General features: G+C 47.6%; 6 protein-coding genes across 6 annotated transcripts in view; 2 read left to right on the forward strand and 4 right to left on the reverse strand.

The window, feature by feature from the left end:
- The window catches only part of LOC144111482 (uncharacterized), a 1,750-nt gene extending 470 nt beyond the window's left edge, over positions 1-1,280 (reverse strand). The window contains exons 1-3 of the mRNA XM_077644794.1: positions 492-1,280; positions 254-427; positions 13-172 (exon numbers count right to left, since the gene is read on the reverse strand). Of these exons, the coding sequence (XP_077500920.1) occupies positions 162-172; positions 254-427; positions 492-699 (393 nt within the window). The 5' untranslated portion in view covers positions 700-1,280 and the 3' untranslated portion in view covers positions 13-161. The remainder of the gene's footprint in view (positions 1-12; positions 173-253; positions 428-491) is intronic.
- An 8,429-nt stretch (positions 1,281-9,709) lies between these two features.
- Positions 9,710-11,295, reverse strand: LOC144109480 (uncharacterized). The gene is made up of 4 exons (XM_077642304.1): positions 10,516-11,295; positions 10,273-10,451; positions 10,043-10,200; positions 9,710-9,980 (listed from the first exon to the last, which is right to left on the reverse strand). The coding sequence occupies exons 2-4, from the start codon at positions 10,449-10,451 to the stop codon at positions 9,727-9,729; spliced, it is 591 nt and encodes a 196-aa protein (XP_077498430.1). The 5' UTR covers positions 10,516-11,295; the 3' UTR covers positions 9,710-9,726.
- A 7,994-nt stretch (positions 11,296-19,289) lies between these two features.
- On the reverse strand, positions 19,290-20,819 carry LOC144109516 (uncharacterized). The gene is made up of 4 exons (XM_077642339.1): positions 20,086-20,819; positions 19,843-20,021; positions 19,613-19,770; positions 19,290-19,550 (listed from the first exon to the last, which is right to left on the reverse strand). The coding sequence occupies exons 2-4, from the start codon at positions 20,019-20,021 to the stop codon at positions 19,297-19,299; spliced, it is 591 nt and encodes a 196-aa protein (XP_077498465.1). The 5' UTR covers positions 20,086-20,819; the 3' UTR covers positions 19,290-19,296.
- Positions 20,820-23,864: 3,045 nt separating this feature from the next.
- Positions 23,865-25,071, reverse strand: LOC144110895 (uncharacterized). Its single transcript, XM_077643964.1, has 2 exons — positions 24,568-25,071; positions 23,865-24,200 (listed from the first exon to the last, which is right to left on the reverse strand). The coding sequence occupies exons 1-2, from the start codon at positions 25,039-25,041 to the stop codon at positions 23,865-23,867; spliced, it is 810 nt and encodes a 269-aa protein (XP_077500090.1). The 5' UTR covers positions 25,042-25,071.
- A 22,378-nt stretch (positions 25,072-47,449) lies between these two features.
- On the forward strand, positions 47,450-60,111 carry LOC144110713 (inactive hydroxysteroid dehydrogenase-like protein 1). The gene is made up of 8 exons (XM_077643773.1): positions 47,450-52,388; positions 52,837-52,959; positions 53,045-53,155; positions 53,245-53,303; positions 54,902-54,981; positions 55,137-55,218; positions 57,717-57,944; positions 59,603-60,111. The coding sequence occupies exons 1-8, from the start codon at positions 52,145-52,147 to the stop codon at positions 59,699-59,701; spliced, it is 1,026 nt and encodes a 341-aa protein (XP_077499899.1). The 5' UTR covers positions 47,450-52,144; the 3' UTR covers positions 59,702-60,111.
- Positions 47,525-50,447, forward strand: Nfs1 (Nfs1 cysteine desulfurase). The gene has a single exon (XM_077643769.1). The coding sequence runs from the start codon at positions 47,525-47,527 to the stop codon at positions 48,869-48,871; it is 1,347 nt and encodes a 448-aa protein (XP_077499895.1). The 3' UTR covers positions 48,872-50,447.
- Positions 60,112-60,948: the final 837 nt, after the last annotated feature.

The raw sequence follows: 60,948 nt of genomic DNA on the forward strand, positions 1-60,948 counted from the left end.
TCTGGTCCTTACTCGGAAGACGTCCGGCAAACACAACAGTCCGCAGGATGGGGAATATCGTGCCCCACTCGTGGCTGAGACGCCAGGCCCACTCATGTCAGCCTGGAACACAGCTTGCAGAGTCTTCCGTGCTGACTGCGTGAAGCACTGGAAAGCCCGAGTCAGCGCGTACCTGTGGAGATGAGGGGGGGGGGGGGGGGGACTGCGCGTAAGTAAAGTGCACACACTCTCGAAGTGCCCGATGTATACGAACCCGGCAACTGCAGGGCTTGTGAGGAATAGCCTCGCGCAGAGCACCAAGAAGCAGGGAACGTGGAAAGACTGGCACCGTGAGCAGCTGTGACAACGGGTCTGGTTCCAGCTCGAAACGCCACACCAAGGTACCTCCTGCGCGTATGCACGCGCGCGAGAAGCGGACCGCGCTCATCTGAAAAGAGAAGAAAAAAAAGGTGACTTGCAAAGAAACGCCAACTGGGAAGTGGGGTACTCACCTAGCAGGCATGGCGCCATAGTATCTGAAGCGCAGAGACGGATGATGCCCAAGCTGGAGCTGTGAAATACGACAATGAAAGCTTTCCACTGACCTTGGCTGCAGCGGAAACACGATGTGCCGCAGACCGCAGGCAGCGTCCGTTCTTCGGAGTTGCTGGACGAGGGTGGCGAGAATTTCCGAGCACCGTATGCAAACACAAACCACATGTCGCTCAAGAGCACTTGCGCGCCCGGGCATTCCTTGAGACGACATAGTGGCCGAGACGCAACGGCGTTCGGAACGGGTGACTTCCATGACGCAAACGGCAGCGGGCTCTACCGCATCCCTGTCTAGTGTCAGCTAAGCCTATATCTACTGCACGCCGCAAATCCTACAGCCCGCCGCGCTTCCGTCACCGAAGAAAACCCGACGGCGGCGGTCCATGAAACCTGTACGCGATGCGTGTTATTAACACGCTGTTTTCCAATGCTTACGGGAGACAATTTTGAACGTTGGCGCGTAGCCAAGAGCCGGTTTCATGGACACGGGTCGCCCTCGCCGCGAGGCTACAGCCCCGCTCCTACCTTGGATGCCGAAGGCCTGGCTCGGAGATAATTCTCTCGGCGCTTGTCGGTCGGTCATGGGCACGACTTCCAGGCGCCTCCGGGGAATGGCGAAGACTCGAGCACCACCACCACCAGCACCAACAACGAGAAAAACAGCGTAGAAGACAAAACGACAGCCTCCGACGAGAGCTGACGCATTTCTAACCCCGAAACTGCCCGCCGTTGCGCGACCTCTAGCGACGCTGGTAGAAGCTTCTCTAAGGTAATGTCTGTCGCTCGGGTAACAGCGGCGATAAGTGACCAAGCTTTTTCTACGCAGCCTCCGAGGGCCTTAAATTAAATCTTGCAGATAGCTCAACAGTGCTTCGTTCCGACGGTCTTCGAGCGGTTCCACACGTGCGGACCCGAAGCCGTGACGACGCATTTCGCTGCCGCATCTTTCGTGCGCGGACAGTGCTCGCCGCTTTTCCCATGACGATACGCGTTTTCTTCATCCTTGGACGTTGCAGGGGGGATGGCTTGCGATGAAGTGATATCAAGATCTTGCTTCAGACACGCGCGCGTCTCGTCTGGCATGCCGTCTGGCACGCCTGCAGCCAGTTGCTTAGACCACGTTTTCGTCGCTCTTGTCTGCGATCCTAAATGTGGCCGGCGAGTTAAAGCTACGGGGTATTTTTTTCTCGCATCACGTCGTGTTAAAAGGACACTAGGACACTAAGGGAAATATCAGATCAACTCTATATATGGACGTTTCTTCTTCCACGAGGAACGGTGGTTGCGTTGGGAATTAAAACCGCATATGAAAGCCCGGAACCCTTACAAATTGAAAGCGCCTGCGAAAAATGAAACGGGGACGTCACTTTAATGATGTCTTTGTATTGGAATGCTCCAACCTAAAGCCTATCCAGGAAGCTCACGCTACCTCTATTTATTGTGTTGAATGAATGTTCTTACTCTCTCCTCGCCGCTGCAGGAACACTGAAATGGCGGCGCTACGTGTACCCCGCTTTTACGCAATTTTCTGACTTATAAAGGAGTTGTTTACGATAAAAATGACATATCTGCTATCAGGTAATGCTGACGTATCAGTTTAGCCTGACCCAGTATTTCCCTTTAGTGCCGCCTTAAAGGGGCTGCGAAACACTGCTTGAACGGATGCCGACTATATTTCAGATGGATTCTTTGTCACATAGATGCTGACTCAAAAAGATTCACAAGAATCGATGCATAGGAAAGGGGGTTATTCAATGAAGAAATTTCAAAATACAAGCAAACAACATGATGCCCTCAACTCGATTATCGCGCGGCTCCTACTCCAATTACACTCTCCCAATAACGACACGGGCCGGGACCAATCAAAACACCCTATCTGAGCACGTCGCGGAAGTTTGCATATTCTGGTTGCTTAATCGCTGTAACTCCTTCTTGCCAGTGCTGGTAGCGCCGTTTTAATAAATACAACAACCACGTGCACGCCCAGCTGACCCAGCGATGCTTCATCGTTACGTCGACGGCGCAGAAGGAAACTGTAATCAGTGGCGTTCCTTGACTTATAGATCCGAACGCGATCCCAACTGGAGCAGAACTCGACCGCGAGATACTGCGACGGATTGACGGCCTGCACAAGATACTAGATACATTTAGCATAGCGGGTACCGCTACTGCTTTATACTGCTTGCTCCCTACGATCGCCCCGCTAAGAACGCGCCGATTGGTCTCGGCGAATTATGCGCGCGCGCTAATGGTGGGAACGTGGCGCCATCTGGCGCCTTCGCCCGGCTATCCTCCACAAGCTGACGACGCGCACTGCTAAATGTGAAACGAGTGGTTTTTTTTTTTTCTTCGCACCCTTCATGGGGACCAAAACTAACGGTTGTAGAGTGCAATGGTTCAATCGGATCGATTCCGCCAAGCCGTTCTCAGATACCTAGAGAGTAGTCATAAGCCTTGTGTGCTAGGTCGTAGGATGTGTACAGAAAGGCGCGAAGTCCTTCGATGCAAAAAGTAGCCAAAGCCTCTGGTGGTGCATTTTTGTTATACTTGCTTTACAGCGCTTTTATCTAAGGGAAGCGAGTGGGTTTTGTTAATTATAAGACGCAACAACTTGAAAAACGTATCTCTTTATTTTTTAACAAAATTTACAGTATATTTACTGTTTGTCCAATCATCAAGCTCCCGCCCAGTGATGTCATATTCTCTGCTAAAACCGCAAGCATACGGTGACACCGTCAACACCATGAATTTGTTTTCGCGAGCTAATTCAAATATTAAAAACGGGAGTATACGCGGTACGACTGATGCTAATAGCATCTCTATAACTCACTCTGTGCAACCAACAGGCAAAACAACGCAGTGAGTATGTGTTTCGGGGCCCCTTTAAGAGCCCAATTCGCCGCCGCGGATTGAGTGAAAATTGTTGCGCCGCTATTTCGGCCCGTACAAGGTTCTTCGTCGACTAGGTGAACTGGACTATGAAGTCGAACCTATAAGGAAATGACTTCATCTGAGTGACGTCGCGTACGACCAGAAGTTGTACATGTCCAACTAAAGCCGCATTATGTGCGCTAAAGGACGCTGTATTTCCATTCTCGGTGTTTATTATGCACTGACCGTGCTATTTCTTTCTTTTCACCGCATTTGTTTTAAGGCATCGAGTCGATGCTTCTTCGAGAGGAGTACTGCCGCGAATCTGTGTACTGCTTGTTTGTTGATTAATCTTCAAAGATGCCAGCGCGCGGCTTTATCTCTTTGTTTGCAAGACTCGTCCAGATTTATCTATATATATTGATTGCATCCAGGCAGAGTCTGTTCTACGTTCTTCCACAATATTGTGGTAGCTTTGCAGAACTTATCTCGAAAGTTCGGTATCAGCATTAAATTGGGCACGGCCGAGAGCGGCGGGTATTCTGTTCGACGACCGCCTAGCACGCTTTTCGCTTTTTGCTACGCCGCCGCCGAGTGATTCAGTCCATTGTGGGCGCAAGTCAGCCCAAGTAAAGGGTTTTGTTTAGACGCCATTTTCGCTCTTTCCGCTCTCCGGATTGCAGTCACCGCTACGTGACAATATGGGCATTATGAATTCCGCTACAGGAATGGACCACGTCGCGGATGCTGGACCCTCCTTTTTGAACATACACATCGCGCTATATATATCATGTTGTGCGGCGTCGGTGCGGGCTGTTTTTCAAACAGTCGTCGAAAAAACTGCTGCGTGCCCCAATCGAACTTACTGCCAGTTATTCGAAAATTATTCGAAAACTTGAGAATGAACTCCACTCGTTTCGATTAATTTTGAACATTCATTAGTTCATTCTTTCTCCGAGTCGAATACAAGAATGTTCGATTCGATATTCGAAAATGTTGATTAATCCCACATTCCTAGAGTTGACATATTGGGGTGGACACTGTGGGCCGTCACAGCGAGGAGCTAGGGATTAGACCATCCGCCTCGTATGCGAGATGTGCTGGGTGGAAGGATTGTCGGCGATCTGCCCATGGGTGAGAGAGGGATTTGTACCGATGGCTGCACACAGGTGCACCCACCGGAGGGTGCTCCTTCCGGGCACAGGAAGGGCTGGGGTGGGGGGGAGGGCTGTGCCTATGGTGCAGCAGACGCAACACTTTTGTTTATTTGTTTGTTTTATTAAGGCTTAATATCGCTACAGCCTCACAGGAAATGCCATATTGTGAAATTGTAAAGAATACGCAGCATGAGACAATACAAAGCCCAATAGCAAACCAAAGTACAAGAGAACAAGAATTCACAACAAAAACAGCGAAATCGTTTTCGTGGGGCACAAATACGGACAATGTGTTGGAATATCAAATCACTCGAAAGAAATGATTGCCGCTTATTAGAAGCGCTTAACCACTGAAAACATACAAGAACGTGGAGCTAGGCCGAGGCACACTTAACATATTGTTGTATGATGACACAAGCAAGCTGGACACGGAGGTGGCGAATGGTTTGAAAGCAAGCTGCTCTTGGTATGCACCCCACACGCCATACTTTGTTGTAGTACATATGGTTCAAACCGAACCTGCAAGTGTGAACTGCGACAGAGTGCCGTAGGTATGGGCTCCGCATTGACTTCGACCACCTCGGGCTCAGGTTGCCGCCATCGACATGCGGAGAATGGGGAAGCGGCGATGGAGACAAACTTGCCGAACTTAAGGCCGATTCACACTGGCGAGTCGCGGAGGTCACACGACTGGTTTAAATCAATTTGTTACGCTGCCTCCGCTTTCCTAGTGCTTCGGAAGGCGCAACTAGACAGAAATCGGTGGCGCGGCGAGATCAACGAGCGCAACATGCGCCGCCCCACTTCGCAATCCCCGCCAGCAGAATTACTGTAGCTAACAGCCGCCCCATATTAAAAACATCTCGGAACTTTGGAGATAACGCGCATGAAGAGTCTCCCGTCTAGAGCACGTACGCCAACTAACCGCCCCCATGCGGCGAGCAGAAAGTAACAACACCCTGTGGATGCGACAAAAAACAGTACAAAAAGTAAACTTTATTTATTTATTTATCTATAGATACTGCGATCTAGTACAGGTCATAGCAGGGTGGGAAAAAAACAAACAAAATACAAGCATATAAACACTCAAACATTTGCAGGCAATTTTCAAACATCAATAAAGAATTATGATTAACAGTCTCGCTATTAAGTTTATTCCATTCAGTAATTGTCCTCAGAAAAACAAAGAATATTTAAAGCAGTTATTTCGTGCGTTCAAAGGGGTTATTGTTAGTGCATGCCTTTGTCTCGTGTTATAACCTGAGGAGTAAGCAAAATAATTAGAAGTATTAACTTCATAATGACCTTTTATGAGCTGGAAGAAAAACTTTAATCGACAAACACGATTGCGCTCAACAACTGGGGGAAAACCACTTCGCCTCACGAGCTCACTTACAGATGCACGGCCGTATGACTTAAAAATAAATCTGCTTTATGCTGTATTCGCTCTAATCTTTGAATGTTTGTTACCGTTAAAGGGTCCCAGATGATTAAAGCATAATCTAGTAACGGACGGATGAGGAAATTTTATGTCAATAGATGAACACTAGGTGGGGATGACTTTAATGAGCGCCTCAACAAAGAGAGTTTCCGCATTGAATTTCCTACGACAGCGCCTACGTGTTTTGACCACGAAAGGTTGTTAGTAATCCATAGACAAAAATATTTATACTCTGTCACCTCTAATAATGATATGTTATTATTACCGTACACAAAGTGAAGAGGTATTTTATTGTGTGTAATTTTCATAAAAACGTTTTTTTTTTCAAAATTAATGCACATCTTTCATTTGTTGCACCATAAAACCACCCTCGCTAGGTGATTATGTAGACGTACCTGGTCATCAACAGAAGACCGTAAACATCATGTCAATAGGCCCAGAGCATCAAAATGTGGTCAAAAGCTAGAAGTGCAGTGACGTGGAGAGCGTGCAGGAATATTTAACTGCCCTCAATTTAATTACCTAAAGATCGCTACAAAAGCAGCCAATTAGTATCGCAACTGGAACAACACTCACGCTTATAGAATTAAAGCAGCATGGAAAATAGCTACAAGCGATGCCGTGCAATGGTTAGAAAATGTAACAAATGCGTTATCTTTCCTCAACTCCAGGAATATGGTGACCAACTGCGGTTTGCAAACGGTTTATTCGCATCTTAATTCAGCTAGCTAAACGAGGCCACTACGTCCTTTCGCCAGGGGAAGAGATGGTCCCTGAAGTTAAAAGCCTATCGACACCTAATTTTTGCTGGCGTGCTTTCTTCTTTCAAACGGCGCCAAACGTTGGTATGCACAGGGTACCCCGTGGTATTCGCCTACGACCGCTAAATAATTTTGATTTGAATTTCTTCGACGCAGTTTCCGTTTCATCAACCAAACAATGGCTGTAACCTGTAGTTTACCTTTAGGTCATGTGATGCACGAAAAACGGCAAAATAAACGCTGATACCTAATTTTAACTCACTAGAGCACTTAAACACGCCTGCTTCAATAGCTGGAATTACAACAAACGACGTATCAGCTGTTATATTCCCATTTTTTGGGGCTTCACGTGACCTAAACATCAACTTCATGTCACAGCCATCGGTCGGTTGATGAAACCGAACCAGCATGAAATAAGAAATTCAATCATATGATATTTCGCGGTCGCAGGCGAAAACCATGAGGTGATCCAGGTATTCTAATGTAATTTGAATACATAGATTATTTCAAAGAGGAAAACGCGCAATAAAATCGGGTGTCTATAGAAGCAGTGGTCTAAAGAATGAAGGGGGAGCCGCAAAAGTTCACGGATGAGCTGCTAGTGTTTGGCACGTCGAGGTTATGTCACGGGGCGGCCTCTGCTTTCGCCGAGCTGTCCTCTCCGCCGCTAACGTTACGGTCGTCGCCCGAAGTAAGGAACTCGCAGCTTCTGTCGGCTCTAAGTTCCACGGCGTTGAACCTGGCGCCGGCCCTGATCAGAATGTTCAGCGTGAACACGTCCACGCGGATGTCCTGGACGAAGACCTTCTCACGGCACACAGGGCAGCACCAGGACGGCTCCAGAGTGGCCTCGTTGCAGCCGAGGTAGGAGTACACGTCAAAGCACTGGGCGTGGCCGCATCGTACTCCACGGCAGGGGATGTTGATCATCCTTTGCGCCAGCGAGCAGTCTAGTGACACCTGGACGCCACAGGAGGTATACGTGGCAAAAACATCGCCTAATCCGTCGGTCGGCTTCGGAAAGCGCACAGCCAGAATTAATTGAAGATATCGCGCATAACGAGAGGCTGAAAATTTCTACGCATCGGTGCAAGAACTGAAGTAGAGCATGCACCGTCGAGGCATAGGTGCAGGTAATACGATAGGCGTGAAAAGAAAAACTCCCAGCCTTTCTGAGTTGTCTAAAACTTCAGGGCCGTCTACTAGTGTGGCTGGTGACGGAAATGAAGAGAGTCGTTTTTCTCCAGTTGTCGTTTCTTTAAAAGCGATACGGAAAGGAGGAATAATAAACAACTACTGGGGAAAAAAGCCGCCTTTCGTTCGCGTAACGCAGCCACGGCATGTTTGCTTATACTGACGCACTAAAGATAGGTTTGGCGCAAGGATATTCGTAGTGAGCTGGCGCAAAGAAATAGAAAGAGGGGAGAGGTTATAATGCCTTTGTGGCATTAATATAAAACAAATAATAAACACAACAAAACGTGCGACGAGAGCTTCACGTACTCGCTTACCCGCACGTGTGCCTAAACACCACGGCTGCCTTATTGGGAAACGTCACTTTGACCAGGTTGTGAAGAAGCCGCTCGGAAAATTTTGATGTGGCCCGTCAAGTTTTAAAACTAGCTTTTCAGCTTTCTTGGACTGCGTCATCAGCGCAAGTGCTTCTAGTCTGGTGGACAAAAAATACGACTTTTGACGGCGTGGTGACAGCGGGCGACCAAAAAATTGGCAATCGCAGGTCGAACGAGGCGGCTGGACCAACGCGTGCGAAACGCTTGCTTTCCAGAACAATTTCTTCTAGCGACGGAGGTATAATGCACAACTTAACTTTGCATCCTCATAATTATTGAAATTAGCAACCGTAAAGGGCACCTTCTGACATTGATTTCACGGCGAACCAGAAGCCCTTAATAGCTGTCTGGCGAATATGCAACTGCAACTCGAAATAAATTATCTTCATTGTTGGAAAAGTAATTGAAAATGTTGAGTATCCGTGCCCAGAGGTCGCACTGGAGTATGCTACGCACGTTATGAAAGCGCCGACTCTCTGGGCAGGTTAGGCACGAAAGATGGCATACTTTCGAGCAACTAACTCAGATTCACAGTTTAAACAATCTGTGGTACCACTCTGACTTGGTAGGATACCAGATTTCCTGACTTTCACGCGGCATCCGCAGTTTTCTCTTCGAAACGGCGCGGCGCCACTTTGCGTTCTACGGCAGTGTGGGACCCAACATGTCCGCGCCGAGAGCGCTGTCCTCCCCCTGAAAGCAGAGCTGGTGATTCATGCACCGAAGCCGCTACGGTGATGCTGCGCCATCTAGTGTGTACTTCAGGAACTAGTTTCTTTTTCGACGTAGACTGCAATTTTTATCGTCATGCGCGAGCTTTTGAAATGCCCTTGAAGCGGAGGCTACGGCGTAGGGCGCTGCCAGCGCCGTGACGGTGCTCGCTCGCAAAAACCACACTGCACGCCATTCTACTGCATCGGGAGCAGATATTTTCGATGCATCTGATGACGGGATTTTGGTTCGGACGCTGAAAAGGCGCAAAGGGAGCAAGGAACGTTGACCTGTTAGTTTACAGAACATTTTTTCTTCTCGTGTTATAAGCACATCTTCGTAAATATACTTCATTCTTCACGGAAGGTTCTTTTAGGACAAATCAAAAGTTCACATTACTGTATATTTATACCTAAAGGCAGTGCTCCAAGAAGTTTTTATGTAGCTGGTTTTGATGTATTGCATGATATTGTAACTAGGGCAATTTATCGTTAGAAATAAAAACCTGTAAGAAATACCCATTTTTCTCATTGTACCTACAGAGGTCAGTTCGGCAATATTAATTGAACTACAAAGGCGGCAGTTACATTAGCCAAAAAAAGTGCTCAAACCAGTTGACACCAGCGGGCACAGAAGTGGTGAAAGGAAACAAACACACGGCAGGGGTGCAAATGTGTATGCTTTTATTTTTTGCAATTTAGGTCCCGTTGTTGACGCCAGAGGTCAGTGCATAGAGGAAGTCGCCGGCGCCTTTGGGACAGCACAACGAATTTGCCTTGCGAGCATATGGAACTGGTAGGCGTCTGGCACGACGCCTTCACGCCGGGGTCGGAGCTGAGCTGGGAAGACGTCCACTGAACCGAGTGCCTTGTGCGGTGACCAAGAGCGTGCACGTTCGAGTGATGTGTCGAGTACGGCACAGCCGAAGTTCCCGCATCTGCGAAGACAAAAGCGGAGCTGTAGCAAAAAGACTCGGGGGTCTGGAATTCTGGTCCTTACTCGGGAGGCGTCCGACAAACAGCAGTGCGCAGGCTGGGGAATATCGTGCCTCACTCGTGGCTGAGACGCCTGGCCCACTCATGTCAGCCTGGAACACAGCTTGCAGAGTCTTCCGTGCTGACTGCGTGAAGCACTGGAAAGCCCGAGTCAGCGCGTACCTGTGGAGATGAAAGGGGAACCTGCGCGTAAGTATAGTGCACACACCCTGGAAGCGTCCAATGTATACGAACCGGGCAGCTGCAGGGCTAGTGACGGGAGGAATAGCCTCGCGCAGAGCACCATGAGGCAGGGAACTTGGAAAGACTGGCACCGTGAGCAGCTGTGACAACGGGTCTGGTTCCAGCTCGAAACGCCACACCAAGGTGCCTCCTGCGCGTATGCACGCGCGGGAGAAGCGGACCGCGCTCATCTGAAAAGAGAAGAAAAAAAAGGTGACTTGCAAAGAAACGCCAACTGGGAAGTGGGGTACTCACCTAGCAGCCATGGCGCCATAGTATCTGAAGCGCAGAGACGGATGATGCCCAAGCTGGAGCTGTGAAATACGACAATGAAAGCTTTCCACTGACCTTGGCTGCAGCGGAAACACGACGTGCCGCAGACCGCAGGCAGCGTCCGTTCTTCGGAGTTGCTGGACGAGGGTGGCGAGAATTTCCGAGCACCGTATGCAGCCACAAACCACATGTCGCTCAAGAGCACTTGCGCGCCCGGGCATTCCTTGACACGACATAGTGGCCGAGACGCAACGGCGTTCGGAACGGGTGTCTCTTCCATGACGCAAACGGCAGCGGGCTCTACCGCATCCCTGTCTAGTGTCAGCTAAGCCTACATCTACTGCACGCCGCAAATCCTACAGCCCGCCGCGCTTCCGTCACCGAAGAAAACCCGACGGCGACGGTCCATGAAACCTGTACGCGATGCGTGTTAGTGACACGCTGTTTTCCAATGCTTATGGGAGACAATTTTGTACGTTGGCGCGTAGCCAAGAGCCGGTTTCATGGACACAGGTCGCCCTCGCCGCGAGGCTACAGCCCCGCTCCTACCTTGGATGCCGAAGGCCTGGCTCGGAGATAATTCTCTCGGCGCTTGTCGGTCGGTCATGGGCACGACTTTTAGGCGCCTCCGGGGAATGGCGAAGACTCGAGCACCACCACCACCACCAACAACGAGAAAAACAGCGTAGAAGACAAAACGACAGCCTCCGACGAGAGCTGACGCGTTTCTAACCCGAAACTGCCCGCCGTTGCGCGCCCTCTAGCGACGCTGGTAGAAGCTTCTCTAAGGTAATGTCTGTCGCTCGGGGAACAGCGGCGATAAGTGACCAAGCTTTTTCTACGCAGCCCACGAGGGCATTAAATTAAATCTTGCAGATAGCTCAAAAGTGCTTCGTTCCGACGGTCTTCGAGCGGTTCCACACGTGCGGACCCAAAGCCGTGACGACGCATTTCGCTGCCGCATCTTTTTGCGCGGACAGTGCTCGCCGCTTTTCCCATGACGATACGCGTTTTCTTCATCCTTGGACGGCGCAGAGGTGATGGCTTGCGATGAAGTGATATCAAGATCTTGTTTCAGACACGCGTGCGTCTCGTCTGGCATGCCGTCTGGCACGCCTGCAGGCAGTTGCTTAGACCACGTTTTCGTCGCTCTTGTCTGCGATCCTAAAAATGGCCGGCGGGTTAAAGCTTCGGGGTATTTTTTTCTCGCATCACTTCGTGTTAAAAGGACACTAAAGGGAAATGTAGAACCAAAAAAGACGGATAGATTATTTTTCGGAGACTCTATATACCGACATTTTTTTCCCACAAGGAACGGTGGCTGCGTTGCTGAGAATTAAAACCGCAAATGAAAGCCCCGAACCCTTCCGAATTCAAAGCGCCAACGAAAAATTAACTGCGGTGACGTCACTTTAACGATGTCTTCGTATTGGAGCTCTCCAACCTAAAGCCTCTCCATGAAGCTCACGCTACCTCTATTTATTCTGTTTAATGATGTTCTCGCTCACTCTCTCGTCGCCACTGTAGAAACACTGAAATGGCGGCGCCACGTGTTGTACCCCGCTTTTACGCAATTTTCTGATTTATAAAAGCGTTGTTTACGACAAAAATGACATATCTGCTATCAGGTAATGCTGACGTATAAGTTTAGCCTGACCCATTATTTCCCTTTAGTGCCCCCCTAAAATCGCTGCGAAACACTGCTTGAACAGATGCCGGCTATACTTCGGATGGATTATTTATGTCACATAGTTGCTGACTCGAAAACATTCACAGGAATCGATGCATAGGAAAGGGATTATTCAATGAAGAAATTTCAAAATACAAGCAAACAACATGCTGCCCTCAAATCGATTATCGCGCGGCTCCTATTCCAATTACACTCTCCCAATTACGACACAGGCCGGGACCAATCAAAACAGCCTATCTGAGCACGTCGCGGAAGTTTGCATATCATGGTTGCTTAAACTCTGTAACTCCTTCTTGCCAGTGCGGGTAATAATAATAGTAATTTTTTTGGGGGGGGAAAGGAAATTGCGCAGTATCTGTCTCATATATCATTGGACACCTGAACCGCGCCATAAGGGAAGGGGGAAAGGAGGGAGTGAAAGAAGAAAGGAAGAAAGAGGTGCCGTAGTGGAGGGCTCCGGGATAATTTCGACCACCTGGGGATCTTTAACGTGCACTGACATCGCACAGCACACGGGCGCCTTAGCGTTTTTCCTCCATAAAAACGCAGCCGCCGCGGTCGGGTTCGAACCCGGGAACTAGCGCCGTTTTAATATTTACGACAACCACGTGCACGCCCAGCTGGCCCAGCGATGCTTCATCGTTACGTCGACGGCGCTGAAGGAAACGCTGATCAGTGACGTTCCCTACAGATCCGAACGCGATCCGAACTGGAGCAGAACTCGACCGCGAGATGCTGCGACGGATTGACGGCCTGCACAAGATACTAGATACATTTAGCATAGCGGGTACCGCTACTGCTTACTACTGCTTACCGCCTACCATCGCCCCCGCTAGGAACGCGCTGATGGGTCACGGCGAATTAGGCTCGCGCACTGTTGATGGGAACGTGGCGCCATCTGGCGCCGTCTCACGGCTACCCTCCACAAGCTGTCGACGCGCACTGCTAAATGTGAAACGAGTGGATTTTTTTCCTTCGCACCCTTCATGTGGATCAAAACTAACGCTTGCAGAGTGCAATGGTTCAATCGGATCGATTCCGCCAAGCCGTTCTCATATACCTAGAGAGTAGTCATAAGTTTTGTGTGCTAGGTCGTAGGATGTGTACAGAAAGGCGCGAAGTCCTTCGATGAAAAAAGAAGCCAAAGCCTCTGGTGGTGCATTATTGTTATGCTTGCTTTACAGCGCTTTTATCTAAGGCAAGCGAGTGGATTTTGTTAATTATAAGACGCAACAACTTGTAAAACGTATCTCTATTTTTTTAACACAATTTACAGTACATTTACTGTTTGTCCAAACATCAAGCTCCCGCCCAGTGATGTCATATTCTCAGCTAAAACCGCAAGCATAAGGTGACACCATGAATTTATTTTCGCGAGCTAATTCAAATATTAAAAACCGGAGTATACGCGGTACTACTGATGCTAATGGCATCTCTATAACTCATTCTGTGCAACCAACAGGCAAAACAACGCAGTGAGTATGTGTTTCGGGGCCCCTTTAAGAGCCTAATTCGCCGCCGCGGATTGAGTGAAAAACGTTGCGCCGCTCTTTCAGCCCGTATACAAAGTTCTTCGTCGACTAGGTGAACTTGACTATGAAGTAGAACCTAAGGAAATGACTGCATCTCAGTGACGTCGCGTACGACCACAAGTTGTCCATGTCCAACTAAAGCCGTATTATGTGCGCTAAAGGACGCTGTATTTCCATTTTCGGGGTTTATTATGCACTGACCGTTCTATTTCTTTCTTTTCACCGCATTTGTTTTAAGGCATTGAGTTGATGCTTCTTCGAGAGGAGTACTGCCGCGGATCTGTGTACTGGTTTGGTTGTTTGCTCATTAATCTTCAAAGATGCCGGCGCGCGGCTTTATCTCTTTGTTTGCAAGGCTCGTCCAGATTTATCTATATATATTGATTGCATCCGGGCAGAGTCTGTTCTACGTTCTTCCACAATATTGTGGTAACTTTGCACAACGTATCTCGAAAGTTCGCTATCAGCATAAAATTGGGCACGGCCGAGAGCGGAGGGCGTTCTGTTCGACGACCGCCTAGCACGCTTTTTGCTACGCCGCCGCCGAGTGATTCAGTCCATTGTGGGCGCCAGTCAGCCCAAGTAAAGGGTTCTGTTTAGACGCCATTTTCTCTGTTTTTCCGCTCTCCGGATTGCAGTGACCGCTACGTGACAATATGGGCATTATGAATTCCGCTACAGGAATGGACCACGTCGCGGATGCTGGACCCTCCTTTTTGAACATACACATCGCGCTATATATATCATGTTGTGCGGCGTCAGTGCGGGCTGTTTTTCGAACAGTCGTCGAAAAAACTGCTGCGTGCCCCAATCGAACTTACTGCCAGTTATTCGAAAATTATTCGAAAACTTGAGAATGAACTCCACTCGTTTCGATTAATTTTGAACATTCATTAGTTCATTCGTTCTCCGAGTCGAATACAAGAATGTTCGAATCGATATTCGAAAATTTTGATTAATCCCACATTCCTAGAGTTGACATATTGGCGTGGACACTGTGGGCCATCACAGCGGGAAGCTAGGGATTAGACCATCCGCCTCGTATGCGAGATGGGCTGGGTGGAAGGATTGTCGGCGATCTGCCCATGGGTGAGAGAGGGATTTGTACCGATGGCTGCACACAAGTGCACCCACCGGAGGGTGCTCCTTCCGGGCACAGGAAGTGCTGGGGTGTGGGGGGTGGGGGGAGGGCTGTGCCTACGGTGCAGCAGACGCAACACTTTTGTTTATTTTTTTGTATTATTAATGCTTAATATCTCTACAGCCTCACAGGAAATGCCATATTGTGAAATTGTAAAGAATACGCAGCATGAGACAATACAAAGCCCAATAGCAAACCAAACTAAAAGAGCACAAGAATTCACAACAAAAACAGCGAAATCGTTTTCGTGGGGCACAAATACGGACACTTGTGTTGGAATATCAAATCACTCGAAAGAAATGTTTGCCGCTTATTAGAAGCGCATAACCACTGAAAACATACGAGAATGCGGAGCTAGGCCTTGACACACTTAACATATTGTTGTATGATGACAAAAGCAAGCTGGACAGGGAGGTGGCGAATGGTTTGAAAGCAAGCTGCTCTTGGTATGCACCCCACACGCCATACTCTGTTGTAGTACATATGGTTCAAACCGAACCTGCAAGTGTGAACTGCGACAGAGTGCCGTAGGTATGGGCTCCGCATTGACTCCGACCACCTCGGGCTCAGGTTGCCGCCATCGACATGCGGAGAATGGGGAAGCGGCGATGGAGACAAACTTGCCGAACTTGAGGCCGATTCACACTGGCGAGTCGCGGAGGTCACACGACTGGTTTAGATCAATTCGTTACGCTGCCTCCGCTTTCCCAGTGCTTCGGAAGGCGCAACTAGACAGAAATCGGTGGCGCGGCGAGATCAACGAGCGCAACATGCGCCGCCCCACTTCGCAATCCCCGCCAGCAGAATTACTGTAGCTAACAGCCGCCCCTTATTAAAAACATCTCGGAACTTTGGAGATAACGCGCATGAAGAGTCTCCCGTCTAGAGGACGTACGCCAACCAACCGCACCCATGCGGCGAGCAGAAAGTAACAACACCCTGTGGATGCGACAAAAAACACAGTACAAAAAGTACACGTAAACATCATGGCAATAGGATAAGAGTATCAAAATGTGGTCAAAAGCTAGAAGTGCAGTGACGTGGAGAGCGTGCAGGAATATTTAACTGCCCTCAATTTAATTACCTAAAGATCGCTACAAAAGCAGCCAATTAGTATCGCAACTGGAACAACACTCACGCTTATAGAATTAAAGCAGCATGGAAAATAGCTACAAGCGATGCCGTGCAATGGTTAGAAAATGTAACAAATGCGTTATCTTTCCTCAACTCCAGGAATATGGTGACCAACTGCGGCTTGAAAACGGTTTATTCGCATCTTAATTCAGCTAGCTAAACGAGGCCACTACGTCCTTTCGCCAGGGAAAGAGATATGGTCCCTGAAGTTAAAGGCGTATCGACACTTAATTTTTGCTGGCGTGCTTTCTTCTTTCAAACGGCGCTAAACGTTGGTATACACAGGGTACCCCGTGGTATTCGCCTACGACCACTAAATAATTTTGATTTGAATTTCTTCGACGCAGTTTCCGTTTCATCAACCAAACGATGGCTGTAACCTGTGGTTGATATTTAGGTCATGTGAGGCACGAAAAACGGCAAAATAAACGCTGATACTTAAATTTATCTCACTAGAGCACTTAAACAGGCCTGCTTCAATAGCTGGAATTACAACAAACGACGTATCAGCTGTTATATTCCCATTTTTTGGGGCTTCACGTCACCTAAACATCAACTTCACGTCACAGCCATCGGTCGGTTGATGAAACCGAACCAGAATGAAATAAGAAATTCAATCATATGGTATTTGGCGGTCGCAGGCGAAAACCATGAGGTGATCCAGGTATTCTAATGTAATTTGAATACATAGATTATTTCAAAGAGGAAAACGCGCAATAAAATCGGGTGTCTATAGAAGCAGTGGTCTAAAGAATGAAGGGGGAGCCGCAAAAGTTCACGGATGAGCTGCTAGTGTTTGGCACGTCGAGGTTATGTCACGGGGCGGCCTCTGCTTTCGCCGAGCTGTCCTCTCCGCCGCTAACGTTACGGTCGTCGCCCGAAGTAAGGAACTCGCAGCTTCTGTCGGCTCTAAGTTCCACGGCGTTGAACCTGGCGCCGGCCCTGATCAGAATGTTCAGCGTGAACACGTCCACGCGGATGTCCTGGACGAAGACCTTCTCACGGCACACAGAGAGCACCAGGACGGCTCCAGAGTGGCCTCGTTGCAGCCGAGGTAGGAGTACACGTCAAAGCACTGGGCGTGGCCGCATCGTACTCCACGGCAGGGGATGTTGATCATCCTTTGCGCCAGCGAGCAGTCTAGTGACACCTGGACGCCACAGGAGGTATACGTGGCAAAAACATCGCCTAATCCGTCGGTCGGCTTCGGAAAGCGCACAGCCAGAATTAATTGAAGATATCGCGCATAACGAGAGGCTGAAAATTTCTACGCATCGGTGCAAGAACTGAAGTAGAGCATGCACCGTCGAGGCATAGGTGCAGGTAATACGATAGGCGTGAAAAGAAAAACTCCCAGCCTTTCTGAGTTGTCTAAAACTTCAGGGCCGTCTACTAGTGTGGCTGGTGACGGAAATGAAGAGAGTCGTTTTTCTCCAGTTGTCGTTTCTTTAAAAGCGATACGGAAAGGAGGAATAATAAACCACTACTGGGGAAAAAAGCCGCCTTTCGTTCGCGTAACGCAGCCACGGCATGTTTGCTTATACTGACGCAATAAAGATAGGTTTGGCGCAAGGATATTCGTAGTGAGCTGGCGCAAAGAAATAGAAAGAGGGGAGAGGTTATAATGCCTTCGTGGCATTAATATAAAACCAATAATAAACTGGACAAAACGTGCGACGAGAGCTTCACGTACTCGCTTACCCGCACGTGTGCCTAAACACCACGGCTGCATGCCTTATTGGGAAACGTCACTTTGATCAGGTTGTGAAGAAGCCGCTCGGAAAATTTTGATGTGGCCCGGCCAGTTTTAAAACTAGCTTTTCAGCTTTCTTGGACTGCGTCATCAGCGCAAGTGCTTCTAGTCTGGTGGACAAAAAATACGACTTCTGACGGCGTGGTGAAAGCGGGCGACCAAAAAATTGGCAATCGCAGGTCAAACGAGGCGGCTGGACCAACGCGTGCGAAACGCTTGCTTTCCTGAACAATCTCTTCTAGCGAACAATCTCTTCTAGCGAACAATCTCTTCTAGGTATAATGCAAAACTTAACTTTGCATCCTCATAATTATTGAAATTAGCAACCGTAATAGGCACCTTCTGACACTGATTTCATCGCGAACCAGAAGCCCTTAATAGCTGTCTGGCGAATATGAAACTGCAACTCGAAATAAATTATCATTTTTGGAAAAGTAATTGAAAATGTTGAGTATCCGTGTCCAGAGATGGCACTGGAGTATGCTACGCACGTTGTAAGGTTGATATTATGAAAGAACACTGCCCGAAAGCAAGGAGAATGAAGAGAACCAACAAACATGAGCGCGCCAACATGAAAGCGCCGTCTCTCTTGGCAGATTAGGTACGAAAGATGGCATACTTTCGAGCAACTATCTCAGATTCACTGTTTAAACAATCTGTGGTACCACTCTGACTTGGTAGGATACCAGATTTCCTGACTTTCGCGCGGCATCCGCAGTGTTCTCTTCGAAACGGCGCGGCGCCACTTTGCGTTCTACGGCAGAGTGGGACCCAACATGTCCGCGCCGAGAGCGCTGTAATCCCCCTGAAAGCAGAGCTGGTGATTCAAGCACCGGAGCCGCTACGGTGAGGCTGCGCCATCTAGTGTGTTCTTCAGAAACTAGTTTCGTTTTCGGCGTAGACTGCAATTTTTATCGTCAGGCGCGAGCTTTTGAAATGCCCTTGAAGCGGAGGCTACGGCGTAGGGCGCTGCCAGCGCCGTGACGGTGCTCGCTCGCAAAAACCACACTGCACGCCATTCTACTGCATCGGGAGCAGATATTTTCGATGCATCGAATAGTAGGGCCTCTGATGACGGGATTTTGGTTCGGACACTGAAAAGGCGCAAAGGGAGCAAGGAACGTTGACCTGTTAGTTTACATAATATTTTTTCTTCTCGTGTTATAAGCACATCTTCGTAAATATACTTCATTCTTCACGGAAGGTCCTTTTAGGACAAATCAAAAGTTCACATTACTGTATATTTATACCTAAATGCAGTGCTAGCAAGAAGTTTTTATGTAGCTGGTTTTGATGTATTGCATGATAATGTAACTAGCCCAATTTATCGTTAGAAATAAAAACCTGTAAGAAATACCCATTTTTCTCATTGTACCTACAGAGGTCAGTTCGGCAATATTGAACTACAAAGGCGGCAGTTTCATCAGCCAAAAAAGTGCTCAAACCAGTTGACACCAGTGGGCACAGAAGTGGTGGAAGGAAACACACGGCAAGGGTTCAAATCTGTATGCTTTTATTTTTTGCAATTTAGGTCCCGTTGTTGACGCCAGAGGTCAGTGCATAGAGGAAGTCGCCGGCGCCTTTGGGACAGCACAACGAATTTGCCTTGCGAGCATATGGAACTGGTAGGCGTCTGGCACGACGCCTTCACGCCGGGGTCGGAGCTGAGCTGGGAAGACGTCCACTGAACCGAGTGCCTTGTGCGGTGACCAAGAGCGTGCACGTTCGAGTGATGTGTCGAGTACGGCACAGCCGAAGTTCCCGCATCTGCGAAGACAAAAGCGGAGCTGTAGCAAAAAGACTCGGGGGTCTGGAATTCTGGTCCTTACTCGGGAGGCGTCCGACAAACAGCAGTGCGCAGGCTGGGGAATATCGTGCCTCACTCGTGGCTGAGACGCCTGGCCCACTCATGTCAGCCTGGAACACAGCTTGCAGAGTCTTCCGTGCTGACTGCGTGAAGCACTGGAAAGCCCGAGTCAGCGCGTACCTGTGGAGATGAAAGGGGAACCTGCGCGTAAGTATAGTGCACACACCCTGGAAGCGTCCAATGTATACGAACCGGGCAGCTGCAGGGCTAGTGACGGGAGGAATAGCCTCGCGCAGAGCACCATGAGGCAGGGAACTTGGAAAGACTGGCACCGTGAGCAGCTGTGACAACGGGTCTGGTTCCAGCTCGAAACGCCACACCAAGGTGCCTCCTGCGCGTATGCACGCGCGGGAGAAGCGGACCGCGCTCATCTGAAAAGAGAAGAAAAAAAAGGTGACTTGCAAAGAAACGCCAACTGGGAAGTGGGGTACTCACCTAGCAGCCATGGCGCCATAGTATCTGAAGCGCAGAGACGGATGATGCCCAAGCTGGAGCTGTGAAATACGACAATGAAAGCTTTCCACTGACCTTGGCTGCAGCGGAAACACGACGTGCCGCAGACCGCAGGCAGCGTCCGTTCTTCGGAGTTGCTGGACGAGGGTGGCGAGAATTTCCGAGCACCGTATGCAGCCACAAACCACATGTCGCTCAAGAGCACTTGCGCGCCCGGGCATTCCTTGACACGACATAGTGGCCGAGACGCAACGGCGTTCGGAACGGGTGTCTCTTCCATGACGCAAACGGCAGCGGGCTCTACCGCATCCCTGTCTAGTGTCAGCTAAGCCTACATCTACTGCACGCCGCAAATCCTACAGCCCGCCGCGCTTCCGTCACCGAAGAAAACCCGACGGCGACGGTCCATGAAACCTGTACGCGATGCGTGTTAGTGACACGCTGTTTTCCAATGCTTATGGGAGACAATTTTGTACGTTGGCGCGTAGCCAAGAGCCGGTTTCATGGACACAGGTCGCCCTCGCCGCGAGGCTACAGCCCCGCTCCTACCTTGGATGCCGAAGGCCTGGCTCGGAGATAATTCTCTCGGCGCTTGTCGGTCGGTCATGGGCACGACTTTTAGGCGCCTCCGGGGAATGGCGAAGACTCGAGCACCACCACCACCACCAACAACGAGAAAAACAGCGTAGAAGACAAAACGACAGCCTCCGACGAGAGCTGACGCGTTTCTAACCCGAAACTGCGCGCCGTTGCGCGCCCTCTAGCGACGCTGGTAGAAGCTTCTCTAAGGTAATGTCTGTCGCTCGGGGAACAGCGGCGATAAGTGACCAAGCTTTTTCTACGCAGCCCACGAGGGCCTTAAATTAAATCTTGCAGATAGCTCAAAAGTGCTTCGTTCCGACGGTCTTCGAGCGGTTCCACACGTGCGGACCCAAAGCCGTGACGACGCATTTCGCTGCCGCATCTTTTTGCGCGGACAGTGCTCGCCGCTTTTCCCATGACGATACGCGTTTTCTTCATCCTTGGACGGCGCAGAGGTGATGGCTTGCGATGAAGTGATATCAAGATCTTGTTTCAGACACGCGTGCGTCTCGTCTGGCATGCCGTCTGGCACGCCTGCAGGCAGTTGCTTAGACCACGTTTTCGTCGCTCTTGTCTGCGATCCTAAAAATGGCCGGCGGGTTAAAGCTTCGGGGTATTTTTTTCTCGCATCACTTCGTGTTAAAAGGACACTAAAGGGAAATGTAGAACCAAAAAAGACGGATAGATTATTTTTCGGAGACTCTATATACCGACATTTTTTTCCCACAAGGAACGGTGGCTGCGTTGCTGAGAATTAAAACCGCAAATGAAAGCCCCGAACCCTTCCGAATTCAAAGCGCCAACGAAAAATTAACCGCGGTGACGTCACTTTAACGATGTCTTCGTATTGGAGCTCTCCAACCTAAAGCCTCTCCATGAAGCTCACGCTACGTCTATTTATTCTGTTTAGTGATGTTCTCGCTCACTCTCTCGTTGCCACTGTAGAAACACTGAAATGGCGGCGCCACGTGTTGTACCCCGCTTTTACGCAATTTTCTGATTTATAAAAGCGTTGTTTACGACAAAAATGACATATCTGCTATCAGGCAATGATGACGTATAAGTTTAGCCTGACCCATTATTTCCCTTTAGTGCCCCCTTAAAATCGCTGCGAAAGACTGTTTGAAGGGATGCCGGCTATACTTCGGATGGATTATTTATGTCACACAGTTGCTGACTCAAAAACATTAACAGGAATCGATGCATAGGAAAGAGGTTATTCAATGAAGAAATTTCAAAATACAAGCAAACAACATGCTGCCCTCAAATCGATTATCGCGCGGCTCCTATTCCAATTACACTCTCCCAGTTACGACACAGGCCGGGACCAATCAAAACAGCCTATCTCATCACGTCGCGGAAGTTTGCATATCATGGTTGCTTAAACGCTGTAACTCCTTCTTGCCAGTGCGGGTAGCGCCGTTTTAATATTTACAACAACCACGTGCCCGCCCAGCTGACCCAGCGATGCTTCATCGTTACGTCGACGGCGCAGAAGGTAACTCTGATCAGTGACGTTCCCTGACTGTTAGATCCGAACGCGATCCGAACTGCTGAAAACATAGGAGAACGTGGAGCTAGGCCGAGGCACACTTAACATGTTGTATGATGACAAAAGCAAGCTGGACACGGAGGTGGCGAATGGTTTGAAAACAAGCTGCTCTTGGTATGCACCCCACCCGCCATACTTTGTTATAGTACATATGGTTCAAACCGAACCTGCAAGTGTGAACTGCGACAGAGTGCCGTAGGTATGGGCTCCGCATTGACTTCGACCACCTCGGGCTCAGGTTGCCGCCATCGACATGCGGAGAATGGGGAAGCGGCGATGGAGACAAACTTGCCGAACTTAAGGCCGATTCACACTGGCGAGTCGCGGAGGTCACACGACTGGTTTAGATCAATTCGTTACGCTGCCTCCGCTTTCCCAGTGCTTCGGAAGGCGCAACTAGACAGAAATCGGTGGCGCGGCGAGATCAACGAGCGCAACATGCGCCGCCCCACTTCGCAATCCCCGCCAGCAGAATTACTGTAGCTAACTGCCGCCCCTTATTAAAAACATCTCGGAACTTTGGAGATAACGCGCATGAAGAGTCTACCGTCTAGAGCACGTACGCCAACTAACCGCCCCCCATGCGGCGATCAGAAAGTAACAACACCCGAAGGATGCGACAAAAAAACACAGTACAAAAAGTACACGTAAACATCATGGAAATAGGATCAGAGTATCAAAAATGTGGTCAAAAGCTAGAAGTGCAGTGACGTGGAGAGCGTGCAGGAATATTTAACTGCCCTCAATTTAATTACCTAAAGATCGCTACAAAAGCAGCCTATTAGTATCGCAACTGGAACAACACTCACGCTTATAGAATTAAAGCAGCATGGAAAATAGCTACAAGCGATGCTGTGCAATGGTTAGAAAATGTAACAAATGCGTTATCTTTTCCTCAGCTACAGCAATATGGTGACCAACTGTGGTTTGCAAACGGTTTATTCGCATCTTAATTCAGCTAGCTAAACGAGGCCACTACGTCCTTTCGCCAGGGGAAGAGATGGTCCCTGAAGTTAAAGGCGTATCGACACTTAATTTTTGCTGGCGTGCTTTCTTCTTTCAAACGGCGCTAAACGTTGGTATACACAGGGTACCCCGTGGTATTCGCCTACGACCACTAAATAATTTTGATTTGAATTTCTTCGACGCAGTTTCCGTTTCATCAACCAAACGATGGCTGTAACCTGTGGTTGATATTTAGGTCATGTGAGGCACGAAAAACGGCAAAATAAACGCTGATACTTAAATTTATCTCACTAGAGCACTTAAACAGGCCTGCTTCAATAGCTGGAATTACAACAAACGACGTATCAGCTGTTATATTCCCATTTTTTGGGGCTTCACGTCACCTAAACATCAACTTCACGTCACAGCCATCGGTCGGTTGATGAAACCGAACCAGAATGAAATAAGAAATTCAATCATATGGTATTTGGCGGTCGCAGGCGAAAACCATGAGGTGATCCAGGTGTTCTAATGTAATTTGAATACATGGATTGTTTCAAAGAAGAAAACGCGCAATAAAATCGGGTGTCTATAGTGCTTTAACAAGCAGTGGTCTAAAGAATGAAGGGGGAGCCGCAAAGTTCACGGATGAGCTGCTAGTGTTTGGCACGTCGAGGTTATGTCACGGGGCGGCCTCTGCTTTCGCCGAGCTGTCTTCTCCGCCGCTAACGTTACGGTCGTCGCCCGAAGTAGGGAACTCGCAGCTTCCGTCGGCTCTAATTTCCACGGCGTTGAACCGGGCGCCGGCCCTGATCAGAATGTCCAGCGTGAACAAGTCCACGCGGATGTCCTGGACGAAGACCTTCTCACGGCACACAGGGCAGCGCCAGGACGGCTCCAGAGTGGCCTCGTTGCAGCCGAGGTAGGAGTACACGTCAAAGCACTGGGCGTGGCTGCATCGTACTCCACGGCAGGGGATGTTCATCGTCCTTTGCGCCAGCGGGCAGTCTAGTGACACCTGCACGCCACAATAGGCACAGATGGGCAAAAACATCGCCTAATCCGTCGGTCGGCTTCGGAAAGCACACAGCGAGAATTAGGTGAAGAAATCGCGCATAACGGGAGGCTGAAAATTTCTACGGGTCGGCGCAAGAACTGAAGTAGAGCATGCACCGTCGAGGCAGAGGTGCAGGTAATACGATAGGCGTGAGAATAAAAACTCCTATGCTTTCTGAGTTGTCTAAAACTTCACGGCCCGCTACCGGAGATAAAGCAGCATGCGCTCTTCTATTCTGCGTCTAGCTGATCCCTAACCTACAAAGACATTTTTTGGCTACTAATGGGCATCGAAAAGTTTTACTTTGGCTCTAGTGGCTCACACTCACCTTTAAGACCTTTGTCTCGACCTGGTCGCTCCCTAATTGGGCTCGGATTAGAGTCCAGGTGTCTTTCTGCGTGAACTCAAACGGCGCACCACGGCCGATTATGGAGAATAGCTCCCATTCGGGCATCTTCATTACTTCGTCGACGTGCACTGTGACGTCCGCCGGGATGCCTTCGAGGCATAAGTCGTAGTCATCAGCGGGGAGTCGGTAGAGGAGCTGTGTTATGTTGACCACTGTGAGCGGTAGGCCGCGATAGGCCCTGCCGTTGACTCTGACGGTGGCCGTGCGACCACTGATAGCCGAGCTCTGCGACATCAGCGTAAAGTGTACGAGCACCAGCGTCCGATGGGAGCGGCTCTCCGGGGTCGTTGAGAAGTGTCCGGAGTAAGAGACCACGCCAGGGCAGTGGGTAGCGGTGACGGAATTCAGCCGGAACTCGTTTACCGACGAGTAGAATGGCTGCCTCGGTAGCATGATGCCAGCGGCGACGAAACACGGGGACGGCCCTCTGTCGGTTACCTGAAAGGAAAGACGCGATGTCGGGAGTATCGCACATTGTCACAAGGATACTAACCGGCCAATTGAGGTGTATAGATAGTTTTCACGTGACATTACGTGCGCCATCTTTGAGTGTACGCAGGAATCGGTCGGCGATACGAGGATTAGGGGAACGCCCAGGCTTTCGCCGTGCTTTCTGGACCCAGAGATGACGCCGCTATGACATCGACACAAACTATGTATACTCTTCGTCAGTGAGTACGCGGAGGGTCCATATGAAATGCTGTCCAAAAACTGCAAGCATATGAGCGAGATCAATCAGTGCAAAGAGCTGGAAAAGGCCCAGCATCTTGTGCTGTAAGCTCGGCTTGCTCCGCCTATTCACAGTGAATCGCAAGAAAATTACTCTATCATCACTAGTATATACGGGAGGGTGCGTGCGTTCTCAGATATTGTGAACATAATCAGTGGCGAGAAACCTGCAACAAGCACAGGCATCGCCTATGCGCGCTTTCGAAGGTTGCTCGCTGTTCCACAAGCTGCATAGTCGCGAAATGTGCCCGACGGTGGCCATGGGACAAACCTAAAAATAGCCGAAATCAAAAGACCTTACCCGACAGGAAATTACGCGGAGGGAACTTGAAGGCGAAGAAAAAAGAAAAACGAAGAACTAAATCACCAGTCAGCATGCATGCTAGCGACGTAACGCGTGTACGCTTCGTAATGGCTGTCGCCAGTCTAGCGCATCAAAGGGCGCGAGTGTTGAGATCCAAGGGCATTTGGAGCGGTGGCTGTTGAGGCTCAATAATGGTTCGGGTTTAGGAGTGTAAGTGGCTCATCTCAAAACTGCGGCCACCAACGCAAGACGCACAGTCGATAGGCACTGTTGCCGCAAGCTTTCGTCTTTTACTTGTAGCAGGATGGCATACTGAGGTAGCAGGTGCCGATGGGAGGTCGATTCACAAGATGGAAATTGGCCACGGACCATGCCTCACGTGACTTATTACTGCCTTGGACGTCCATGACGTCTCGGGTCCGTGCATGGGCGGTGTAAGAAAAAAGACCGCGTGCATATGTAACCCCACTGTCGCCACTGACCCGGCATTTAACTGCCTTCGCAGGGGGCTATAAGCGAATTAAGCTCCAACTTGATGGACACATCCTAGGCGTACAGGCGGAGCGCCACGCGCACGGGCGTACGCTGGACCCCGTCTGCGCATGCGCGAGGCGCGACGCGCGAGCTGGCGCGAGCGGGGCGCAGATATCTGTACAGCCCCAACTCGATGCACACATCCTAGGCGTACGGCGCAGCGCCTACGCGTCCAGCGCCGCGCCGCGCCGGGCGTCGAAAAAAAGCATCCACCTCCATGATCCCTGTGCTGGCGCGTTCCCCCTCTCGAGCCGACCGAAGGAATTTGAAGCGTGAAGAAAGGGATTTGGGGGGCGCTGAAAGGACAACTTTTCAAGCAGGGGGAATTGATTAAACAGACATTACCGGGACTAATATACGCGGACGATATAGTGATAATGGCTGACCACAAGGAAGACCTGCAGAAGTTGTTAGACATATGCAGTACAGAGGAAGATAGATTAGGTTTCAAGTTTAGTAAGGAAAAATCTGCAGTCATGATATTTAATGATGAGGGCGGCGAGCATAGAATACAGGAGTTCATGCTAGAAGTAGTGGATGAGTACAAATATCTTGGGGCGTGGATAAATAACGGTGCTGAGTATCTGACAGAGCATGAAAAATATGTAACGAATAAAGCTAGCAGGAATGCAGCTGTCAGGAAAAATAGGGCACTGTGGAATTACAATAAATATGAAGTGATAAGAGGGATCTGGAAAGGAGTGATCGTTCCTAGCCTGACTTTCGGTAATGCGGTCCTGTGCATGAGACCAGATGTTCAAGCAAGGTTAGAAATCAAACAACGCGGCGTAGGGAGGCTAGCTTTGGGAGCACATGGCAATACGCCAAATCAGGGGGTACAGGTTGATATGGGATGGGCGTCGTTCGAGAGCAGATAAGCTAGCAGTCAGATAGCATTTGAGAAGCGATTGAGAAAAATGAGGGAAAAGCAGTGGGCTAGGAAAGTTTTTAGATACCTGTACATAAGGAATGTTGACACGAAATGAAGAAAACGAAATAGAAAATTGACAAGCAAATATCTGGAACGCAGTAGGGGGCCAATCAGCAATTATCAGTTAAGAAAAAGGTTAAAGAAACAGAGAGAGCTCTGTGGAAAACAGGGATGCTGACGAAATCGGCACTGGGAACATACAGGATATTTAAGCAGGAAATTGCCAAAGAAAGTATCTATGATAACTGTAGGGGAAGCTCTTTGTTGTTTCGGGCCAGGACGGGAGTTTTGCTAAGACATATAGAGTCAGGTACCACGAGATAGACACGTTGTGCGTTGCGTGCGGAGAGGAGGAGGAAACGGCTGAACACTTGATACTCTCCTGTAAAGGGCTTCACCCTACAGTGGAAAGCAGCGGGGCTGATTTATTCAATGGGGTTTAAGGACAGTGAAGGGAAAGTAGAATTTAAGCGGGTAGAAGTAACCATGCGAAGGTTATCCGACATGGCTAAAATCAAGACAAGAGTAAAATTTCATAAGTCATGTCTAGGTGGCTTGAGCCGCCACCCGATTTAAAGGGTTCAGCCGTATCCATCCATCCATCCATTCAAACCGCGAAGAAAAGTTCCAGGAACCTGGGAGAGGTTCAAGCCATAAAGAAAGAGTCCCCGAGAGCCCCGCCGTCCTCCTATTGTTGTAAACCGGATCCCGCTTCCGACGCGCGCGCTCAGGCGCGGATATCTGACATGGACAGATATCTGCCCCTGCTCGCTAAGGCGCCCGTGTGCTGTGCGATGTCAGTGCACGTTAAAGATCCCCAGGTGGTCGAAATTATTCCGGAGCCCTCCACTACGGCACCTCTCTCTTCCTTTCTTCTTTCACTCCCTCCTTTACCCTTCCCTTACGGCGCGGTTCAGGTGTCCAACGATATATGAGACAGATACTGCGCCATTTCCTTTCCCCCCAAAACCAAAAAATTATTTTTATTATTATCGCGCCTGCGCGCGCGTCGCCCTTTGCGCATGCGCAGACAGGATACAGCGTACGCCCGTGCGTGTAGGTGCTCCGCGGTACGCGTAGGATGTGTCGATCGAGTTGGGGCTTACTACATGTCAGATATGTGTGCCTGCGCACGAGCGCTTTGGCGCGCGTCCGAAGCAGGGTTCGGTTTACTACAATCGGAGAACGGCGGTGCTCTAGGGGACTTTTATTTTCGTGGCTTGGAGCTCTTTCTGGTCCCCCCCACCCCCCCCCCCCCCCCCCCCGCCCCCCACTTCGCGGTTTAAGTTGTCCTTCCAGTGCCCCCCAAACTCCTTTTCTTCACGCCTTGGAATTCTTTCTGTCGGCTCGAGAGGGGGAACGAGCCAGCACCAGGAGCATGGATGTGCATGCCCCTTTTCGACGCCCATCGCGGCGCGGCACTGGGCGCTGGGCGCTCCACACACACGCGATGAAGTGTTCATGGAGTTGCCGCTTCGCATAGCTAGCAGCCAGCCAGCTGACTGTGGTGGGACAGGCGCGAAGCGCACGCAGCGGAAGTGGAGTGGCATGTGACTTCTGGTCCATGGGCCATCTATTCGTCGAGTGCATCCACCTTTAAAGATTGCAAAGTTCGCGATTGCCCTGGCATTGGAATGGTCCACGTCCACGAAGACCCCCCAATGGACAACGTGTACAATGGACAACTTGCAAAATTGCACGAAAGCTGACTTACAGCAAGATGTTTTCGAACCAAAAGCCCTCGTTCACATACCGCGTTTTCACTTCCTGCTCCCCAACAGAAAGGGTTAGCCCAAGGGGACACGAGTCAGTCGCACGCCATAGTACTCTTTTTCGAAAAGGCGAGGGGTACTGCCCCTTAATCTCTGTAAACCTGAAGCTCCGATGGGCACCGCCCGCTTCAGAGATAGTGTAAAAGGAATTCCTCTATAGGTTACAATGATACATTCCCTTGACGAGTACCTGCCTCGGCCGGCTCATCGCATTCGCACCCCTGCTCTATTGTATCCTTTGTAGAAGGCGCCCGATGTTCTACAAGGTGTCAGTTGCAGGAAAGCTGACTCACAGGAAGGTATCTTCCAACAAACAATTCTCGTTCATAGACAGCATTTTCACTTCCTGCTCTGCTGACTGAAGGGATTTGCGCGAGGGGAGATGAGTCAGTCGCCATGCACTGTATGTGTTCTTTTTCGAAAAGGTGAGGGGGAGGGCTGCCCTCTAATCTGCGTGAACCTGAAGACCCAAAGGTCACCGCCAGCTTTCGAGGTAGTGTAAACAAGCGCTTGTGTCTCGTCTTCGTTCTGGTCTTGTGGTTTGCATCGTTTTGGCGCTAGTTTTTCTCTAATTCAAGTATGCACCAACTAGCCCAAAAAGAGGTGTTAATGTAGAGCGTAAAGGGCTGCTGTCGAAAAGTTACAATGATGCATTCCCTTGGGGAGTTCGTGCGTTTGCACCCCTGTTCTACTGTGTCGTTTCACTGTTCGCGCAACACCTGAATACCAACGCTGCAGTGCAGAGTAGGGACTCGGGAGTGCCAGGGCCGCGCACGTGGCGTTGAAAGACGGTTCGCCCGTGAGCACTTTAGAGAAAATTATGGACGATGTGAAGGCCATATGAACTGCACGGAACACGCTGAAGTATACAGGGACAGGGACAAGTAACTACATAATTAGTGGCTATTTATTTTTAAAACAACAATAATAAAGGATAGGGGTAGGGGTAATATACACTGTACAAATACAAAATACCTAAAATCTTGTTTTTTGTCTGCGTATATGTGTGTGCCGACGTAGTAGGATGTGCGTTAACGTGATTAGGGTGCCTCGATGCAGCGCTGCATCCGTCGGGAACAAAAATGAATCAACGCAACGCCACTCTCTGCACCAGACGTCCTTGCGTGCACTGAGCTCTGATGCCGGCGTAAGGAAGCTGGCTTTGCCGGAAGGAAGCGAAAAAAAAAAGCTTTTGTTTCAATCTTCACCCCTTTGGACGCTCACGGCTCTAGTGCTTGACAGAGAAATGATGCCCAACCTACGTAATGCACTTTTTTTTTTAAATATCCAAGTCCTGGTCACGGACGCTTTAGGCGATAAGCGCAGACTAACAAAGTGACGAAAAAAAGAAAACAAACAGTCGTCGAACTTAGAACTCTATTTTATCTGCCTCACTTATTTCACCCCAACATGCATTTTTTGTTTATAGCTGAGATGCGTGACATTTTTAATTTTATCTCACTTTCTTGATTCAGCGAAGTGCAAAATTACAAAGATAATCCTTTAGTATATGCAGTATTAAGCCTTGTGCCAGTTTAAATGAAAAATTTGAGAATAGCTTGTCTGGCCGGCACGAATGTCTTGCACCGTAGTGTGCTTGTGGCAGTTCCGTGCGAATACATGGTCAGGGAAGCGAATAAACAAACGCTGCCTCGAGCCCGGAGACTTCAGTAAATATCTGCCGAACAACACACACCCCTCTTTTCAGACGGCGTCCATGAAATATACGCCTTGTGTTGAAGAACAGAGGGAGAACAAGCTCCTAAGGGAGAAACAGTTTTGCAAAGAACACGGGGATTGCACTTGCGAGGCATCAGTAAAGGAAAACACGGGCCATTCGGTGCCAAAATGTACCACGTACCTGAAATTGAAACCTTGAAGTCGCCGGACTGGCTTCACATGCGGGGACAGACGAATATTTCCAGTGCTGTCAGCCGAGGAAATGACCTTCGGTTCACTGCCGGCTGCTTTTCAGCTTCGTGAACAAAGCCACAGGGAGAACGTGAACGATGAAAAAAAAAGAGAGATTCGATAAACGAGACTGCCTTTGCAGATGTAAGGATAATGACTGGCGGGAGGTTATAAGGAGAGGAAAGCCGCGATAACTCTGGCGATAACTCAGATCGGACACCAGCGGTCAACGTCAACATTTGGCCGCAAATATCTCTGCTGCGTCTCCGACGGCCTCTATGGAACCTTTCCTGACCAGCAAGTTGCAACTCCCTTCCACCCACAAAGAGAGTCCCTTCCACGAATCCAACGTAGAGGAGGCAGAGCCACGCCTGGCTAAAGTGTCCCTGTTGGAGGGAACGGACAATGGAGATAACAGTAGCCGCAAGTATCATGAATGCGACAGAGTTGTCGAATGCAGTCCCCTTTTGGACAGAAGGAGCAGATTTCGAGAAGGAAAGGCGCGTGACTCGTCCTCTGCCAACACCCTCTAGAGAGCTCACACGTTTTTGCACTTTCCCTCAAAAATTTGGCTGACCCCCCTCCTATCCGCGAAAATTTTAGTACCCAGCAACTAGCTCGAAAGCCCCCGAACTTTTGCCAGAAAGAAGAAAAAAAATGGGCATGAAAGAAAAAAAAAGTTTACCAAGAAAATGTATGTTGAGTTGGGTGTAGGCTGTGGATTCCAGAATTGTCCTCTTCAAAAGGCAACACCTGTCAATATATTTTTTTTTCTCCTGCACAGGTGGGTTCCGCGATGGTGTGGCATGCCAGCCTGGCAGGGCAAGGGAGCTTGCAGGCTGCCATATTCGCTTCGCGAAGAGCGTATTTTTTTTTCAGTCACATTTTCTTAGGCGTACTTACCCGTGCGAACATTTCGAACCTACTTGTTTTCGAGAAGTGTACAGTCAGTGTCAAAAGTCTCTGGACCACGTGCTACTCAAACGAAGCCGATAGCTCTGCTAGGGTGGCTAGAGCTCTGCTACGGATTTCCCAGCTGCCGGCTAATAGTAGAGTTATCGGCTTCGTTCGAGTAACACGTGGTCTAGAGACTTTTGACCTCGATTGCACATGTTCGCAGCGGAATTTGAACGAAAACACTAAACAACAACGCAAGGCCAGAGCTTCCAAACCGCCCGCCCCCACGCCCGCCACCCGGGAGTATCGTCGATGCGTGGCGCCCCCAGCGGCCGCAATTGCAAACTGCGGCGTCCCACACTTCGCATTGTCCACTCCGCGCAGCGGCCGTGCAGCAGCTAACTAAATCAGCTTTTTAATGTTCGACAATAACAAACAACCCAAAGGCACCGAAATTCTTGAGCTAATGGCTACCTTCTTCGTGGGTAACAATGAAAGAGTAAACCGTCGTCTACTTTTTCTCGCAGGGGAATTCAGTGTGGTGGTTACTTCACACTATTTGACTGTAGCAGGTGCCCAGATCCATGATCAGTCGCTGAATTTACGGCGCGTCATCGACAGAATAGGGCGGGCATCTTGAGAAGAAAAAAAAAACTGCGTGCTCGATTCATTTGCCACGAACTCGATACGCAGTGAAGCGTAAGCGACGAATTAGCCATGTGCGGAAGTCCTCGTCAGGTTCTCCACAAAGGTTATTTCCCAACCAAAAGTGCTCGAACTGAGACCACAACCTCTCATTCCTTGTGGGAACAGAAGCTCCGGGCAGTCTACTCTTCCACCCTGCTCCGGAGGCGCTTTGCTGATGCAGTGGCTAGGCAGGAAAACGAAGGAGAGCGGCCTTCGTAGCCTTGCTGCGGGCGCGGAGGTTCGTGAGGAGGAGGGCTCTCTGGCCACGGGAACAAAGGCCTATTACCCTCCATTTCCTACCTAGCCTCTTCTTCGGAGCCTCTTCTGCAGTGCTACGCTTCGAAGGTTGACGGCGACCCCGTTTTCTATATTTTACCTTTGTACCCTTTCGACAGCTCTCTCCGAGCCGTCCTGAAGTCAGTTGGAGACATTCCTGAGTTTAATCGGAAGACCAGAAGGAGCAACTTGACTTTTCGTCTCCATAATGGATGCAAGTGTGTCGCCTGGGAAGTATACCTTTTTCGTTGGAAAACAAGCCTTGTGGGGAAGCTGATTTAGGTTTTCGCAAATGGTCCTCAGCTGTAAGGTGACTTGCCTTACAGCTGAGGATCATTTGTGAAAACAGGAAGGTGTTTTTCAACCGTGAACCCTCGTTCACAGACTGCTTTTCACTAGCGTGAGGAGAGATGAGACAGCCGCCCTGCAGCCGCCACGCGGCGTATGACAGCGGGCGTCCGATTTTCCGCCGACTTTGGGACACGCGTATTGCTTTCCGCCCCCTTCAGTCGTTCCACGAAGGTGGCGGATGAGCAGCGCGTGTATCATACAAATTTATAATGAACTGCACATCCCCAACCAAAAATTTCAACTTTAACCCGGAGATGTGCATTTCATTACAAGTCTTCAAACCCAACCAGACAGGAAAATCTTTCAAAATGTTTAGTTTTCAATCATACAAATTGCGCCGCCCCACTTAACGCACGAGTGAACCTGAGCTGCAACGCTTACGGTGGAGAGTCGAACCCCTATCCTTCCACCTACCACCCAATGACGCAGCTTACCATTGTCTGGTGCTGTAGACGGGTGTATTATGAACATATATTTTTGCAGCGACAGCTGTACGGCGAGAGTCCTCTGGCGCACACAGCGTCTAGATGTCATGGCTGAAACCTGAAGAGGCGGGCGGCCGGCTCCCCTGATTTCTCCAAAAGGAAAAATTGGAGGGCACACTTAATCTCCGCCCTAAAGGTATGAGGCGTTAGCGTAATGAGTTAATTTCCATATACGCATACTTAGCCATTCTCGACTTATTATGCTGCACGAAACGCTGCATCGTATGGCACCATTCAGAACATTCTGCGGCAAACGGTTGACATCATACGATTATTTTTACGCAGTCTCCGGTTGTTTCCGAAACGCGGTGCCGACTACTCCGACGGCTTTTGGAACGACCGAGATGTATACGCTGTCGTGTAAAAAAAAAAAAAAACTCCAGCTCCTCTTTTTTTTTCCCTTGTCTGCTATCTGTATTAGGTTAGACAGAGAGGCAGACGACATCTGAAGGAGGACGTTCCAAAATCTTGAGCCGATTGCAGAGGATATATTTGATAGGCGCGTATATGAGAGTAATTCCCTGGATTCATGAAGTTCCTGTGCTTTCATTTCTTGTCTCCAAAGAAACTTCTGAAATTCTAAGGCCCTTTATCCGCAGCGAGATTCCGTCACAGTAGCCGCTATATATATATATATATATATATATATCAAAAGTGATTTCTTGGCAGCTGATTGATCAATGTAATATAAAATCACCACAAATTGAAAAAACATAACAGGATTTAATTCACAACATTTCGGCTGGAAGACCAGCCTTTTTCGACTGTACTACAGCATTTGAAACACGCAGCTTTTATAAAGCGTGCGCGAGGTACAAAAGTAGCCTAAAGCACAAGTGCGAACAGCTAGGGGGGGGGGGGGGGGGGGAACCAGACCAGGAAGAAAAAAAAGAGAGAGAGAATCCATGACAATTTTAAAAAGTGATCCCCTAACGTGTATGCAGGTATTCCCAAGGGGGCGAACGAGAAAAAAATAAAAAAAAAGAAAAGCTGGACAATTCTCTTCCCCACCACCTCAGGAATGCCTTACCCTCGAGGTGTCGCTCGTCACCGCATTTTTGTGTAACAAGCATGAACCGCTTGACCCCTGTGCAATGAGGAGGCAACATTCAAGAGAAACTGGTAGGGGTGGGGGGTAAAGAGGAATGCCAACGAGACCTCTAAAAAAAATGGTGAAAAAAAATAGAAGAGCCATTGTACAAGACATAGCAATAGCTACTCAGAAAAGGGTGGTGGCAACACGACAAATACAAAATAGGACATCAGCACAAATAACAAGTTTCTAATCAATCCTTATACGAGCACTCAGTACGCAGGCGCACACAGATGCAGAAGAAAGACGAAGCTAACAGTAAATCCAACGCCAGAATGCAATGAGTCACAAGTACAATCTACCTCAAGACAAATGAAACGGCAAGGCTATTCAGGGTAAGAAAAAAAAAAAACATGTAATGGTCACTGCCGTGCCCACGCGCAGAAAGGCATGGGAGTTCATCAATGTATGAAGAGAAGACGGACATGGCAGCAGAAATGACAATAAAGAGAGGGCAAAAGAAGGGGGCGGAAAAAATTAACAGTAAATGGGTGACATAATGCAATGCGTGACGACCAATGTTAGAATAAATGAAGAAGGTGAAAAAGCTGACAGTAAATGCGGGACAATGCGAGTGACATGGAAAAAAGAAAGAAAACACGCCGGAAGCTATGCTTCCTATGCATTCTGCCTCCCGTTCTGTCAGTATCTACATGTCTGGGATAATTATTTGTTACATCTATTAAGTGTGTAAGCATGATAGCCGGCCTACTGTTTCGTTGATGCCGCTCGAGGCTGTGTTAAATTTTTTAATCAGGTACGATTCACAGCTGTCGCGGTCATAATATGTTTTGAACCCCGATTGGAGTACAATAGCTGCAATGTTATCGAATGGGTGCCCGAGGTTGTTGATGTGTTTTGAAAGTGGGAGATTTGGCTGGCGTCCGCACATGCGACATGTGGTTGTTGATGCGAATTCTGAACGGTGTAACTGTTTGTCCCACGTACTGAGCTTTACAGGTGCCACATTCCAGGGGGTAGACAACATTAGCGGTGTCGCATGAGAAGCTACCTTTTATCTGAATTGAAAACGATGACGCTGTGCTTTTAGCACTAGTTGTTGTCATCATCGGACAGAGTTTGCACCTAGGTTTATTGCATGGCGCGTATCCTCTGAAGCTGCGGTTGCCGATTGTAGACGATGTTATCATATTACGGATTTTCCTTGCACGCCTATACACAACACGTGGGGGAGCAGGGATAACTTCTTTCATCTTTTCACTCTGTAGAAGGATGTTGCGGTGTTTCTTAAGAACTGCGTTAACGGTGGGCATTGATGCCGAATTTGTAAGGACCAGATTGACTTGATAGTCCGGGCGTGGCTGCATTTTTAGCGATAGCTACATTGCGGTAGCATTTTGAGCCTTCAGCGTGGCTGCGCCGCCACGCTGTCACGTGGTTGGTCACGTGGTGCGGAGCAGATGCCGGCGGCGCGGCGCCGTGGCTGATTACCTGGTTCGTCACGTGGTTGGCCACGTGACCAAGTTCCACTCAGCCAGCTGCAGCTATTGCGTCACGCCAGGTTTAACCGGAGCTAAACCACCGCCAATTTTTGCCATTTATGACTTTGCGCCGGTCATGCTTTGAAGCTTTCTTGGCTGAATCGTCGATGACTGACAATGGGTGCCTCTGCCGTGCTAGGTCCACACGGAGTTGCTCGCAGTTTGATTCAAAGTCCCCTTATTTAGAGCAAATCCTACCGAAACGTAGGGACTGACTGTAAGCGATGTAAGTTTTAAAATGGCGAGTGTGACTGCTCTGGTAGTGTGAGTACTGGTGTCGGTCTGTGCGCTTTCTGTAGACTGTTGTCTCAAGTTTGTTTTCCGTGATGGTCACCTGGACATCAAGAAAATTCATTGTCGACGCTGAATGCGACGAGGAAAACGAGATGTTAGCGTGAGCGCTGTTGAAGTCGGAAATAAACTTACTGAGTTTTTCCTGGCTATGTGTGTCCAGACCATAAATATGTCATCGATGAATATTCTGTAAAAGATTGGGTTATATGGAGAACTGTTGAGGAATTTCGTCACAAGCTAGTACAGCCATGAATATATTAGCGCAATTTGGTCTGATTTTTGTTCCCATTGACGTTCCACTTATTTGCATGTAGTGCTGGCCATTAAACTCAAAGTTGTTTTAACTCAAGTATCAGTTTTAACAGCTCTGCAAGTGTGCAGCCGTTAACCAGTTTGGATTCTAAGCGCTCATAAGCATAGACGATTGCTGTGATGCCACCAGCGTGCGGTATGTTGGTGTACAGTGAAGCGACGTCCAGGGTCACTAGTAGGGAATCATATGGAATGACTAAGTCAAGAATTTCACTCCAAAAATATGTGGTGTCCCTAACATAGGAAGGTTATAAGGGAGGGATAACCTTGATGAGGCGGTCGACATAACTCGAGATGTTTTCAGTAACGGTTCCAATTCCAGAGACAACTGGTCTTCCCGGATTGTTTCCTTTATGAATCTTTGGAAGAAGATAAAAACGTCCTGGACTTGACTGTAACAGAATTCGAGCTTGTGCGATCTTGCCCTTAATTTTCTTCTTTTTTGCCAGACCTAAAATCGATTCTAAAACCTTCTTATTATACTGTAGCGTGGGATCAATAGCGAGAGCCTTGTAAAATGAGGAATCGCTTATTTGCCTTTTGGCCTCATCAAGGTAGTCATTTTCATCCATAACTACGATGGCTCCACCTTTATCCGCTGATTTTATTGCAATGTAAGATCGGCTGCTGATAGCCTGCAATGAATTGCGTTCAAGTATTGTAAGATTCGGGCGGTAAGAACGTCATTTTAGAAATTAGGAAAGGATGTCCTTTTGCACCGTCTTTATGTGTAAATCTAGACACTTATCGCGCTGCGGAGGTGGTGTCCAATGAGTAAAAGATCGAAGTTTTGGACCAGGATCTCATTTTGGGGGGCGACCGCGGTAGTATTCCCTCAGACTAAGGTTTAGAGAAAAATTATCCAGATAAATTTAAAGCTGAAGTTCATTAATTATACCGCAGGGGGGGGGGGGGGGGGCAGAAGTTGAGGCCCTTCGACAGCACCATGCACTCATCGCGTGACAAAGCTACCGACGAGAGACTTACAACATTGTTCGGCGCAGATCTGGTGACGGTTAAGGTTGATGAGCCTGAAGCGGGTGAACTGATTTTTATATCTGATGCAGAGGTTGGACTACAGGTTGAAAGGAGCGGACAAATTTCTAAATCTGAATGGGCGACAGAGGAAGCCCATCCCGAAGGAACTTCTCCCTCTGAGTTAGGTGTGCACGCAGTTTCTCGTTTCTATTAGAAACAGCGCTAAAAGTGCAGTTTCGCGATCGGTCAGAAGAACTTCTTTGCATAGCTAAGCTTCCGTGAGCCTTAAAACATCCAGACAAGACCTATCATGTTGGATTACAATATCCTTAAGTTCTCCTGACGCTTTCTGAAGCATGTCCTGCCAATGCGTTTTTAGAGGAAGGGACAAGTTCGATGCGGCGATCTATTCTCATGCCTTTCGGAATGATATTAAGGTTTCCACATTATATATATATATATATATATATATATATATATATATATATATATATATATATATATATATATATATATAGAGAGAGAGAGAGAGAGAGAGAGAGAGAGAGAGTTATGAAGGAAGCCAATAGTCACCAAAGCCAAGGTGCATAGGGAAATATTTTCTTTTTTTTAATTTGTGGTGGCGGAAAGAGAAGCCCAATGCACCCCGTCGCCCGCATTCCTCTACCCACTCCCCTCGAGCCTTGACCACCTCGTAGCTCGTCTAAACCACCGGAAATTGGGGCCGACAACCTTCTTTGAGTAGAGAAAGGCAGCCACAAAAAAAATAAATACCTTGCACACACTTCGGCGCACATGTGCTTTCTTCGGAACAGGGAGTCCGGAACAGAGCAACCCCGGAACAGGGTGGAGGGGGGGCAAAGGTGGCGGTCACCCCCCTCCCTTAACATTTTTTCCGGAAGGGGCTGTCGGCGGCGCGACGCGCCGGCGAAACCGAGGGGCAACAGCTGTGCGCATGCGCCGTGTCAAGTGGGACGAAAATGAAGAAGGAACGCCCAGCGAAACGGAGCGGCGAAAGACTGACTTTAAACATTTTTTTTAATGCGAGATTTATTGCCTCAGGGCATCAATGATAAGCGAAGGTGTGATGAAAGATGTAGTAATGATTAAATTAATGGAAAAGGCTAGCTGATTTGATGAAGTCCAGTAGAGAGCGATGGTACGGTCCTTGCGTCCAGGCAATGTATGAAGCAGGGTTGCTTGGTAAAGGACCCGCTACCTTCAGGTGCCGGATCCTTGTAGGCTTGAGAGCAGGGCAGTCCCACAGTAAGTGGTGAATGTCGGCTTCAATGTCCTCGCGTTTACATATCGGACACTCAGGCCGAGGAAAGAAATCTCGGTACTTGGGCCACTTCCGAATGACGGCAGGTGAGAGGGCAACCCCGACCCGGATCCTCCTCTACACGGGTAAGACCCCGGGGGAGGGCTACCGCACACGGAAGGAGGAGAGCACATGTGCGGCGCCGGAGGAGTTCCTTTCTTGATGAAAGGAGGGTAAAGTTGTCCAAATGGGGGAGCCGAGGCGATGATGAGCCTGGAGTCGCGAGGCGGGTCGTTAAATCTGCCTGGCTTTGAGAGGTCAGCAGATCCCGTGGGACCCACTCAATACGCACTGGCTGCGGGATGCGTGCCGCGAGCCGGTGGATGTCCTGACATATCGTTGGACAGCGGCTAACATGTCGTAGCAACCGGACAACTTGAAGGGCGTCAGTGCGGATGACAACTCGGGCCGCAGGGAGCATAGTTGTGGCGGCCACGGAGCCGGGTGCTTCTTGAAGTGCAACGAGCTCGGCACAAAAAGGACGAAGGGGGTTCCGTAAGCTGAAACCCAGAGGTTTGATCCAGGGCAGGTCTGCACGGGCAGCAGATTGCTGTTGCTGCTTAGCAGGCTTGGATGCTTGCGTCTACGTAGACAAGAATGAATCCTTCAGACAGGCAAGCATCTTGTTCTTGAGATATCTGGCGAAGCAACGATGCCGAATTAGCAGATGTCGGTCGGCGATTATCTGTTGGCTTGTTGTCGCTGAGCTGTACAGACTTCCATGGGGGAAGAACTGGCGTTGGCGGCTGAAGACTCGAATGTGACGTTGCATAAGTCCTCAGTGCATGCGTGGAGTGCGATAGAGTGGCCTTCAGGCTGCGCGCATGACAGATTGAAGGGCAGCCTCCTGAGTGCGGAGATATTGGTGAGTACTCCACACCGTGGTGTCGTCAGCGTACTGAAGAAATTTTATGTCACGGATGTCATGTAAGCGCCAAGCCAGCGGGATGAAAGCAATATTAAATAACGTCGGCGACAATACTGATCCCTGGGGCACGCCGCAGAGAGAAACAAATGATCCGACCGCTTTGCCACTGAGGCGTACTTTCTGCCTTCCAAAAATGATTCGCCAAAACTACGCACTCTCAGAGGGAGAGAATTAAAGCATGTCAGTGGAGTTCAGAATGGCTGCATGACTGATGTTGTCATATGCCTTTCCATCATCCATTGCTAAAACGGTACGCGTTCAGTTCCCTAAACACGCATACATCGCCCGAACTCAACTGAGCGAGTTCCACTCGGCAAGCTATAGCTTTCGCGTCACTCCACGTTTAACCAGAGCTAAACCAGCGACACTTTTTTTTATTCTCCCATCGTTCAGCACCACAAATTGAAAATAATAATAATAAAAAACATTCCCCTATGCACCTTGGTTTCGGTGACTGTTGGCTTACTTCATAAGTTTGTCAAACGAGCCCTTTTTCCTTCCCTTGAAACAGTCGGGACAAGCACTGACATAATGCCAGTGCCAATGGCATGCCGGTGGCATTGTCACGGTGGCATTGTCACTGTAGGTTGTCAGCATGAAATTGCGCTTGTAGTTGCTCTCACCTAAGAATTGCAATGTTCGCGTTCAGTTACCTATACCTACATACATCGCCACGAACTATGTCGAAAGTCACAGAATCTGTTTTGCGCGGTCACGATTCTTCGCAACGAAGCTTGTCAAATCTAGAAAAACCAAGGCAAAACGACCAGCTCCTCGCGGCCAACAGAAAACGATATGGCTGAGCGCCCACTACGGTAAAAAGTCAGGCAAGCAATAAAACTGGACACAAAATATGGTGGCAATATCAGCATTTGTTGCACACTTTCAAGCCCCAAGGAATTTTAGATGAAATGCCAAAAGAGAGTCCGAAGCTAAAAACATCAAATAATTCGCGTCGATGGCGCAATAGGTTTTAATACCGAAGATTAGCGCTTCGAACCAACAAACGAAGCACACTTTGCATAAGAAAACGACTGACCCCTCAAGCGCAGAAAAAATCCAAAGATCCGTTAGTCGCTAAGCAGGGAGAAGTTCCAATCGCATCCTTCACTTTTCTACCTAACGCGTGCTTGTTTGAAACAACTGTTGCAAGGGGCTCCGGTACTTTTTTTTGTGTGTGTGCGGGGGGGGGGGGGGGAGACTTCGAGCTTAGTTTGTTATTTATTTATTTAATGCTCACTTACATTATAAATTTTACATTATTATTACTTTATTATTTGTCAATGTTCAAAGGTATGCAAACTCTCACGTTGTGGTGACGACACTCCAGCAGTCAGGAAGACAACGAAAAGGCTTCCAAAAGAAACTGTTTAAGGGGCTGATTCGCGCCCACTAAGACCTGAATGACTCGGCGGCGGCGATAGCCACAATAAGTATGATCGGCGGTCACCGAGATGAATGCCTGCAGTTCTTGGCCGCGCTCAATTTAAAGCATGCAATGAACTTTCTAGATAAAGAACCAAAAGCAACTACAATAACCTGGAAAAATGTGGAAGCATTCGCACGCGGCCATGATGAATGGAGATAATTCTGGTCGCATCTCGCATTACAGAACAAAAAGCCGCCTGCCGGCGGTTTTGAGTGCGAACGAATAAACTGTGCAAAGATTCACGGGTGTATAAAACGAATTGAAATGGGAAGCTTTATATATGGGAAGATTTACGCACGAAGAGTGATCAATTGGATTAAAAAAAGCACATGTGCACAGTTTTTTTAATCTGCTAATCATGACCATGTACACGGGTCAGACACTCGACTTCTGTTGGGACATGACTGGTTTAGGTTACTCATACACGAAATGCTTTACTTATCTGGTTACGAAGCCAAGTAGCTCAGCCCCACTGTGATTTGCATTGAAAGAGACCGTAGAACTGAAGTGTTTCAATTGCCAGAAATCTGATCTGAGTGCAGTAAGTTGGAGAATAGGGTGGAAAGGGGGGGGATGTTTGGGAGGAGGGGACCGTGACTGGCCCCCCCCCCCCCCCCCCCTGTTGCGTTGTCCCTGACTGTTGCTTCACGTCAGGTATTCCTAATGCTATTCCAATATGCCTGCAAATATAATAGGCCAATTCCAATACCCGCAATACGCACGCATATGAGTGATGTTCCTAAAGAAGAATGATAAAACTTATGGAAGAGGCACAATCGAAATATTTTTCTTCGCGTTTCGAGATTAGGTAAGGGGACTGGATTGTAAAGAAGACACACTAGTATAATATGAGTAATTGAAATAAATGAAGCGGACAGTGTGATTATATATATATATATATATATATATATATATATATATATATATATATATATATATATATATATATATATATATATATATATATATATATATATATATATATATATATATATATATATATATTCTGGGGTTAAAGAGAGGTTGCCATACTGCTGGAACGAACTCTAATTTAGGTCGGATGAAAGTTAGGCGTGACGAATTGTTCCCGCGTGGAACAAGAACGCAAGCGAGCAACCAGCCACGCCGACTCCGGAGACACGTGTTTATTTCAGTTTGCGCACTCCGCAACTGCGCCAACTGCGCCGCTAGCCATGAGATGGGGCGGTGTCGCCATCTGTAGATAACCATGTGAAAAACACAAACACAGTGGCCAACAACGACATAAGGTATGCTAACAACTTGACGGAAGGGGTAGCAAAACGACGATTGCGACGTAGAAAGCAACTGCCGAGGTTAGCGTCATTAGCGATGTGCGTGATGTGTGAAGACCACGTTAGCGTATGCGTTAAAGTAATACCCATACAATAACAGGTAGGAATAGAAGACACTTCAGAACCGAAAAGAACATAATGAGAGCGAATGAACTTTGCCTGCGTGAAGAGAAATCATACATATTTAACAATAATAAGGGACATTAACCAATGTTTGCGCAAAGTTTCGATTCGAGTTAGATCTTGTTGAAGGATGTCGGCGTCAGTGCATTTGAAACCGGCCTGGAAATTTACACAATAGTCAGAAAATAATCGGATGTTATAGGTTATGTCAGTAGGAAGATCGTTAATGTAAATGAGGAAAAGCAAGGGTTCGAGCACCGTGCCTTGATGAACACCTGAAATAACAGGATAACGAGGGGAGGAGGATTTGTTAGCGTAGACGAATCGCTCTCTGTGAGCCAAAAAGTCTTGAAGCCATTCCATTATTACCAAATGATTAATGTTTAGACGCGAAAGTCTTAGTAGCAATCTTTTATGCGGTACTTTATGGAAGGCTTTTTTAAAGTTAAGAAAGAGCGTGTCAGCAGGAATGTTTAACTTCAAGATGTGAACTAAGATAGTTAATAAAGAGCGCTAGCTGGGAATCACAAGAAAGCCCTTTTAACTCTTTCGCTACCGCGCTATTGGCCATCGAACAAATCTCCCGCTCAAAAAGCTAATTCGGAGTTTTGTGAACGTGCTGCGCCATCTAGTTTATAACTTTAAAACTAATATTTTGCTGTTCTGGTTTTAGTGTTTTGACAGGAGGTGGCGCCATGAAAAAATAAAACTGTGTACAGCCGCATATTCATTTACACATTTCATTTTTTATAACGCCCTTTTATGTCGCAACACTAAAACCAAAACAGCAAAATAATAGTTGCATAGTTGCAAACTAGATGGCGCAGCACGTCCACAAACCTCTGGATTGAGCTTTTTGCGCGGGAGATTTGAAAAAGACTAATTCCTGTGAATCCCAGCTAGCCCTTTTTACTAACGACCTTAGTTCACATCTTGAAGTTAAACATTCCTGTTGACACGCTCTTAACTTTAGCTGTGTCCGGCCGCATCTCTTCCTGTCCCCTAACCTCTTTCATTTCATTTCTCCATTCTGACTGCTATCCTTTATTACCGCTGCCCCAGCTCAGGTGATTCAGTACCGATGGCAGATGCCGGGGCTAGCAAAAATCTTATCCTTCCTTTTTATTATTCTTTTAGTAAACCGCTACTACTACTACTACGGCCGCAGCTGGCCGCCGCAGCGTTGGCCGGCGAACTTGGCGTGCATTATGCTGCGCGCTCCTTGAAAGCGATATCCGATACCAAACACTTCGGTCGGTTCTGGGGCCGTTTTTTGCGACGAAAGCAGCGGTGATGAGTCAGACAAAATGTCTTATTTTAGTTCCGACAGCAAGGCTGCATCTCAGGGGCCTGGAACGTCATCGAGTACTCGCACGTATTTAAGTTTTGTTTTCGTTCGCTTTGTGTTTTCTGCGGAGCACGCGGTTTGTAATTGATGACAGTGAACGTTTATTTTTTTTTATTCAGGGTCTTCACAACATATGGTTAAGACAGTTTGCCAAATGCTCAAGGTCACGTCGCGTTTCAACGAAGACGACAGCCAGGTGACCGTATCGGCGCATCGCTGCGGAGCGGCGCTGGGAGATTCGCTCGACTTCTCGATCGTCGACTTCTTGATGTTCTTCACGGTGGAGATGATGAAGACCGTGTGCGAAAACACTAATACGAATCTCTATTGGAATACAGTAATCATCTATTATGCCGTTCTACCATAAAAAAAAAAATCATTTGCCGAAATCGGTTTCTCGCTTTGTGTGCGTTGGTGGAAAACGCTCTTTTTCCACTGTGCTGACATCGCTTGCGTAAACAGTTTTATTCTCTACCAAGCAGATTGAAGAGACCATCCTGATGTTCCAGAGCGTGCCAAAAATGCCAAATTTGATCAACTGACTTTCAGAGAGCAGCTCATTGAACTAATCTTCGAGTATGATGAGGTAAAAGAAACCTATGCCCCCAATCCTCCCACAGAATCCATTTGTCACTAAGCGAAAAATATGAAAAAAGAAGGAACTTCAAGCTCTGCCATCATGCAGAAAACAAAACAAGAACAAAGATCAAACGTTATGTGCAGCACCTGTCAAGTCTACCTCTGATTCCCAATCCTCACGCGATTGCTTTTCACACTGGCATCGCAGTCACGACCCCCGAATTAACTGACCGGCCATGGAAAACGCAATAATTAATTTTCCCTCATAGCTGAAACTAGGAAGAATGACAGCTGTAAAAATGTGCAACAGTTTGTATTTTCCAGTTTTCCTCTAATGATGTTCTGGCATAGTGCAACCGGTAATTTTTTTTCTGTATACTTTTTTCGCGTTTTTAACGAATAATGTTCAAGTACTTTTGCACACAATACTCTGCTGTTTGTTTCATTCAGAAGTGTAACTAATAAGCTATACAATTTGATGCATTGCAATATGCGCTGGGTTTGTTACTTGAGAAAAACAAATTATTCCAGTACACTCCAAATTGTCCAGTTTTCCGCGGTATCGAAATATTGAGAAGCAGAAAGTACACCGAAACTAGAAATTTGATTATGCGAGAATAAATAACACGTTCTATTAGCCTTCGAACAGATGCTTGAGAGAAAAATAGGGCGGTAGTTTTACATGAAAAATATGAACCTTCTTTGAGGACTGAGGCGGTCTTACCGATTTTCCAGTATATTTTGGAAGAGCACCATGAGCATAAGGAATGTTGGAAACGGTGGCAAAAAATTACGCTAACCAACGCCAGATGAAAAACGACACTTCCACTCATTTGATTAGTTTCATAATTCCATTAAGATCGAACATCTGGCATAGCCGTTTGGTCAAATGCAGGGAAGTATGGTGTTCCGGAATGGCTCGTTCGTATGGTTCGTTTATAAAGGTGGCCTTGTAAGCTTTCATGTAAGAAGTATGCAACGACGTCACAGTGGCCACCATGGCGTTGTACTTGGAGCACGGCAAAAGGACGCGCGCATGACCGATAGGCTTATCGCAACCTGCTCCGGCCTGCACCGCTGAAGCTGCGCTCAAGTGAACTCTAGCTGCGCGCTGTACAACAAAATGGCGTCCGTGACGTCACGCCAGTACCCCCTGTAGCAAATGAGCGCGTTGGCACGAGGCGTGTCGCTGTGGTGCTGCCAGTGAGAGTGTACCGAGCTGAAATCACCCCATGATGAGTAAATAATAGAAGCGGGCAGCAGTTCTGGTTCCAGTTCTCATCCCATTTTGGTGTAGCGCCATTTGGGACTAAATGAACATTGATGAAGTCATGAGGATGCAGTCAGTGGAGGCCCGCACGGACACGCAGCTTCGGCTGAGGCGGCGAAGCGTTTTTCCACAAATGCGCAGCAGCGTGCACCTTCGAACATAAAGGTTTGATAATCACCGAGTGGGAATAGGGCTCCAGCATTTCGAAAATAAATTGGTCATGGGTTTAATACGAAGCGTGTCAATTTTAGCGCGCAAATCCGCATCTTTGTTCAGGCCGCAGGAATTTCATTAAAGCGTGATGTTCCATCATCGGAAGAGAGACTATCTTCCCCAGTTCCGAGGTAGGTGTTTCTGAAGAGAGCAGCTTTGTTCCCTTTCTAAGCTAGCTTTCAGTTTTCGGGGTGGCTCAGGTGCAGCCGTGCGACCTTCAAAAATATGCCGAACTGTGGCTTCCAAAGTTATGGCCCGCTTTTCTTGAGCCTGCGTGCGCGGAAGGAGATAGTCTCTGAGTCATGTAGTTGCTTCTTCAATTGTTGATTTTAAATATTCTTGCACAGTTTATTGAAGAAGAGGTTTTAGGCACGGGTTGGGACGGTGTTCCTCTCCCCGCGGTTGATTCCTAGGCCGGACGCCAGATAGCCGACCGACGATGTCTTTCGGCTTTGGCCCGCTCAGTGACTCGGAGTTGAACCGCCGGGTCCGAGCTGAGCAGTGCGGCCTCCCACTGAGATTGGGCAGAGAGCTGAATAATCTCCGGTGGCTTGTCTTGAAGCCATGGGTATAGGACGTGTGGTGTGTCTGCTTTTTGGTTCCCGAAGAAAGAAGAGACGGGGCTGAACTGCCCAGGGAATTATTTGGAGTAAATGTACGGATTAAACCCCAATTTAAGAAAGACGGACAAATATTCCCATAACACCATAGATCTCTAAGTGAAACACAACAAGTAACACTTCTGGAATCCATAAGGACACTTGGACACTTCCTTTAGACCGAATATGTGATCACAGCAGCCGAAATGGACTTCAAATTTAGCGCATTTGGCCACCTGAACTGGTGCTGCCATGTTGCGGCTAGCTGGCCGTAGGGTACGTCGATGGCCCAGCGCCGCAGGCACGGTCGCCCCAATATTTCGCTCCGTCGTCGACCACCTGTAGTTTTTACGCTATGGTTACTTATATGCTATAATCACAGTGAGTATGATCAAAACACACTACTCCTCAGCGCTAAAATTAAAACCAAAACTTCTAAAAATTTTGTAAATGTTTATTAAAATTAACGTAATTCAGCATAAGTATTTATGTTTACTAATGTTATGTGCATTATTAAAAAATGACAGTTAAAATTTGGTGTGTACGTATGTGTGCACTTTTATTAGCTCGTAGCTAAGATAAGTCAACAGCAGTTGTGTGCCAAGCCAATGGTAGCCAATGGTCGCCGCGTTATTTGTTGTCTGTTTGCCGAAGCAACTCACCGCGCACTTGAGGACAGCGTGATCAAAATTGAACCATGTCTGCGCTGTTGCGGAACTTTCGACTAGTTTGGCGACCGGCGGTAAAAAACGCCTCGCCGAGGGCGATGTGCTCTATACCTTCCAAGCTCCTAGGCGGCGACTACGAGCTGGAGAGTGCAAATGAGGCGAACAACTTGAGGCCCCTCTATATGGATGCCCAGTCAACGACCCCGCTCGACCCGCGCGTTCTGGACGCAATGCTGCCGTACCTAATTAACAACTACGGCAACCCGCACTCGCGAACGCACGCGTATGGTTGGGAGAGCGAGTCTGCAGTCGAAAAGGCAAGGAGCCAAGTCGCCGCTCTCATTGGCGCTCAAGCCAAGGAGATCATCTTCACGAGCGGAGCCACGGAGTCCAATAACATCAGCATAAAGGGCGTCGCTCGGTTCTACGCGGAGAAGAAAAAGCACATCATCACTACACAGACGGAGCATAAGTGCGTGCTGGACTCTTGCCGCGCCATGGAGGCCGAGGGCTTCGACGTCACCTACCTGCCAGTGAACCGCAACGGTCTCATCGACGTCAGACAGCTGGAAGACGCCATACGGCCCGACACTGCCCTCGTGTCGGTGATGGCGGTGAACAACGAGATCGGTGTGGCACAACCGATCGCCGAGATCGGCGCTGTCTGCCGCAAGCACAAGGTCTTCTTCCACACCGACGCCGCGCAAGCCGTGGGCAAGATCCGCATCGATGTGGACGAGCTGATGGTTGACCTCATGTCCATCAGTGGCCACAAGATTTACGGCCCCAAGGGTGTCGGAGCCCTTTACTTGCGCCGCAGGCCCCGAGTGCGTGTGGAAGCACTGCAAAGCGGCGGCGGTCAGGAGCGTGGCATTCGCAGCGGCACTGTGCCGGCTCCGCTCGCCGTGGGCCTGGGGGCCGCGTGCGAGATCTGCTCCCGCGAGATGGAGTACGACCACCGGCACGTAAGCCGACTGTCCGACCTGCTCATTTCGCTTATCACGAGCGAGCTCACGCACGTTGTTCGCAACGGCGACCCGCAGCGCACATATCCCGGCTGTGTGAACCTGTCGTTCACCAGCGTTGAGGGCGAGAGCCTGCTCATGGCCATGAAGGACGTGGCATTGTCTTCAGGATCGGCCTGCACGTCGGCGTCTCTGGAACCGTCGTACGTGCTGCGAGCCATCGGGGCGGACGAAGACTTGGCCCACTCGTCGATTCGCTTTGGCCTGGGTCGTTTTACGTCCGAGGAAGAGGTGGTCTATACTGCGCGTAAGTGTGTCAAGGAGGTCAAGAAGCTGCGCGAGATGAGTCCACTGTGGGAGATGGTCCAGGAAGGCATCGATCTCAAGTCTATTCATTGGACACAGCACTGAGCCTAAAAGCATGCCTCTTTGGCGAGAAGTGCAAGCTGTGGAACAAGGAAAATTCGCGTCTGCTAGTACACAGTTGGAGAAAGTGGAAGACACTGAAGGAGGCCACAGCTGCGATTAGCAGCACCGCCAGTGTACAGTCTTTATAGCATTTCTGTTTGCACTTGGGTGCTCAATTGGCAGCAGTCGGAGGATTGGCCAGTATTTTTAGTTCAGTGCGCGTTTTCAATCGCACGCAAAGTGGCTGTGGCAGTCCTTTCCCCAGCCTCTGTAGTGCATTATTAGATCAATGTCTCTGACTGGTTCTGCTCATGCATGAGCCTGTAACATTCACACTTTACCATAAATTAGGCCTTTGCCAGTGTCTGTGTTGTGGCGTGCTCAGACTGGAAAGTGGCAGACATGCATACACTAAAGAAGTGGAGGTTTCCTGTCACCTTAACTCATTTCAGAAATATCAGAGTGACTTGTTGCGTTAACTAAGAAACACTAGCTTTCTGGCTTCTTATACAGGCACACTCGTGAAGCCGTTCCTCAGAAAAACACACCCTGTCGCTTGAAGTCAGGATTGCAGTTCAAGAGCAATTCATAAATAATGAAACAGGCATCGCATGGAGATGCCATTCATTGATCTGCAAACTAAGCTGCAAAGCTTGAAAATTGATCTCCTGAAACGTGTTGAAAAACTCTCGCTATTGTGCTTGTATCTGGCATGTAACATAATTCGTAATTTACAGACGCAGCTTTGCATATTGGATCTGGCTGTCACGTTACTGATACTATAATTTGTGTTTAATATTAATCAAATGACAATTCTCTGTAACTAGAAATTATTGTAGTAATTTACCAAACCGTCAGTAACATTGACATAATTCATCATTCGCATCTTCAGTGACATCCTTGGTATGTGAAGAAAAGTTGGTTATGTAAAGTAGCGGAATATGAGACCCCATTCACCACAGCTGTGCAGCCCTGTGCTTGAAATACTTTCATTGTATTTCCTCGAGTGTGATCTGAGAAATTGCTTTTGAACTTGTGACATTCACAACATGTACAGTCTTTGTCCATGAAAGAAGGGTTAGCCCAATACTTAAGAGCATTCATTGCTGATTTCTCTAGGTTAGTTTGTTTATGTTCTGCAGCAGGTGTAAATGTAATAGGAATCAAAGATGTGTAGAGTAGTCTCAAACTTGTACTTTTGATTAAGCCTGTTAAAACGCAAATTACATTTCGTCTTTTTTTCACAGATTTTTATGTGACTTATAGTTCATACGTTACATCTCTTTATGGAAAGGTTCAGACACATAATTGTATATATGGCACGGGGCAGTCGAGAGCGTGGTCGTGATATGTTATGATGCTAGTCTGTGTTTGCATTTGAAAATACTTGACTGCCAGCGAATAATTGTGCAGCTTTACTTTTTTGTGTGTGTGTGCACAAGTGTCTGAACATTTTTTCTGTCAACATTATATGTAAGTAGGCGGTAGTATATGTTTCGAGTACTTTGGCCTTACTCTCCTGTAACAACTAAGCACATTTGGCGGTTTACTGTAATAAAGTGCGCTCTGGTAGTGGAAATGCGTTTTTTGAAATCTTCATGTTTGTGAACTGTAAGGCATATAATTAAACCAGTAAAAAAAAAGAAAAAATGCATACAACGAGGATCAGTCGTCGTTGCATGCATTCCTTTTTTCATGCTTCATCTTTTTTTACTTGACTGGTTTTCCTCTTGTATGTACCAACTGACCTAGATTTCGACTCTCCTACACATAATTAGGGATCGGATTTTTTGGTTTTTATTTTCAGAAAATTTGGCAGACTTTTTCAGGTGTTTAATTCAGAACATAGTTTTTTTTTTGCGACTATTATTTCCTGCGGACAAATTGCTGTCTTTTTTTCGGCATTATAATGTGGTATTCTTGGGCTGTCAAAAGTTAGAGATTATCTTGGCATTTTTATCAGCTTGAGAATTCTATCTACCAGTAATTAGTGCAGAAATGGTCATTGATTACTGTTAAATAATTTATAGCAGTGCTTGCTGAAGGAAATCATATTATCAGTAAAAAAAGTTACGAAAGTTCAATAATGGACTTGCTGAACAAAAACAAATGTGAAAGTTAAGTTCTAAAAGGCAGCTTGCCCAATTGTTGCTGTACCGAGCGAGACACTTTTTGTGGAAGCTATGCATGGTTTTGATTATCCTTGCATGCGATGGAGAAACCTGCTTAAGAGCCCTGGGCAGGTGACGACAGTGAACAGCGCTAAGCTAGAAGACAATGTTCGGCAACAAGATGGAGCCTGCCAGTCTGCAGAGACATGTAAGGTAGCAGAGTGATATCTCAAAATGCTCACCTACACTACTTAAACAATGCACCATCTCGCAATGCTCCTGGCACCCACATTTAGTTAATTCTTTTCGCTGGTTGACCCCCACTACAGCCAGCTAGCTGGAATGTGCCTGTCGATACTGACCATTTTTAGTTGAAACTGAATTTTTAAAAACGAATTAGGCTACTTTCATTGCCTCTTTTTTTCTCGGTTTAAACTGAAAAGTACAATCACCTACTTACAATAACGTGTCTAGTTATACTAGGTCTAAAGTGGAGGCGTTCACTTTGGTACTGCTTTGCAGTGCATAGCTCAACAAAATTTGTATCCATTTTCTTTGTACTGCATGTAGCAGCGACTGAAATAAAACTAAACAGAACTCTAGCTGTTTCTAGGTACAAACGTGGGCAACGACTGCTCTTATTCAAAAAGGACCTTCGAGCGCTTAAGCGCAGTCACGGAAATTTACGCCTAGACGCCGTGTTTAGCGAAGGCTTTCCGCCAGCGCGCATGGACGTCAGACGAGGAAGACCTTGGGTGGGGTGCAGGCCCTCGAAACAAAGGATTGCAAAAGTGCGCCAGGTGAGACTGCCGCCCTCCGCCGTCGACTTCGCAGCTCCGCGCGCGCTACTTCCTCCAGTTGTCACAGGTCCCTGCTGCTACAAGCGTCGCGCCACTCGTGCACTTGGCTTCTACGGGGCGGCGAACGAATCGACTACGCACTACGCGGCGACGCGGCGGACAGTTTCTCGAACCGGCCGCCAGTTGGAAAAGGTCTGCGAGAGAGAAGGACCAGGTAACACGGGCCGAGACGCGTCGAGGGCATTGTCGAGAGAGGCACCGGTACTGACACCCAGGAGCTCCCTCTACGACGCGGCGATCTTCGCGCAAGTGGGTCCCTTTGCCGGAACCGAAAACGAACCCGAGCCCGAGCCCTTGTTGCCGAGATGTCATCGGCATCGACAACGTACTACGACCGGCTGAAAATGGCAGCCGTCGACCAAGGTTTATTTCTACTGCAAGATGTCATCGTGCGTTTCAAGCGCATGGAAAGCATCCTTGCTTTCGTCGGCCTCTTCTACGCCGGGAAGACGGCTGCTGCCGTCAGCGTGCGCGTCATCGAAGGCGTCCGAGTGTTCGTGCTGTCGCAGCTTCGCTGGCACGACTTCACACGTTACGGCCAATGGGCAGGTGGGTGGTTCGCGAACTTGACCGAGTTCAGGGCTGTCCGTAGCTCTCGATGGACTGCTTCCTGTGAAACGGCCACGGAGAGAACCGGCTCGCCCATTTCCTTCCTGCATACGCGAGCCCGCTTATCCCCGAAATGCGCTTGCGGGCGTGTTGGGCTCGTGCACAGCTTTGCATGATCGCGTTGCAGCACCAGCGGCGATGAACTTGACATTTCGCAGGCAGTGGAGCAGTGATGTTGGAAAAGGAGCAGCTTATACCGCTCTTGCCGTGCTTTGGCTACGATTAACGCGGGTTCATCCATTCCGTCACGGTTATGTCCTGTTAGAACTCGCTGCTCAAGCCAGATGATGGTGCTACGCGTGGTTGTTGTAGCTAAAAAAACCGCGATATATGTGTAACTTGTCTGACTGTAGACTCATTTCTTTTCCCCCTTCACATTGCCATATAGTTGTCACGGGTGGCACGGATGGCATCGGAAAGCAGTACGCACGTCAGCTGGCGAAAAGAGGATTGAACATAATTCTGATCAGCAGAGACATGGAGAAACTACGAGCCACAGCGCAGGAACTTGGCAAGTATCTTTGCCCCCGTTGTGAGAGTGACCGCACCGCCCTGTGAGGTTTCTTACTTCGTTTCTTTCCTCCTTTATTTTTCAGAATTTGATTTCCGCGTGCGAACGCAAATTATTCAAGCAGATCTCAGCGAAGGGAGGCATATTTACCCGGAAATAGCGAAACAATTGGAGGGCAAAGAAATTGGCATTTTAAGTAAGTGAATCCATCCAGACATCGTTGTAAAATTCTAATGCTAGTTCTACGAACCAGGCATTTAATCGAAAATTATTTCTTGTGTGCAGTAAACAACGCTGGAGTAATGTACGATTCTCCTAGCCTGTTCCTCAATGTTCCAGAGAAGGTATGTGTCGAACTTCGAGTTCTTTTCACGCATAGAGCAGTTTTTAACACTACACTGAAAAACGGTGCTCAGTTTTATGATTTCATTGCACATCATAACTGTAGACAGTGGTTGTCATCAGGCAACACTCTGCTGTGATTTTTCTCGAAAGTTGAGCAGCCGCAATGGGGTGGCATTCAACTGCGAACCATGGGTTCCAGGAGTTTATTCACCTTGCAGCAGTTGCATCTAGATAGGGGCACGATGTGCCAAAACACTTTGATGTTGAGATCTTGATGCTTGTCAAAGAATTCCAGGCACTCAACATTAATCTGAAGCCTACAAATACAGCATCTCCTGTAGGCCAGAGTGCATAAAGATATATAACCATCATTTTCGAACACATGGGATATGTGATATGCAAACTAAAATTCATACTCTCGTACCACACAGACTATGGTGGTTGTGAATTTTAACATACGTAAAGCGAATATTATTCCACTCAGGCTGTGCTATAATAAGCTGGCAGGCGCCAAACTACTGTCGCTCAGTTTCTGGATTTGCAGAAAATTTAGCTCAGCCTGGAAGCAGCTCGGAAAACTAGGTAATAGCAAAGGCTTTGTGAGTATGTAACTTCCAATCTAGCTATTTTGTGAGAAAAGTTTGCTTTTATAGCGGCGTTTCATTATGCTTCAACAAAGAAGCTGCCGACAAGATCCGTGCTTCTGACGCTTCATCATGACTACATTAGAAGGGGTGCTGTCATGAATGAACCATGCATCAAAACAGATCAGTGAAAACCTGGTCGGAGTACTGGAGCAAGAAAGGAAGTTGTATGTCTAGATCACTTTTTAATAGCCCGCACACCACAAAATATAACTGAGCGCCACTGCGCTGTGGTCCTTAAAAATGCAATGTGTTACCAAAGAGGGATTTTCATCAATCCTTATGCTATTTAGTCCTGAAAATGGGGTACCAGCGTAGTTATACCTCCCTGATAACATGAGGTGACTGAACGTTGAAGCAGTGGCAACAGTGTCACACTGGTGTCACTCTATTGCCATGTCTTGTCACTTCGTGCGGGTGTACCAGCGGGAGCAGCAGGCGCCGGCCGTCACCATCCTATGTTGCATCATGAAGAACATCACCTCATGTGGTTACTGCATAACTAAGACACATCTCTGTGCAGATGAAGAGATTCAGCCAGGGTGGAGTGAATTTCAAGCAGGGGTGTATCAACTTATTTTATTTGTCTATTTATGCATTCATTTTTTTTTATCACTTGCAGAAATATTAGAAAGGTGCAGAGCTTTTCCTTGTCAGCATATGGCTGTGCTCAGACTGTAGTTTCATTTCCAATTTCTGAAGCATAATTTACTTCTGGAAGAAAGAGCACTGCATAATTTTAACAAAGAACGCAGTAACACACAAGGTCACACATGCAAGCATTTAAATGTGTATTTTTTCCACCGTTCACCTATTGCCTGTCATGCTAAATAGAAAAATCATTGTTTGCTTCAAAAGAAATTGCAGCTAGCATGAACTAGCCTTGCTTTGCTCCAGTAACCTTTTACTGCCACACTCTCTGATGCTTTGGTTTTTAATGTCTTCTTTTCTAGAAACTAATAGAAAGTGTCAACATCAACATGATGGCTGTCATGATGATGACATACATTGTACTGCCACAAATGGTCGAAAGGTACGTGGGGAAAAGTTTCACATGAACGTAGTAGGGACTACTGCGTTCCTTAATTTTTTTGTAAAACATGGTTTCTTGTAGGGTTGTACATTTTCATTGGTATGTTTAGCATCACTTTTACACATTGCTTGGCATTTTTGCACTCCCTCTTTCAGGAAGAAGGGCCTCATTGTCAACATGTCATCGATTTCTTCATTTTACCCACTCCCACTCATGGCTGTTTACTCTGCATCGAAGGTATGCAATGTGGTGGTTTCAATATCTGATCAGATGTGTTTGCTCTAGCATCCTGTTCTTTTTCATTGTAGGAACTTGCCGAGAGGAAAGATTTAGTAGACAATTAACTAACAGAATTCGTGTGCAAGTAAGCATTCACTCTGAACATAATTACTGGTTTATTTCTTCACCGAAGTTACGTCTAAAGCAGATTCCCTAAGTGCACATCAGAGATTAATTTGTGTACACGTGTGGTCAAATGTTTGTAGAATGCAAGATTAGCGAAAAAAATAATGTCATTGCCATCTTTGCATGCAGCTTGGAATAGATATGTGCTGCCCAATTCTGATAATGCGAATCACACACTTTACTGTCAAAACCCTCAAAATCAGGTTTCTGAACTTTTGACAGCAGGCATACGTAGCACTTAGCGAGCTCTCTGCTGGTTGTTTTTCACCGTCCTTGGGGATGCTTTGCCTCGGCTAATGATGACACAGTTTGATTACACAAAAACAGAATCTTAAAAATGCTATAGGGATGCTAAGTCACCATAAGAGTGAAATTTGATAGCAGTAGATCTCACTTTTGTCTCGGCTTCTGGTGCAACTTCTCTGTGTATGTATTGCATCACTTTCTTTGCAATTTTCAGTCCACTGACCGTCATGTTCGGACTGCTAGCTGCAGTACCAGGTATCCGCTATGCTGTGACAATGATGGCATCTTACTGTGTCACATTTTTTTCGTGATTTTGATTTCAGTTTGTTATCTAGGTTGCTGTCTAGAAACTAGGTCGCTGACAACTCGGTAGGCAGGTTGTGATGACGTCACAAGGGTCGCATGACATCTCTCGACAAATCACTAATTTAACTGCCACCTGGCATGGTGGGCATGTTGTGATGTTAGTAAAGCAGCTGAATGGGCTAGTTGGTTTTGCATCTTAGTGAAAAACAGTGCACAAGCAAACACAGACAGAAAGAAGCAGACAGCGCTTGTCCCCTTCTTTCTGTCTGTGTTTGCTTGTGTGCTGTTTTTCACTAAGTTGTGATGTTACAAGGTCACCGTGACTTCACTTGACCAATCAGCGAATTTCATTCTACATCGGCGGTGTTTTGGTGTGGCAACTCTCATGCTATAGCATTAACAAGATCTGAGTTTTATTTTTAATGACACAAAGTTAATGTTAACATGCACCTTGCATCACACCTGGTGGCACTCCACCGCAGTGAGGAATGGAATGTTTGCTGCAAGTGTTTTTGCCTATGGACATTTGTGCCAGACTGAAAATACTTGTATTTAATCAGGGTCATAGCAGTAATTTCTCTTCAGAAAAGAAAAAGTGCTGTTTGCACCAAGGAGGGCAATGAAAGTTTCTGGAAGCTCAAGTTCTAGAGCATTGCATTGGATGAGAACCATATAGTAAAAAATGCTGAGATATCTTGTAGCCTGGCATGCCCAGAAAAGAGTGAAGATGCAGTTGGTGTAAACATGCAACATGGAGGTGGCAGTAGAAGCACTAGAAGAGGCCCATGCAGAAAGCACACAAGAACTTCTTGGGCCTTTAAGGTATTCATAGGTCCCATGTCTGAGAGACCTGGATGAAAAATTAATTGCTACTTTCTCTCCAAGATGTATGCAGCATTTGCAGAGCCTGTCGCGCTCAGTAAAATGTCAGAACATAATCGCCCACCACCGGCACCGCTGATCTGCCTTGGAGAAGGCTTGTGGCAATCTGCATGGACTGTGTAGCTGGCACTCTTGAAATAGCTGTAGTAGCTGCCTAGGTTTTTGTGCTTTTGAATAAAAAGAACTGGCTTTGCAAACCTTGATTAGTTGCAGCTAGTTGTCCGCACAAATTCACTGTTTTGCTAGGCTGTGCATGAAGGGGAGTTGCACCCATGCCATCCTGAAGCCAGCTCGTTATACACTACAGGCTTGAGAGGAATATCCAGATTAATGTCTTGATCTAAGCTTTGAGGATATAAGTTTGAAGGAGAGTAGTGGCAGAGAAAGCTGAAGGAAAGTTTATTCTTAAAGTTGGTCTTGAGGAAAGCTAAAAATGAAAAAAGATGTTGCCGTTGCCAACAATTCAAACTAGTACAGTTTGATGACAGGCGAGATTTTTTGATCAATACAACAGAAAAAAAAAGGATAATGTGCCTGAATATTAAGGTAGCTTTTTCATTGCCACTGCTAGTACATTTTTATCGCAGAAGAGTGGTGGAAACGAAAGCCAAATGTACAGAATGAAACAAAGGAAACACTTTGTCACGTGCAATGTCATGAATTTAAATCAGTGGTCGGAAGAAGTGTTTCACTTTAACTGCCTTTTACTGCTGCACAAATATCAGAAGCCACAAAAGGCCCAGCTGTTGGAATTCATTGAGAACAAAAAGTGCAGTGGTGTTGTCCTTGGTGTCCCCTTCAAAGTGCATCTGCACTTTTGTCAAGCAACTGGCCTTTATCTTGGTATGCACTACCTCCTGAAAGTTCTTCAGGTGTGACATTTTTTGTGTTTGCAGGTGTTTGTCGACTGGTTCTCCATGGCTCTTGACTATGAGTACAAGGACAAAGGCATCACGGTGCAGAGTCTGATCCCATCATATATCTCGACAAAGCTTGTACGCTTCAGCAACTTCCTCAGCACGCCCAGCCTGATCGTCCCAGATGCGGAGACATTTGTCAAGAGCTCTTTGCAGACCATCGGTGCCAGCAAGCGGACCACAGGGTTCTGGACGCATGGCTTGCAGGTTGGTTGCCTCTGGTTTTCATGCGATGAGAGCACTGAGCCATCAGTTTTAGTCTTGAGTGTCAGGAGAAAGGGTTTGTACAAGATATCATGTTTGAATTATACCACAGCTTCGGACCATTCAAGGACAAAATAATTTCTGTGTTCCCCATTAATCCTGTGACAGAATGCTCCTCGTGCAAGAAAAGGGCTCCTGCCGTATGACTCTACCCATTCGAAGTTGATAAAAAGAGGAATTGATTCACTTTGCCTTAAATCCGCCTTCAGGAAATCATGTCCTCACAGGATGCAGGTTAGCTTTCAGAACCAATTGGCCAGGCTGTCTTCAGCCGGATTCTCTGATTCGGTTGTGATGGCAGTCGCCGAAAGCCTACTGCAAAAAAATGAAGACTGGCGGTTAGAGCTGGGAAAGTCCCCCACGAGAAGAGGTGGTGAGACCAGTAGTGGTGCCCTATGTACATAAGATGGCCCACAATTTAAAAAAGGACGCAAGCAGGCATGGGGTGCCGCTTGTGTTTTCAGCCCCCCAAAAGCTCGGAAACCTGTGCTCGCGTATCGAAAGAGTACGTGAAGAGGAAAAAGGATGCGGCACTAAGCATGGGCGGCCGTTTTTGAAGTGCGCAGTAGGGGTGGTGTATGAAATTCCCCTCTCATGCGGTCACTCATACGTAGGGCAAACCGGGCGCTGCGTCAATGACCGCATTAGGGAACATGAGAGAAATCTAGAGCAAAATAAAGAAGGGCCAAACATACCCAAGCATATTAGGTCCTGCCCGTCACGCTCCTGTGAGGCATATTTTTCAGGGGCGAGGATTCTAGCTTCCAGTAAAGATACCAAAGCTCGGGAATTAATTGAAGCTTTTTTTTATCGGAGAGAAAGGAAACGTGTGTCAGTGATCCATCCGTATCTTTATATAAGGCGGAAAAGAAATTTTTTACCAGTGCATGTGCTTATCGATCCTGATTTGATTGTGTTCCTTGTGTTTAAGAAAGTGTGTGTGATGTGCCTCCGAATAAAGCAGTTGTAAGTGGCGCTTTGTCCCGTTCCCTTCCTTGTGTTCTGTGTGTGTTCGCGCCTAGTGCCGAAGATGAATTGTGACCAACTCGCCCAAGAAGACGTTCTTTTTTTGTTGTAGTTTTCCGCGATCATTGATGGTACACTTCTTGTGATACTGTATCTTGGGACAATCTAATCATTTTTACACGCACGATTGAGCTTTATGCGGCAGCGGGTTTCGTCGTCATAGTTATTTTTTAAAAACTTTTTCTGCTTACGATTAGGGGTGCGTGAATGTTCGAAAATTAGAAATAGCAAATTGAAAAGCCTTCTATTCGATTCGTAGTAAAAATCGATGCCTGTGTTATTCGAAATGAATCGAGTAGGTTCTCAAGTGTTCAAATCCTTTTTGATTCATTGGCATGAGGTTTGAGTAAGGTTTCAGGATTTTTCTTCCACGACCATTTCCAAAAACGGGCCACACCAAGGCTTTTTCTGAATGCTTTTTCTGTCATACTCTACCTACTTTCTTGTACTTGAAAGAAGTTGAAGCTGAAAGAAGCTGAAAGAAGTTGATTTTATTTGAACGTATAGACAATGCAAGTCTACGTGAGTGAAATAGTGAAAAGAAAATCTTTTTTTAATAATTTCTGTCATTCCAGTACTGGACGTATGAGCACATGCCACAATGGGTGTGGAACCTGACCTCATGGATGATGTTCAAGACCATCGACAACACGCCAAAGCCTAAGTCAGTGTGAGCAGCTCCAAGTTAGGTTTGCTGGTAGCGCTGCCTGCCCTCGCATCTGAACCCCGCTTTCGTGCCCTAATGGAGCCCGTTGGCAGCCCATGCGTTGGATGGAGAGAGAGAGAGAGAAGAGGCCGTCTAACATTGTTTGTACTGCAGCCATCAGCAGTGCTGTTTGATTTGGTTGGTGCTGGGAGGGGCGCTCTTACCTTTGGACTGGAACTGTTAATAACTAAGCAATTGCACTGCTTTTCTGCACACCAATGCACCCCACCAGTATTTCAGCAAACATTGCTTTTGGCAAGAGGCAACCAACACCAATGCCGACAACTCACAGTGCGAAAAGGTCTCCAGCGCCCCGTTTGTACGATCATGATGGACTACTACCACACGCATTAATAAAGGTCACAGTTTTTCAGTTCATGGTAAGGTTGAGTGTCTTCATCAAGTGATGGCTAAAAGTCTCAAGATTCCAGTTTTCAAATTGGAATAGCACTTCATACGACAGTACACAGGCAGGCTATAACATAATTCCAGGTTTCCCATTCTGGCATTTGGTGCTGCTTGAGGTTATCAAACACAACATGTTGAAGGTGAACTTTATTTTAAAACACTAATCTCTTGTTTAAATAATGACTGTAATTATAACTTAAGTACCTGACTGACACCGTGGTGGGCACTGGTTACTTGCAAAGAGGTCCCACTTGATATCAACAATAAGTAACAGCTTTCATTCTTTGCTGTCATTTCTTTTTTGTGCAAACCTCAGAAATTTTACCAAGAGAGAAAAACTGGTGTTGAGGAAAGGCTAGAACAGTACACACCCACATGAATAAAAGTGCTAGCTGAAGTGACTCAGAAAATGCGATGCAGCAAGGAATAGTTTTATAGTAAATGCATTTTCATTTGTGGTGCCAGGAAAGTGCTTAATGACGTACTGTGGAACTGAAAGGTCTATCTATACAGGAGCAACTAAAGAAAGTTAATGATAAACATAAGCAGCTAAGGCTGTCGTGCACCAAACAAAATTAGATCAGACTTTTTGTCTGCATTATGAAGGTAAATGATTGAGCTGTTATCAACTATTTTACAAAAGCCCTCTTGCCAACGGGCAGGGAGGGATGAAAAAGGAACATTTTTCGTTATAAAAGGAAATATTTTTTCCTTAAGTGTTTCAGCTTTCTCCATGAGATGAAGAAATAGCTCACAGTTGCAATGTCTTCACAAGAACTGCATATAGGCTTCTTGTTTTTCATGAGC

The sequence above is a fragment of the Amblyomma americanum genome, chromosome 11 (assembly GCF_052857255.1).
Source record: "Amblyomma americanum isolate KBUSLIRL-KWMA chromosome 11, ASM5285725v1, whole genome shotgun sequence".
NCBI lineage: Eukaryota > Metazoa > Arthropoda > Arachnida > Ixodida > Ixodidae > Amblyomma > Amblyomma americanum.

Excerpts from the sequence above, each read along its gene's own strand:
- LOC144109480 (XM_077642304.1), bottom strand. The coding sequence starts at position 10,451 with ATGAGCGCGGTCCGCTTCTCCCGCGCGTGCATACGCGCAGGAGGCACC. Across the intron at positions 10,201-10,272 it reads ACTAGCCCTGCAGCTGCCCG|GTACGCGCTGACTCGGGCTT; the intron begins GTTCGTATACAT and ends TCATCTCCACAG. Across the intron at positions 9,981-10,042 it reads GTTTGTCGGACGCCTCCCGA|ATGCGGGAACTTCGGCTGTG; the intron begins GTAAGGACCAGA and ends TTGTCTTCGCAG.
- LOC144109516 (XM_077642339.1), bottom strand. The coding sequence starts at position 20,021 with ATGAGCGCGGTCCGCTTCTCCCGCGCGTGCATACGCGCAGGAGGCACC. Across the intron at positions 19,771-19,842 it reads ACTAGCCCTGCAGCTGCCCG|GTACGCGCTGACTCGGGCTT; the intron begins GTTCGTATACAT and ends TCATCTCCACAG. Across the intron at positions 19,551-19,612 it reads GTTTGTCGGACGCCTCCCGA|ATGCGGGAACTTCGGCTGTG; the intron begins GTAAGGACCAGA and ends TTGTCTTCGCAG.
- LOC144110895 (XM_077643964.1), bottom strand. The coding sequence starts at position 25,041 with ATGCTACCGAGGCAGCCATTCTACTCGTCGGTAAACGAGTTCCGGCTG. Across the intron at positions 24,201-24,567 it reads TCGAGACAAAGGTCTTAAAG|GTGTCACTAGACTGCCCGCT; the intron begins GTGAGTGTGAGC and ends TGTGGCGTGCAG.
- Nfs1 (XM_077643769.1), top strand. The coding sequence starts at position 47,525 with ATGTCTGCGCTGTTGCGGAACTTTCGACTAGTTTGGCGACCGGCGGTA.
- LOC144110713 (XM_077643773.1), top strand. The coding sequence starts at position 52,145 with ATGTCATCGGCATCGACAACGTACTACGACCGGCTGAAAATGGCAGCC. Across the intron at positions 52,389-52,836 it reads ACGTTACGGCCAATGGGCAG|TTGTCACGGGTGGCACGGAT; the intron begins GTGGGTGGTTCG and ends ATTGCCATATAG. Across the intron at positions 53,304-54,901 it reads TCCTCAATGTTCCAGAGAAG|AAACTAATAGAAAGTGTCAA; the intron begins GTATGTGTCGAA and ends CTTCTTTTCTAG.